Source organism: Urocitellus parryii, chromosome 12 (genome assembly GCF_045843805.1).
Source record: "Urocitellus parryii isolate mUroPar1 chromosome 12, mUroPar1.hap1, whole genome shotgun sequence".
Classification (NCBI taxonomy): domain Eukaryota; kingdom Metazoa; phylum Chordata; class Mammalia; order Rodentia; family Sciuridae; genus Urocitellus; species Urocitellus parryii.
In genome coordinates, this window is record NC_135542.1 from 44,561,920 (window position 1) to 44,634,008 (window position 72,089).

Sequence of the window (72,089 nt, forward strand, 5' to 3'; positions counted from 1 at the left end):
TTAGGGAATTTGATCAGAAGGAGTGGTTCATGGAGAGAAGGAAAGAAAGATTTCACTGAGTCAGTGAAATCAAAACTTGTAAGCCTCTAGGTCCCCTTGCAGTCTCTGACTCTATAGTAGTATATCTGGTTATCAGCAGTATAGAAAGAAAAACACCAAGGTAAGAATATGTATGATTCATAAAGAGAAATAAACAGCTTCTTTATTTGGTTAGGCATGATAATATGGCAAAGAAGCCTTCAAAGAGACCCACAGTAATGGGTGCAAATTGTAAAGATCTTTGAATTACATGTTGATTCTCACTAGTAAACATCTGCTCTGAGTCACTGAACAATCAAGTAAATAGAATGGCAGAGAGTCCATGTAAGCTAGTCTCTCGCTGGCCACTGGCACAATGGGCACATGGCTGGCGTGCCCCTGCCAGCAGTGATGGAGGATAGAATGAACCCAGCTGCCTAGGTCAATTTCTTCTGTGGTGAAAACCATTTATCTTGACCAGAATAATCATCACAATGCAGTTTTGGTTGCTTACTATTATTTGTCTTTAGGGAGTCTGAAGGTAACTCATTTCATCTCCAAACATGCTACTAAAATTTCTCAGTTAAATTTGAATAATGAAATTATTTTACTTCAAGTACAGTTAAGTTAGGAAAAAGGTGTATTCTAGGATACAAATGTGATGGCTCAGTAATATTATTGTCAAAACATAAGACTTTGAAAACTAACTTTAGTTCTAAATTCAATTACTTTTCTTTTTTGCATTTTTATTTTAAAATAATATACATTTTAAAAAATCAAAGCACATACGCAAAGTACTTTTACCCAGCCACTCAGTTTAAGAAGCAACATTTGCAACACCCCCAAGGTCTCCTTCCTAATCAACACCCATCTCCTTCCCTCCTGTGTTATTGAATATCCTCAGAAATTTCCTCACCTCCCCATTTCCCCACTTTGCAGTGCTGTTCTACCACCCATGTACATGTGGCAAATTGCAGATGATCACAAATTATTTGAAAGTCTTCTCTCAGAGACCCAGGGTCCTCTCTAATGACCCTCACCTTGACTCTGGATGGGCTGTGACTCACTTCTCCAAGTAATCTGTCAACAGTGATGCCGCAGCTTTCCAGGCCTAGACTGAGGAAACAGGCAGCTGCCACTTAAAACCTTGCTCTGGAAACCCAGATGCCACACCTGAGAAGTCCAAGCCACCTCACGCCAAGGCCCACAGGGGGAGTGAGCAAGGCCCCAGGCAACTAACTGTTCATGGAAGCCAAGGGCATGTAAATGAACCACCCTGCAAAGTAGACCTTCTGCCCATCAAGCCACCCTGGGTGGGGCTGGCTATGAAATTGGTGGGACCAGCAGAAAATGAAAATTCAGAGATCTGTGTTCTTAAAGTAGGAGAAAAGCTTTTGTCTTTTCTTCTGTGATCTCAAATGATCTGTAATGGGGCTTTTTATGTAATTAAAAAAATATATAATGTGTGCTCCCTTGTGCACAGGGATTCATGCCAGATGAGTGTGTTGGTCTCTGCAAAAGTAAGGATGGTTGAGGTGGCTGCCTGGTAGAGGCAGGAATCAGGCTGCTACCATCTCCATCTCATCCTAAGGGGTCTGGGAAGCAGTGGATGGCTGAACTACATGTGAGCCTAAATTTTAAGCCCTCACTGCATGCTACATTATCCCATGAACTTCTCTTAAAGCACAAATTAAAATTTGAAAACAAAGACTGCAGAACATTAAAAACCCAAGCATAGGAGGTTGAGGCAGGAGGATTGAAAGTTCAAAGCCAGCCTTAGCAACAGCAAGGCGCTAAGCAACTCAGTGAGATCCTGTCTCTAAATAAAATACAAAATAGGGCTGGGGATGTGGCTCAGTAGTTGAGTGCCCCTGAGTTCAATCCCCAGTACCCCGCCCCCCCCCAAAAAAATTAAAAACATCCACTCTGATTTCTTAATTGACCCATTGATGATTTAGAAGGATATTTCTTGATTTTCAAATGTGGGAATTGCCAATTATTCCTTAGTTACTGTGTTTACCTCAGCTGAATTGTGTATTCTCAAATCCATAATATAAAGTCACTTTTTGAAATTCTTCTGCAGATGTTAAAAGTTGACGTATTCCATAGTCAAGGAGTTCAGTATTCTATTTCTAGCCATTAAATAAACTTTGTTAGTCAAATTGCTTTAATCTTCTATAGGGTCATTGACATTTGGTCACCTCAATCAATTAGTGAGATGTTATTTTAAAAAAATCATGTACAGAGGTTGCCCAGCTTTCTTATGAAGGTACTTTTCTCTGAAGATTTGGATCTTTTCCTGCTACTCATGTAGGGTACCACCTTCCCTATTAGCCTGTCTCGAATTTCCCTGGTGAAATCAATTCATACATCTGCTGGGAGAAATAGTACTTAGTTTATACCTTTCCAGAGATGAATATTTCTTTTTTTCTTTATATGTTCTCTTTTTTGCTTGGTATTAAGGGAATGTCTCTATGCATGGAAAGTTGGAGCATAATAATGTTAATTCATGCACACTCTTACCTCGAGCATTCAGTGCTTCAGAATGCAGTTTAATGAGAACTGGTGTGGGTGACTTCCAACAACACCCTGTCCCTTGCTTTTGTGGTTCTGTGCAAATTTTTACTTCTATTGTTCTTCAAGTGCTAGCCAGTCAAAACAGCAGTTCATATTCATTGTTGTTTCTCCTAGGAAAACAAATGCCTTCTGAACAAGAGTAACTGTATTCTCTCTGAATTGGTGTGTTTTTGCCTTCTTGATGGCCTGATTTTGATTAGAAAATTTCTCACTGGCTTGTAGCATTTTGATGTTTTCAAGAAGATATTTTTTAAAAAATTTCATTCAGAATTTTTATTTATTCTTAAACAATGTTTGACCTAACTTAGCTTGTTGTGTTCAAAAGTCAACCATCCTTCAAATATTTTGTTTTAAAACACAAAGAAATCTTTTCTCTGTCACTTCTCATTTATTTAGCAGCTTTTACATGAAATAATATTGATATGCCTAGTGTGTTATCAGTTGCATAAAGTAGGAAACTATTATAAATATTTGGAGCCCTTAATTAGTGGGGTTTCACTAATTGGATGTGTCTAATCTCTTTCAATTCTCAGCATATGCTGGTGAGTTATAATTGTTGCATTTCAAAAGAAATGAATGTATTTACTATAAAGTACTATAATATGTTTCTTTTGATCATTGTATTATGATTTAACTCAGACATCTTTATTGTTTGTGCAATTTCTCCAAACCCATGAAAGATGATATATAGCCCTCTGGCAGGAAACCAACATGCTGGGTTGGGCGCTGGGTTATTTAACCACCCTGATAAATAATTTACACTTGGGGATATTATACAGAAACCTTTTCAATTAACTTCTGTTGACAGAAAAACTAAATATAGTATAGTCAGTGAAAGAAATTTAACACATTCTTGCCCTATTAGGTAGAAATAACCTTATTTAAAATAATATCTCCTCTAGGAAATAAATATATTTAAGGCAAAAATTGAAAATAGTAATTATAGACATAAGAATTACATATTTACTATTGTTTTGGTTTTAGAGAAATTTTTAACATTTTTGAATATACTTTTAGTTTACTAAAAGTACCTGCTAGTAGAGCAAAATAATTAAAGGCTCTAAATTCTGAAATATTCTGGCTCAAATCCTAGGCCCATAAGGCTTTGGGCAAGTCACTTAACTTTTCTGAAGCCCCTTCCCACTACAATTTAAGAATAAGGATACCTTGAGGTGTTCCTACAAGGACTACCAGTAATATATGTAAAATATCTCTCATGAATAATGATAATTATTCTAGAAAGAACTTTCCCTAGCGAGTTTAATCACATGTTCCATTTAGTCCTGTTAATTGGTGATCTGCGGTCTTAGAGATTAATTTAAAATGAAAATAAGCTGTCTTAAGCTTTTTCACTTATACATAAACTTAATTAAGAGTCAGAAAATACTGAGTATTGCAGAAATAATTACATTGGCTTTTGCAAGTCATATTTAATCAACTGAAGGTATGCTGCTTATTGGAATATGCAGGATCTCCAGAAAGACCTGGAAGGTAGGAGACAAATACAATTTGACTGAACTATACAGAATTGTCCAGGGGAATTTGTGACAGGATTTGATTTTTTGTCAGTCTGTGTACTTCTTTGTAGACATTCCAGCTTTCTTCATATGAATTCCCCATAACCAGTGAGTGTATTTGTCAAGAGCGAGAACACACGGACTCACAGGCTCTGTTATATTTCCCATTCCTGCTGCTGAATGAGAGTGTGCAGGAGAACCCTGCAGTGCCTTCACCAGTCAGAAGGGCTCTCCTCTCCTTGTGAAGACTGAACACTTTGCTAGGGCACAAAAGTGTCCTTCTATCAGGGCAGCTAAATTAGCTCCATTTACTAGGACCATCAATGGAGTGGTAGGCATTTCAGCTTTCAGGCTATTAATTAACTAATTAGTTAGTTGATTAACCTATCATTTCGTGAGTAACTGACACATGACAGCTTCATGCCAGATGTTAGTGTGTAGAGAAGGTTGAAACACACTCCTGCCTCAGTGGTCACAGTCTGGTACTTGAGAACTCACACTAGCCTTTGACTCCCTTCTTGCCTCTACTTTTCTGGTTTGATTTGCAGCCAAGAAGTAGAAATAAACATTCCTAAATATTCCAGGGATTCTGTTATGAATGTCTTTCTAATCCATTCATGCCACCCAAAGCCCTTATGCAGGATTCTCCATCACCAGTTATTCTGCAATCTTATCACATTGCTTGCTAAAGGAAGCCCAGTATTTATTACATTTGTCCCAGATGGAAAACAGCTGTGATAAATTAATCCAGAAATCTCACACTGTGAAAAGTTATATAGATATTCTCTCAACTGTCAGTCTTTCTAAATATGAATAATGCATTCCCTATCCCTACCTATTTTGGAGTGTGGCTGGTTCAGTCACTTCTGTTTCTCTCTGATATACAGTAGAGATAAAATGTTTCTTAAGCCAGTCTTGCAATATTTAAATGATGGTGGAACGTGATGGACATCATTATCCAAAGTACATGTATAAGAAGACACAAATTGGTGTGAATATACTTTGTATACAACCAGAGATATGAAAAATTATGCTCTGTATGTGTAATAAGAATTGTAATGTAAGAATTGTAAACTTATCTATCATATATAAATTTTTTAAAAAGCTAATTAAAAATTTAAAATGTCACACCTAAGGCAAATAAGTTCAGCAAAACAAAAGTACACAATTACAAGGTCTACCTTACGAGTCACTTCAGGAGTATAAATTCTGTTCAAGGATTCATCTACTACAAATATTCCTGGTAATGTCTCCAAACATTCAATCTCAAAATTAACTTCTTCTCCTCCAATTAATACCTAATCAAGGTTCTGGTTATCATTTGGCTCTCCAAATAAATTTCTTTACTCGGATACAATTTATTACTAAAGGAAAGAGGTTTTCTGCTCCTTTGTTGACGTTATTTTTCATTATGGACAATTATTTCAACAAGTTTAAATATATGAGGCTAAAGCTTATGCTTTGTACAACTGAATCTCCACCAAAGAAATGTCATGCTGGCCACCTTTCTCATTGTCCCTTGGCCCTCCACCTTTTCAAGCTGCAATACTTAGTTTCTTTGCCCATGTCTTCCATATGTACCATGGCTTGGTCATTGGCAAAGTGGCTTTTATTTGCACATTTATGTTTTTCCTCTCTGGTCAGTAATCCCAGTAGTTTGTTTTCTTTGTAAGAAACAGAATCCATCACAGATATTTTAAGGGCAGAAGGATAGACTATAAAAAGTAGGTGCCTACAAAATAATGGGAAGGGCTAGAAGAATGAGATTAATTATGAAACAGGAACAACTCCAAAAATATTGAAGAACTGACCTCTGGAGGAAGTTCCTGCTTTTGGCTATGATCTGGAAGGTGGGAAACCTGGAGTTTCAACACAGCACCACAGGAAATGATCTTGGGATCAGGAAACTGGGATCAGGATGCCTCCACAGCCACTGCAGCCTTGTCTCCACTAAGAGGTGAGCCATCACAGAATCATCAACAGTTTGCCCTGTTGCCTTCTGTCATCAAAACAAACAAAATAAAACACAAAAAGCAAATCTGAATGAAAAGAGGTGGCTGTCTCCATGACCGTTCTTTCCAGTAGAAAATGGCCAGAAGCACTAGGAAGAAGGCTTCTTTCTCAATTCTTCTTGCAAAATCTCACCCTAGGGGCATCCGCCTGGTGGAAAATGGTTTTCCACCACAATTCAGGCAATGCAGTTTGTGTTTTGCTTTTGTTTGTAAACTTTCTACCCTAAGCAAGATGAAAAGGACACTTTTAGATATGAAAGAAAATTGAACAACAATCTACCATATCCAAATGTTTCACATCCTATCCATCTCACAATATTTCTATAAACTTAATATAAATTTATGCGAGGTGGCCCATCTGGCACACACTGTTTTCATGTAATTTCTGAATGCTTATGTATGTATTCATTGTGGATATTATAAAAATAGTGCCCTAGAGTTGATTGTAAGTTATACTTTGTGTAATTACTGCTGGAGATTTGGTTTACTACGATCCCCTGAGGGTATTGTACTAATGATTAGGTATTTAAAAAGCATATCAATAAACCTACCTGTATCATATGAACAATGAAAAAAAAATAGCAAGACAAATCCCTGCTGAAAAGAAGAGCACACTCATTTGGGTTCCTACCTCTCACATTTACTTTAATGGAGATGGAGAACCCCAAATCAGTATTCCTTTTATTTCTACTTTGCTACATATTTTTCTCAGTAAAATATTGCCACTTTTGTAGTATTCAATTTTTTTTCCAAAATGTCCCAAAATATAGCCGTCTTATTTTTTTCTAGTTCACTAAAAAAAAAAAAAAAAGCATTCAGAGAGGAATAAAAAAATACACATCCACACCTTCTCCAAAAAGGCCTCAGTGACTTTTGCAACATCCCCAACTTCATTTATCTATAGGATGGCTCTTGACAGCTTTGTGCGAACCTTTTAAAGTTCAGCCAAGCCAGCTGCATGATCAACACAAAGACAATAGCTCCCACACACGGGGTTACATGGATTAAAGAACCCGATCCATCAGTAAATCTGCCAGATGGCAGTGGAAGAAAGCTTGTAACTCTCTCACTTTCATTTCAACAGCAGCAAACAATGTTCAATGTTTAAAATAAACTCTTCCAGATGAGCTAAAGATAAACTCTGAGGTGGGTGGACTTGGGCTTGCTGGGCTGCAGCTCTGAAGTGTGTGATTACATTAAGGCAAAACCCCCGGGTAGGACCCGCTTCTGTCAACAGATTGCTTAGACTTGGACACTTACTACGTGAGGCCATTTCCTGTGCTTTCATGGGTTGGTGGCAGAAACTTGCTTTGCTTTTTTTCACAAACTAATAATCATTATACTTTCCTGGGCTCAGCATTTCCTCAAGCCATGTGGACATCTTCAAAATATACCTAAAATGCCACCATGTATGTAGGTCCATTCAGATAACATCTTGAGTTTATTTGTAACTTAAAATTTGACTTATTCATCTCACTATTTTTTGTAGTAGTGAAAGAGGGAGTTATTGGAAGGGTTTAACATCAATTTACTCTGCCAATACCTGAATACCTACCTAGATCTATAGGATGTATCAAAATAGAGAAAATTACCAGTACTTTCTTGGGTCTGAATTTATAAAGAAAGTTAGGAACACATTTTTGTGATTGTTTTGTAATACACTCAAATACCCCAAAAAAGTAAGGGCAGGTTGTAATATATCATATATAACAAGGCAAGTTCTAAAGAGATACATTGAAAAAAAAACTATTAAATATTCAGAAAAAGTTGATCAAAGAATGTAATTAGAAAGGATGAAACATGCATCACAAAAATGCTATTTGAACTTGAAAAGTATAGCTTGTTCATTCATTTGCCTATCTGCTGATCTAAAGCTAAGGGTTTATTTATCATTTGTTTTTTCTGAGCATAGATTTAGTTGGAATTCCATCTTCTTACACTATACTCTTAATAGTACAATCTATGATTTCCAGGTATTATGTTTTTAAAATAAGCTTGAAGTTGTTTGTGAAGGATGAAATGCTGATCTCTTTTATATTTTTAATGATACTTATTTTTAGTATATGAAGGTTAGAAACTTTTTTCACAATAAATTTCTAGAAATGTGCCTTCGTTTATATGTGGCAGAACACTTAGCTTACTTTTCAGACATTCTTCTTGTTTGGATTCATATTTCATTGGCTTGTACTGATTACTAACTAGTGTGATGACAAATAACAAGCACAGCTATTACATACCCATGTTGGTCTGAGTTCCTGTTTTGTCTCCTGTATCCTCAGACATTAGGATAGTGCCTGGTATATAACAGGTATTCTAATATTTGTTAAAGGAATAAATGAATGGTACACAGCTTATTCTTCCTAAGTACATTAATAGATTAGGAGGATGCAAGAGGTGGGCATGTCATAGAGAAGAGCCCATCAGCCTAGAATATTCATGTGTTACAGGACAACAGTCAATATATTTGTCAAAAAGAATGGAGAATCAGTTATTACAGCATGTTAGATGGAGATTGCTTGTGTGATTTTACTATACTTTGACTAAACATCTGGCTTAGCAAAATATCTTCCTTACTGTCTGCATAAAACTGAGTACACCTTCTAAATTTCCTCTAGAAATTAAATACCTTCCTCCATGTTAACCTGTAACTAATTTAACTCCCCATCATCCGTAGTTTTGTGAAACATCTGAAGCTCTCTTTAGGGGCATAGCTCTTAGAGGGTGATTAGTAACATGTTCTCTCTTCAGTGTTCCTTAAGACATTTGGAATCAATTAAATATTTAAATACAGATTTTCTCAGATCTCTGGCCAGGCCCAGCAGGTTTGTCAGGAGAGGGAGTTGGAGGCAGATAACTGCTATTCCTCACACCAGAATGTATATCTGGAGATATATTTAAAAATACAGACTTCCTGGTCTGCAAGCAAACAGTCGTACAAGATTAGAAATAAGGAAAAAGAACAGGAGCATTACAGAGTCAGAGGAGTTGCTATACACACAACAACTACTACCACACACCGTTCTTGAGGACAAACAAAAAGTGAAAGCACTGAGTTGGAAGACTACTAGTTGCATAAGTACAATGGGACAGCCTAGACTAGCTCCGAATGGATTTTACATTCTCAAAATATTGTAAAAAACCAAAAAACAAAAGCAGAACAATATGTAAGAATATGTCACACAGACTCTGTCTGACCCATAGAACCTTAAATATTTACAACCTGGCTTTTGACAAAAAAAAAAAATTATATATATATAGGCTGGATCTTCCATTAAGAGTTTTGTTTCTATCTCGAGTACTCATCTAACCATCACTATTGCAAATTACTATGAAAAGTAATGATCAGATGCAGGAGGAAAGAAGAAATGAATATGCCATAGGAGCCAAACACTTTTTCTAAATGCTTTAAGTTCTCTGTCATTTTCATTCACGGAATAATGCTTTAAAGTAAGCATTTCATAGTTCAGTGATAGAGCCAAGAAAAAAAAAAGTGCTCAGAAATGAAGTAACTTGCCAAGGTCACTAGGGGAGTTCAGTTGGGGAGCTGTCAATTAAGCCCAATGGGTTTTTTGCATGTACAAATTGGTCACAATGAATTCCACTATTATGTATAATTATAATACACCAGTAAAAATACATAAGTGAAACCTATTTTCTAATTAAATGCTACTTAGAACACCACTATATAACATAATTCCTCTGCATGAAGTTGAGGCAGAAGCTCAGCAACTTCACCCCGTCTCAGAACAAGCTGCTTGCATTAGAAGTCAGTTTTTCAAAAAATGAAGCCAAGAATCAGCATGAAAAATAGGTTTTCAATTCTATTTCTTCAATTATCTGACAGCATACAGGGAATACTTTGCTGAGGGTCAGAGTAAGTAAGTATCAAAGTAAAGAGCTCTTTCCTATTTCTTTCCTTAGTGAAATGGTTAGAAGTGAGTCAGTGTAAGGGAGAAAGCAGAGAAGCAAAGGGCTGGAAGTCTTTGAAATTTAACTAGTCAGACTGGCGCTATTTGTCCTGGATTCCTATGGACCCAGTGGTGGGAAGGACATCTTCCTAACGGCAGCTCATTTTACCTTAATAGTTGGTGTTCCCAGACAAGTTTTTAGTTTTCCATCATGATAAATTAATATATCCTATTTTATTGTGGTGCCACAAACAAGCCCTCTGAAAGACTCAAAAGGCCCAAATCCCCTGAAAAGCATCAGGTATCAAACTGCAGCCAGAAAAGATGGTATTAAATGAAAAAAAGAGGCTCCTTTTTAATGAAGTAGAGGTGTAGGACAGATTTATTAGCTTCCATTTTTCCAAGTTGCATTGTGTGTATTTCCTGCCCACATTTCCAAGTTCAGCAGGTCTCTTTGTAGAATTACTTTTTAAAATAGTGTTTTAAAGAACATGACGCAGCTACACCTGCAGAGACACACCTGTGATGATAGAAACAGTTTCTTGTATTCATAGCATAATGCTCTAACAGAAAACAGACTTTCTGTGTGATCTGCCAAGATCTTGCCATTCTTGAAAATAACTGATACTGGTAACGATGTATTAGAAATGGCCTTAAAAATAATAACCAGTCAAGGATTAGTCCAAGCCAAATGGTCATTAAAAATCAATGGAGCTCCTTATCTACGTCATAATTCCTTTTTCTAACATCAGGAGATGGCATGACAACTGAAATTATAGTCCATACTTGTGATGCTATAACACAGATGCCTACAATATTCCTATTTGGGCTCAGCTACTTTTACGCACACTCATCATCTTTTTTCTTACTCCCTATTAGATACTATCCTATGATTCTTCAAGGGGGAAAAGCTAATAACAAAATAAATCTTCCTTTGGAGAATTCATATTCTAAATGTCTAACTGGATTTATGAATGAATAATTAGTGCACTTTAAGCAAAGGTACAAAGACTAAAGGAAACAAAGTGGGAAGAGAATTGTTTCTGCCTACAGGGACTGGAGAAAGCATACTTGATATGCACCTAAGGGTTAAGTAGTTGTCCCAAGGAAAAAGAGAGGGTATTCCAGCATGAAAGAACATAATGAAAGGCCCAGAGGCAAGAGACTATTCTATATTCAGGACTGAGTTATTCAATGGAATGACTAAGATATTCTGTTCAAAACAATAGTCACTAGAAATGTACCTGTGTAAATAAACACTAAGATCAAAAATTCAGTTCTCAATTACACTTCAAGTACTCAGTACCCCACATCTTATCCTCTTGAACTGTACAGAACCTTTCCATTATTATTGCAGTAAGTTCCATTATATATGGCAAGTCTGTCCCTAGTTCATGGAGACTCTCAAATGTATACTAAAGAATTAAATAAGATTATATAAACTGCTATATTTAACAAAGGCCCTTTTGGAATAGCCTTGGGGGACAATATCCTGCAACTTTACTATAGCTTGTTTGATCCTCCCAATTTCTTGAGTAAAATTCTTTTGAAGAAAGAATTCTATAGTTAAAACCAAACAAACAAAAAGACCCCCAAAACGAAAAGAAAACCATCATAGGTCTTGAAGCAGGGATGTGAAGCCATGACAGATTTGAGTTTCACAAATATCACTTCTGAGAGCAGGGTGCAAGGTGTGCTAAAAGGAGACTGGATTTAACAAGACCAGATAGGCTAACAAGGACAGGACAAAGAACTGCATTCAGTGTCACTTATAAAGAAATACAAGTGAAAAATCTGCATCAGTAAGTTTATTTATGTGTACACACCGGGCATATTATTGCCACACAAAAGCCATAGTAGTGAACACTTTTAACTCTTTAGCCATGAAGCACAAAGATATTTGAAATACATCTTAAGATAGCTATTTTAAGTAACCAATTATTAAGCAGTTGTAAAATCTGCTTGTCCAATTATAATTTTTAAAATATAATTGCATTCATTATACTCATACATTTAAAACGTGTTTGCTCAAAATTTGATACCCGAAAATAACCTTTTCAGTACCTTGAAAATATTCCCTTGTATTTTCTTAGCAGTACTATTGTAAACCAAAATTGTTTTTCCCAAGTAGCAAGAGCTCAAGCCACACCATTCCTGATCACAGATATAACTGATATATTTCATAAACAGCTCTTTCACTCCTTGTTCCTATTTTAATATGCCAACCATCACTTCACTGATATCCCAGAGTTTTCTTGCTACAGAGTCATCCATTGCTTTGGGCAACAGTTCTTCCTCCTTACAATCCCCAAAGTACCTTCCCGACACACCTTCCACCTCTGGTGAAGAGGCTAAGTAGATGGAAGTCTGGGCACCTTCTAGCGGCGTTTTGAAGAAAGCCCATGACACCAAATTGAAAAGTGGTTTCACCAGCAGCGGAATGTGAATGTGCCTCCCCAGATTAGTCCGCACGATGCCGGGATGCAATACGTTGACAGTAACATTTGTGCCTTCTAAGCGCCGAGCTAATTCTCTGGTAAAAAGAATGTTAGCCAGTTTGCTCCGGCTATAACAGAAGCTTTTATTGTAGCTCTGCTCACTGTTCAAGTCTTCAAAGTTGATTTCTCCATATTTATAAAGTTTAGAAGAAACAACCACAATCCTGCTGGGAGCTGAACTCTTGAGGAGCCCCAGGAGCAGGCTGGTGAGCAGGAAGTGCCCCAGGTGGTTCACCCCAAACTGCATCTCAAACCCATCCTCTGTCTTGGTGTAAGGGCACTGGAAGACACCGGCGTTGTTGATCAAGACGTCCAATCTAGGCTCTTCCTTCACATATAAAAAGAGAATGGCAGAATTATGAACATAGGCTTCCAGTTGCTCCTCCTGTTCACGATAAATATGTTTTAATAAAAAAAGAACTTGAGACTAAAAACACATCCGTTTCCGGGCTACGGATCAGAGAGCTAGTTGAATACTGACAATTTTGTTTTTCATGGCCAGAGGGTTTCCTCTGGAGGAATTTCCTCAATTCAATACTGATATTCATAATCTCACCCCACAACTTCTTTTTCTCATTTAAGTAATATGAAAATACTTATTCATAGTAATCTGTCAGTAAGAGAAAATCTGTAGAAACTAAATCTAAGACTGAATTTCTGGTCTTATGCTTTTATAACCAATACACACACACACACACACACACACACACACACACACACACACACACACTTTGGTTTCATTAGAAAGTTGATTATCTGATCCATACCAATGTCTTTCTTAAAAACAGAAATATATTTGGAGATTAGATACTCCTGTGATTCCAGATTTCTTCCCTTAATTTCAGTTTAACTAAGAAAATATCAATTTGGGAGTTAGCATGTTAATGCTGAGTTCATATCAAAATCATAGTAAGTGTACCTATGATAAAATTTTTAAAAATTCTTGGAAAATATTAAAAATTCCATAAAATTTTTCTATGAATGTTTAACCACTGAAAGAGAAATGGAAATAAAATTATTTTCATCCTTAGTGGGGCTTTGCTTTCAGCATTTCATGTGAAACCTCATCTTCTTTTTATAACCCTATAAGCAAACTGATGCACAGATGCTGGATGACTTATCTAGTGTCACAGAGTTCACGAGCAACAAAACCAAGAATCACACCTGAAGATAAAATCTTTTGATGGTAAAGTCCCTTCTCTTAATTATTAAAGTAGTTTGGCTTTCTAATTGGGATTTTTGAAGCATAGCTACAGTGAGTAAACTAGAGATAGTCAGCAGTTTATCCCCAGACCTACTGGACATTAGGAGCCAAGTTCAGATGTGTTACACTGTATTTCTCTAAGTGTAAATGGCACCATGGGAACAGAATGACCTCAAGGCATTTCCTTAAACTAGGACAAGCAACAGAGGTCAGGGATGGAAACTTAACACCTGACACAATGTCATGAATAAATCAAAGAGTAAGAACAAAAATTAAGCAGGTAATATAAAAATATGTAACACAGTGACTCATAAGTACAAGTCTCACAACAGTGAAGGAGACAAAAGGGTGGGGGCCATAGGATCAACAAACACCTTTAACCTCCAACACCACTGTGGAATTCAGTTCTTTTTTTCCTTATATAAGTACTTTTTTTAAGCATCAAGAAGCCCCTAATTTAGGAGAACTGAATAGTCAGAATTCTGTACCTTGACCATATTTTCTAGAAACTACATTTTTACAAAGACCTAAAATTTAGACTGTTCTCATAAGAAGTCTTTTCATTTCCTAAACCATTTAAGATGGTCTTTTCTTGCCTTTCTTGAGTTCTTTCTTTTGCTGGACAGAGAAAAAAGAAATGCACAACATGTTCCAGGTGTAAAGACAAAGGGATGACCCATGCTAAAATTAATTCTAGGTCAAATTTCATGTTTCATTGGCTTTTTTACCAAGTTTAAGTGAAAAGAAAAACGTGTTAAATTTCCCAGTGTTATCAAAGCCTACCTGTCAGAGGATTAACTATTTCTCATTCTAACCTAAGAATCTTTTCATTTTCCAATAGTCAACTTCAAAAACAAGGCAAGAGTTCACCCATGGGGGAAAGAAAGGAATGTTCTTTTTCACTAATCCTTTGGAAAGATTTCCTGAATTAATCATTTCCGAGCCATCCTTCTTTGCTGAGATAGTGTTATTTTAGGACTTCATCATTTACTATTTTTTTTTTAATTCTAGGAGATAAATGAGATAAATACCAAGAATACCAACCAACCTGTGGGAAGCATACAATTCCACTCCCCCCCCCCCACTTTTAATTATAGTCACCAGACTTCCTTCAGAAGCAGGCAGAAAGGTAAATGCTTAGAAGCAAGGATGTCGACTTTGTCATCTCCTTATCCTTACCTTTAAACTGGTTCTGCCTCAAGATGTCAAAATAACAGAGGTATTAGGAATGAATGAGTGTGTGTGTGTATATATCAATCAATCACCAATCCCATTTACATTTATAATGCTTTCAAAATTTCTTAGATGGTGATTACTTCTTATCTAGAATATTATGATGAAATACTAGCAATAATACAACAAACAAAAAACCTAACTCCTGGGAGAAACAGTTCCCACACTGCAACAAGATGATCTTAGAGCATGGGGGGTACAAACCCACAGGATGTGCTTTGGAATAGTTTAAATTTTTGAAAGAAGCAATGCTACTCTGCTCAATACCTAAAAGCTAGTTACTACAGGTAGTTAGGGTTTCAACATTATATTCTATTCTACTCCTTTGAGGAGATCGTTTCTTGCTCTAAAAACTCAGCTCCACAAGAAATGATCTCCTCAATTTATTAGAAAAGCTTAAATTGCAAGTGCAAGGCTAAAAATTTATGTAGAACAGGAAACAAGGGTAGCTGTATCCAATCTGATCCCAAAGTTGGAGAAATTGGTGTAGTGATCAACAGGCACACACTTTCCATTAAAGATTGTGGCTAAAAATGAAATATTTTTCTTTGAATTGTGTAGATTACATTTTAAACAGTTACTGAACTGCTAGGACATAAATATTTATTAGGTTGTCTGGATCTAACTACATCCCCCATGACCTTGTAGACATTTCTCTGGCTTAAGGGCATCTTGAAAAATTTATTACATTTAGGAACCTCTGCTTTAGCCTCAAAGACTCATTTCATACAGGGCCATTTCTGTGACAGCAACCTTTAAATCCTCCCTTTTGAATGCCTTCTGGCAGATCACCTCTGCAACAGTCTCAGTCTCATCAGAAGGTTCTACTTTAGTGGAACATTTACCACCTGCCCAAAGATAGCTTCATCCCTCACTGTCCAGCAGGCAAGAGTATACAATAGGTGATCAAGTATAGGCTATGAAGACAGACCACTGGTTAAGCTACATTACCTTTCTATGCCTTAATTTTTCACATACAATAGAGATAATTCCCACAGGGTTGCTGTGAAGATTCAATGACAATAGCCAAAGGCATTTTATTTTCTCTTAACAGTTGTTTTTTTTGAAAGTACATAAAATGCTTGGTACTTATGCTGGCACACAATTAACTTCAATAATGCAAGATGTATTATTCTTAGTTTCTATTCCTGTTTGAAGTACGATCGCTAGGATTCCAAGCTCCATTCTATTTGAAAAGCATGCCAGAGTCTGGTTAGGGAAGGCATTAATGAGTTCATCGGTGGCAACAAGTGACATTCCCTTAGATAGCAGGAAAAAAACAACAACAACAACAAAAAAAACCGGGTGTGGAAAATAAGCATTGGTCTAAGCCCCTTGGCTAGCAACCCTCTTCCAGTGCTCTCAGGCTCAGTGTAACAGAAGGCATGGTTTGGCACACATTCACTTATGACACAGGAAAAACAATTCAGAGACCAGGGGATGACTCCTGGGCCATCCTCACATAATAAAATGAAATGTTCAGAAACTGGCTTATGTACGGTTTTCCTCCGGGGCCCATTTCTTAACATCCTCAGCAGGCAGTTCCCCTTCTTTCTCAAGCCTGCCCCTCCTCGACTGGTGGCTCAGTGGCTGCTCCTGCCAGGAACCTCAGCCATCCCCAAGGTCACACCCCGGACTCCAGCCAGCTCCTCGGCGCCGGCCCCTCGGCCCCGCCCCGTCCCGCCCCGCGCGGCTCGGCCTGCCTTCCGCCCGGGCGGCGCGACTCCGCGAGACCCACACCTGGAGCAGCTCCTGGCAGAAGGTGCGCACCGAGCGCAGCGAGGCGAGGTCCAACTCCTTGACGACCAGCTCGCCCGCTCCACCGACGTCGGGGCTCGGCCCGGGACCCTCGGCCTCGCAGAGCTCGCGGCGGAGCTGGCTGGCCGCCTCCTCGGCGCGAGCGCGGTCCCGGCAGCCCATGATCACCCGCGCCCCCAAGCGCAGCAGCTCGGCCGCCGTGGCGCGGCCCAGGCCGCTGTTAGCCCCGGTGATCAGCACGGTCTTCCCGTGCATGAGGCCGGGGTCCCCGCCACCGTGCAGCCGGTGGACCCTGGAGCCCACGAACCGCCGGGCCGCCAGCCACAGTGCCCCGCCCAGTGCGGCCAACAGGGCCGTCGCAGTAGCCACCCCCATAGCCTTCCGGACGGAGGGCTCTCGGGTCCCTACGCTGAGGTTCCGGAGTCAAGCCTGCCACCTGGCGCGAAGAACTCTGGGGCAAACCAGGAGTCTCCTGACAGTGCGCGTGTGGCATGCTGGGACTTGTAGTTTTTCTCCCGAGGGCACCTGATTGGTAGAGAATTCCAGCGGGCTCTCCCTCGCGTGCCCTCCTTAGACCCTGCTCCCAGCCTAATGGCGGAGGCCGGCACGTGGGGCGGTGTTGAGGAAGCTGGGTTTATACCTCCTGAAATCCAAGAATGGGGGCCTTTCCTGGGGTAATGCCTAATGAATTCTTTATGTCTGTATAGGATGAGAGCATATGCCCCACTCTTAGAGGCATTTATCGTGTTTTCCATTAAGGCCTCCCGGAACTTGTAAACTCAGTTGTTTACTTTCACCCTCTGGAGAACGAATGGGCCATGCCAGTTGAATTCTGAGGAACAGCATTCCCGAATTTAACCACATAAGTCTGTTGGAAATAGAACAGGCCATTGGGTCTCAGACTTTGCATCAGAATCCCCTGGAGAGTTTGCCAGGAAATTAAAAGGAAAACAAAGATCGGGGCTTCAGTACCAGAGTTCTTAATTCATGAGGTCTAGGATGGGGCCTAGGAATGTGCACTTCTGACAAGCTCCCAAGTAATGCACATGCCAGAGCTGAACTGGGGTCCTCATTTTGAGAACCACCGAAGAAGGTCCTTTTGTTAGCTTTTTTTTATGGCTGTGACCAAAGTTCCTGACAAGAATCACTTGGAGGAAAGGTGTGTTTCAGTGCACGGTTTCAGTTCATGATTCGCCAACTCCATTGCTCTGGGCTTGAGATGAGGCATCCTGTCACATAAGAACTTGGCAAAGGACGTTACTCTGCTCATGGCAGCCAGGAAGCATTGTCTCAACATGAGCTTTTGGGAGACACCTCATATCCAATTCTTGGTGCCTGAAGAAAAAGTCACCCTTGAATGATCTTATCTGACACTAGTAGAGGTACAGTGGGAGAATATTAAGCAGACCCACTCAAAAATGCTTCCCTGCTGCCTCCACAGGAGGAGGGCAGAGTGTTTTGTACACTGTAAACTGCTCCAAAAATGTCAGGGGTTAGTTCCATAGAGACCCATCTTTAGTTGTTACTGTTTCTGACTTTAGACCTGGCAACACTTATAGGCTTCATACATTCATCTACTCACCTACCCAATAATGTGGAGGTCCTGCCTGTGCCCTGTGAAACCCACAGAGAAACAAGACACCATTTTTCTCTGCAGGGTGTTTTCTAGCTGGTACAGTCCTCTCTCACCCTCACTCCTGATCCATTCAAGATTCTTCAGGAGAAGGAAAAAACAACCTGTGTAGTTTGAAATAACCTCCCTAGCTGATTTTAATAAGCCAACCATCATTCACTTACATTTGGAAAGGATATCACATGCATCTAATAGTCATAACACAAAGAGAACATAGATAAATTCCAGGAGAAGGTGACTTTCTACATACTGAGAATGGAATTCAAGAGGTGGGAAGGCTTGGTGGTGGGATTCTTCCCACTATCGCTGGGGATTTTAGAAGGCATCTGGAACAGGATTCAGGAGAGGTGGCCCCTTCTTCTTCCCAATATGAAGCTGTCACTTAAATGCCCAGCCCCAAGCACATTTGTTTTCTCTTTCTGTTCCTTTTTGCCTGTCCACATCTTGCCCATCCTTCAAAGTCCATTTCAGGTCTGTTCTTCCTGACCAGTTCCAGATTCTATGGATCTCTGCTTCCTCAATTTCATGTGTGACCCTATTGGCACTAAGGACAAACAGCCTTCTTGTATTGGCAGTTTGAGTTCCCACATTGGACTTCCTCTACAATACTGTTAATGTTTTCAGTTTCCTGAAGGATATAAGTACTCAAAATGTGTCACAACTAATATACTTTGTACTGGTTTTCAACAAATTAGGGAGAAGATTAAAAGATGTGTGCCACCTGTGGTGTTTCTCAACTAGAGCCAGGGTGGAATCTTTATGTGAAGGAAGAGTAGAGATGGAGGTAGGCATAGAGAGAGCAGGAAAGAGTATGAGGACAAGAGGAAGAAAATAATCCTTAGATTTGTTATGTAACTGCTGTGTGGCTTATGCCTGGAACTTAATAGAGTGACTAATCCAAAGGCAATGGAAGTAATGACAACTCTTTTTGAATAATGTGTAACAGAGAAGAAAGAAACACATGACTTAAATATCTGAATTTGAATTTTGGTCCTACCACTTATTAGCTTCACATCCTTGGACAACCTACTTATTATTTTTGAATTTTAAGTTCCTCATTGAAAGAAAAGGAAGGTAATAATACTATGTCACAAACATTTAATTTGATAAGAAAATGAGATAATACAAAAATCACTAGCTCACTATCCCTAACATATGGTATATTATGGTTACTAACTAATCAAATGTTAATGAAAGTAAGACAAAAATTATAACAGAATGGCAGAGGCCATGATACAACATGTCATGACACATTTTGAAGTGGTGGCCAATTTCCCCCCCTCACACGAATATTGGCCCAACTTGCCTAGTCCAAAGCAGGAGTCTTTGAATATGAAATTTTATAGTTCAGAGGCAATTAACTCACCAAGAAAGTTTCAAAGAACCCTTCTCAGTAGGCTGTGTCTAGAACTTGTCTTACGAAGTGCCCTATCTTACAAAGCTTATATAGTCAGCTGTTTTATTTCCAAATGAAGTGTCAAAACTGGTAAACTCATGCATGTAGAGAGTAACATTTTCATTTTGACTTGTTTTTCAAGAGCATACTTAAAACACATTCCACCTTTGAAAACCACTAATCTAAGGTGATGATGGGTAACAATTCATTCTATGTACCAAATTCCAAAAATGAAAGAAAATGAAGGTAATAATACTATGTCACAGAACAAAAATGAGCATTGTTCTGTGAAACTAAGAAAGTTTCTGAAACAGCCCCTTAGTCATTCAAGTATTCAAATTCAAAATTTATCCTAAAGAGTCATCATGATTTACACAAAGGCAGGTGCAATGGCATTCAACAGCATTGACAAAGAGAAGTAGCTTGAAGGTTACTTGATAGTTGAAAATGTTGCCCCAGAACATGAAGAGGAAACTTCCAAAAGGAGCTAGTTTTTAGGTCCAAGCTTCTAAAATACCTGATTACTCTAAACATCCAAAGGAAGTTTCCTCTGTAATACTAGAATGTCACTGTTCTTTTTCTTGTCCTCATCGCTAAGTGTGGTATTTTTGGCCAACTCCATAAGGTACATGAGCTGTGATGGTGCCTAATTTCTTTGCCCCTTCAATGTGGAACATCTGGTCATCAAAGAAGATGTGGGGCCGGATCTTCACCAAGATGGGACCTTTAGGGGCTCCCGCAAGAAAAAGAGCTTCGTCTATCTCTAGACCCCAGCGGCGAAGAGTCTTCAGCACCCGGGCACCTGAGCTGGCTGCACTTCGGGCTGTAACCAGGTAGGTCCTGATAGGACAAAGTAACCGTTCATCTTTGGCATAAAACTTCTTTTGCAGTCTGCCTAAGTCTTCCAGAAAGCCTTTCAAGGGACCCTGTGAAAGGAACATATGTCACAGCTGTAAACTAGTGAACCAAAGGAAGTCATCACTGAAATAGCAGAGGCTTATAAGAGCTTATACAAAGATCTAATCTAATAGTACATGACATGCAGTGTTACTAGGCTGAAGGAATAATGCTAAAAACTCTATTTATGTAAATATATATCCTTATATGCAACCATATTTGCATTCCTGGAATTAAGATAGGATGACCATATGATTTATCATCTAAGTCAAGCTATTTTAGGGCTAGGGCTGTGGCTCAGCAGTAGTGCACTTGCTTGGCATGTGTGAGGCACTGGGTTTGGTTCCCAACACAGCATATAAATAAATAAAATAAAGGTCTATCAACAACTAAAAAAAATTTTAAAAAGATATTTTAACATGTGAAAGAAACATTCCATAATAATTAAACCAGGGCAATAGATATAAACTATTTGTGGCAAAGAGTTATAGATGATCACACTCTAAATTAACTTTAGTTGGTTGCCAAAAGCACTGATTTAAATTTTTCAGAATTGCATATTTTAAAAGTATACTCACTTGTCTAGTATAATGTTGTTTTTTTAAAAAATCTTGGCCTGAATCCAACCTTGTCTTATAGTTTCTTTGTATCTTTTCATACCTACTTTTATTTCCACCTTTCTGAATAGTTTTGGCTATATTTCTTGAATAGAGAATAGAACTGAATTTTGCTATGTGATCAAATCTGGAAGTCTTTTTTTAACAATAGATGAGTTTTAATCCCTTTACATTTATTCATATTAGAAATATGCTTTATATGGGTTCTATTTTGTAATTTTGTTATATTTTCTAAGTCTGAAAATTTTAAAAGATTATTCATTAAATGTCTTTATCTTTTGTATGTATATATGTATGGTTTCTCTAACATTAGAAGCTTTGAATTATCTTCTACTGGTCACATTTGTAACTATAACATTTTAGGACGCTCAGTCCTCTATTTTTTAACATCCTTGGTTTATTATACTTTATTATGAGAAATAAAGAAATTAGAGTATATTTTTCAATATTTATCTCATCCTCTACTTATCCATCATATAATTTTTAGTCATTTAATTAATCTTTCTCAGTGTTTACATTTACATTATCAAATATTCCTTTATTTTTAGCAACTTCACATTTTTATTCTTTGATTACTATAGATGAAAACATCAGAATACTTAATATTCTGTAGACTTTCTTTTTTCCATATATTTTTCTATTTCTCATTGGTTATATAATTACAGCATTGTTAGGACACATAATATTAGCCCCCCCCCACATACCTTTTTTGCCATTACTCTAGTCCCTGCAGACCTTTATATCTATGGTTAAATATATTCTATGCCCATTTGTGCTTTACTCCATCCAGTCATCCACATGTTGGAAAAAGTTTGTCCTACTCTACTAGTTTTCTCCAGAAGAATCTCATGGAAATAATCCTTGAGAATTTAGTGTGTTTTCAACTGTTTGGTGGTTTGCTCTGCACTTCAGCTTTTGACTAGATGTAGAATCCATGATTTATATTTCTTCTCCATAAGACCTTTTTTAAAATTTTTAAAATTTTTTATTTTATTTATTCTAATTTGTAATATGTGACAGCGGAATGCAACTCAATTCATATTACACAAATAGAGCAGAATTTTTCATGTCTCTGGTTGAACACAAGGTAGAGTCACACCCTTTGTGTTTTCAAACATGTACTTAGGGTAATGATGTCTGTCTCATTTCACCATCTTTCCTATCTCCATGCTCCCCCTTCTCCCTCCCTCAATCCCCATTATGAATCAGCATCCTTATATTAGAGAAGACATTCAATATTTGTTTTTTGGGGATTGACTTACTTCATTTAGCATTATATTCTCCAACTCCATCCATTTACCTGCAAATGCTATAATTTTATTCTCTTTTTAATGCTGAATAATATTCCATTGTGTATATATAAGATCTTATAAGTAGTTTTTTTTCTATGGAGTATGGCTGTTGAAAAGTCTGAGGGAAGCTTAATAACTACCCCGACCCACCCACCACTTATGTGGATTGGTCTGTCTGTGGGCAGACAGCCCAAATAATTATTATTCTTTGAAATCAAATAATTTAATTTGGCTATCTCAGTGATGCTCTATTTCCCTATCAGAAAACATGGACTTATATCTCTAATAATTTAATAATTAATGTATGTTTTAAAATCTGATAACACAAGAATGTTTTCTTGATTTGTATTTTATATAAATTTGATCTTTACTTAACCACACCTCACTCAGTAATTTCAATGTTTTACTTCAGGGATTCCACTTATGCATATGTTGGACTTTCTTTCCCTGGGATCTTTTTCTGCCATTTTTCTCTCTAAAATATTTTCAATTCTACTCACATTGGCACATTTTGGCACTCTACATTTCACATTTTATCATCTATTTCCCTGATTATTTCATTTTATTTATATTTTATGATTCTGCTTTATATTAAAGTTTTTGTTGTGGCAAATTCTCACTATCTTCACCTGAACCATGGAAACTTTTCCTAGTGAAAATTCTTCATCCACTATTATTAAATGATGTTATTTTTTGATCTGCCTTTTTCTCCTGGCATCTTTGCCTGTATTCTCTTTTTATTACTTATACCAAAGTAGATGGGTTTTCCTTGGAACTGTTGGTGGTTTGGGGAGACTCACTTTTTAACAATTCAAAGGTTTCCTTCTCTGTTTTTAGGAAACCAAACATTATGTGGAAACAAGACCTCTTATATTAATATTTGCTTGGTTCTACCTTCCTCTGAGGCTGCATATATCAGAATAAGCAAGTAAATTTAACTTCTAAAGGTTAGAAGCATAAGTGGAAAAACTGTGACTCTTTTTCCTTTTATTTGGGAAATACAGTAAAATTGGTGGAGCCACTGTGGTCACAGTTTGTCTTTGATACTCAGAAGGACACTATTCTTGTTACACTGAATACTTTCCAAAGGAATGAAATAGGAATATTGAATTTGTGTAACCATATTCAAACCAGTTATCTACTCATTCTCTTTTACTTCTATTTTTGTGTATGTTTTATAATCTATTTGTTCACTATTAAAAGCATATAATTTATGAATAAAATGTTAGACTATTAGGCAAAGTTATTAAAAATACTTTTTTGAGGAGATGTATGATTTAAAACATTTGGGAATCTACCTAAGATGTAGAAAGCCAAAAGGACTATTCCTACTTTAAGAAAAACACCTGACAATCTGAAAGTATTATAACTTTTCTTCAGTTCATAAGAGAGCTAATATTAAACGGCAACCAACTACCATGGAATCTAAGAAAAACCGGTTGTCTTTCCAAGTAAAGATGGGATGAAAGAGCTGCTACACCCATGGCAGAGCATTGAGGGAAGAAATAGCAGACACTGTATAAGCAAGAATGAAAAATCCAGGTGATTTAGAAAACACATTAATAAAGGATGGAATCATGAGTACAGACGCTGTGTGATGCACAGACACCAGTACACACTTTATCAAAGCTTTACTGCCTGGACTTGCCTAGGTGTTTATGAGAAAGATTTCAGGCAGAGTAGGAGACAGAAGAAAGCCATCCTTGGTGGTACAGCCTTGGAAGAGCAGAGCAGCCACTTTAAGAAATGACTGAAATACTACCTAGTGCCTATATCCCAAGGACTAAGAGGCTTCGCTACTAGAAAGACTTTAAACATGTTATCCTCCAGGGCACAAGTAAAGATCTACTATGACTGGGAAAGGGTAAAGGAAAAATCTTCTACTCCTGGGGGAGGCAGAAAAATTTATCATAGACCCAGACCATTAGGCATCTTCCTTTACTGGGGGAAAGGCAAAGTCCTTGTCCTTAGAGTCCTAGGAGAGAAAGAGCAGGCAGAGAGACAAAGAAGCAACAGCTGGGAATGTAGATTCATCTGAGGCACAGACTTATAGAGAAGGCCTAAAGCTGAAAGTACAGCAGAAAACCCTCATGGCAAACCTAGCTGCATCTTTAGAACACATTTAAGAAAAATTTGAAGCCTGTGATGCAGTGAAGAAAATCATAGCACAATATCTAAAACCAGCTTAACTCTTGATTACATTGATTCAATATATCATAATAGTTTCTAGTAGAAGAGGAAGAATAACTGTTACAAGGCAAAAATGTTATTCATAAAAGTCTTCACATTCATACACTACAATTAGTAATATCAAATTTTATGAGACCACAAAAAATTGAACAAAATGAAAGTGCAATTCTCTTTCAAGAGAAATAAAAAAGGTTAGACTTGGTGATGACCCAAATGTCATAAATATAACAGAAGCAACTGAAGTAGACTATAATTAATATCTCAGCATCTACTTTAAAGTAGATAACATGCATGAGGAAAAGAGTGTTGAAGGGAAATTCTAGAAATAAAAATGATTTCACAGAAATGAATACTTTCAATGGATATACTAGTAGACTCATCATGGCTAAGAAAAGAATGAATAAACTTGAAAAAATAGATGAATAGAAATTACCCAGACTTAAAAAAAATGAATAAAAGGGTGGAGAGAAAGAGAGCAAAACACTGAAATTCTGTGGGACACACACACACACACACACACACACACACAGTATTTAAACCGGCTAAATAAAAAAATACACAGAAAATCTTGAAGGCAGCCAGGGAGAAATGGATACATACAGAGGACCACAGATAGAAATTTCAGAAAATTTGTTATCAGAACCTATATCGAATGATATTAGAAGACAATGGAAAGACATCTTCAAAGTGCTGAAAGAAAAAAATACAGTAAACCCAGAATGCTAATCCTGTGAAAATAAAATGTTATTAAAAATAAGGAGAAATGACTTTTAAGGCAAAGAAAAACAAAATTCATTACGAGCAGATTTTTCTTACATGAAATATGAAAAGGTGATCATGCAAATATTTAAAATAATATGAATATAAAAGACATATTTTTGTCTTATCCTTATTCACTCAAAGATATTTGATTACCAGAATAAAAAGTAGCTAACAGGGTTTTGAGAGTTTATAGATAAAATGTATGAACTCAATGCTACAAAATATGGTAGAGTGTTAAAATAGTGTTTTGGGGGTACATTGTCATCTTATACAAAGATGATATGGAATCTTATAGAAAGATGATATGTATAATATTGCTCGAGAGTGTATTGTGCATAACCTACTAATATTTGGAAAAACTCAGAATATTTGACAATTAAATAATTTACTTCTAAATAGCTAAAGGATAAGAGTGGAAGACGTAAATTAAAAAAATATTTTGAACTGAATGAAAATTATACCACTTACTAATATTTAAGGAATGTAACTACAGCAGTGTATAGAGGAAACTTCATAAGAAATGAAATGAGGTCTCAAATCAGTGACCTCAGCTTCCACATTAAAAATATTAGAAACATCTGGTTCTAATATTTTAAGATAAATAAAATTGATAAATCTCTGGTGAGAGTGACCAAATAAATCAACAAATAAATGAAGATACTAATTATTAATATCAGAAATGAGAGAGGGGACACGTCACTAAAGATCCTGTAAATAATTAAAGAAAATATAAAAAACCTTTATGTTCATAAAAACAACTTAAGTGAAACTGATGAATTCCTTAAAAGATATAAATTCATAAACACAGAGAAGAAAGGAAATGAAAATATGAATAATAGCTCTGTAGCTATTAAGAAAAGTCCAGGTCCAGATGGCTTCTCTAGAAAGATCTACCAAACATTTAAAATAGTTTGCATTATTTTTATGATATCAGCATTTCTCTTTGACCAAAATTAGTTCAAGATATTGTAAGAAAACTATAGAACTATATTGTTCATGAACATGAAGGCAAAGAAAAATCTAAATTTTAGCAAGTTGGATCCAGCAGTATATAAAAAGGGATATCATATGACAACCTGAGTTTATACCAACAGAGCAAAACTGCTTTAACATTTAACATGCACCAATGTAATTTATATATCCATAAACTAGAGAAACCACATGATTTTCTCAATACATACAAAAATCCAACATCCACTTACAAAAAAATAATAAAAAAAAAAACTAGCAATCGAAGGCAACTCTCTCAAGTTGACAAAGGGATCTAAAAAGAACCTATAGCTAACATGCTTAAGAGTTAAAGATGTTCCCCTAAGGTCAGGGCAAGGAGTTCCATTCTCATCACTACCGTTAAACATTGTACTGGATGGACTAGCAAGGTAATTAGGCAGAAGAGATAAAGAAAAAACATACTACATAGAAAGATAGAAACAACATTGTCTTCATTCATAGTCACCATTGTTGCCTACTTAGAAAACCTCAAATAAGGGGCTGGGGATGTGGCTCAAGTGGTAGCGCGCTCGCCTGGCATGCGTGTGGCCCGGGTTCGATCCTCAGCACCACATACAAACAAAGATGTTGTGTCCACTGAAAACTAAAAAATAAATATTAAAATTATCTCTCTCTCTTTAAAAAAAAGAAAACCTCCAATAATCTACAAAAATGACTAAAAAGGCAATTTAACAGGACTGCAGGTTACAAGGTCAGCATACAAAAATCTATTGTGTCTTTGCAATAAATTATTGGACATTAAAGATTTTTAAAGTACCAATTTATAATATGATCAAAACATAAAATGTATAGGTATGAACTAAAATATGCAAAATCTGTATTCTGGAACCTATAAAACACTATGAAATAAAGAAATTTAAAAATTCTAAATGAATGGAGAGATATACCACACATCCATGAACCAAAATACTCAATATTTTTGAAGTATTTGTTCTCCCCATATTTAGCTATAAATTCAATAAAAACCCAATGAAAGTTGCAGCAGGACTTCCCCTCCACCCCAAGATAGATAAGAGCTTTTAAAATCTGTGTGAATATGCAAGGAGTCAGTCTATCAAAAACAGTTTTGGAAAAATAAGAGAACTCATACCAACTGAGTTTAAGACTTACTCTAAAACTATGATAATCAAGACAGTATAGTATTGATGAAAAGATGAATACTTATATCAAAGGAACAGACCAGAAAGCCTTTTCACCAAATAGTGCTATAACAATAAGTGTATCCATAAGCAGAGAAAATAAACTACAGGCAATACTTTATTTCAACACAATATTAGCTCAAAAGAGATCATGATTGTAAGACCTAAAACAATAAAACTTCTGTACATCAACAGAGAAGACAAAGCTTTGTGACCTGGATTTTAGGCAAACATTTCTTAGATAACACATTGAAAGCGAAATTTGTGAGAACAAATTGATAAAACTGACTTCATCATAATTTAAATATCACTTCCCTAGTGTGAGGTTACGAAATAGTAAAACTTTTCAGTTTTTGAACAGTACATTCATAGTTTAATTCATGAAAGCCAAAATAACAATATTTAAGATTATTAAGGTTCAAAGAGAACTGAGGGGGAAAAAAGAAAACTGAATGACTGAAGAATCCTAGCATGAAACTGAATGATTTAATGTTTCAGTTTCCTTTGGTTCAGAAGTTGTAGGTTTTTTTCATTTCGTATATTGATTTTAACACTTCAGTTCATGGATGGGTCCTTGAAATGTAAATATTTACTTTCAGTTTGATTAAGTATTCACAATTTGCACTTTTTGAGATTCATATTTGATTCAGTTCAAACTCTTAGTCTTGCTATTTTCTCAATTAAGTGATGTCTTTTTTTGAGAGAAACAAGTGTTTACTGATCTAGTAGAAATTATCTTAATATTTTGAGAACCTATTATGTGGAAATGGTGTATTGGTGGGTGGTGTTTCCTCTGTCACTCATAATTTGGAGGGGGTGAACTCATTATCATGGGATGATCACAGAGGTATTTATAAAAGATAGTTAAAAGACTCTTAAATTTAAAAAAAATGTCAGCAGTGGATGCTTCAAAGTGAGGAATTCCCAAATGAAAAGAGAAAACTGCAAGGACGAAACAGGGAAAAAGGGACTGCCAAAAATAATTTTAAAAACTATCATAATGAACAAATATTTATATCCTTATGTTGGAAAATCAGTACATCAAAATTAATCAGAGCTCATGTACCTACCTGAGCAAGCGGCTTATTTTCAAATAGTGTTTCATGTTGAAAGAATTTGTCCAGCCCGTGCTCTTTGGCAATTTGTTCAGACTCATCAGAGAAGAGGACAGCATCCCCATCAAAGGCCACACGGAGCTGTGTGTCACAGTAAGACATATCTTTGGCTCCATCAAACATTGTTGCAGAGGCAATACCTGACAGATCACGGGGATCTATTAATACTCTGTAGGGTCATGAGTTTTAGTTTCTCCTACCAACCAAAAACAAACCCCAAACCAAACAAAACGAAAGCAAATGCCCTCCCAACCTCATTTCCTCTCTAGCTATTATCTGATGAGACAACTCCTCTCTACCCACACACCTCTCAGAACAGAGGCCTATCATTCATTACCTGTTTCAATAGGAGTGGGAAGTACAAAATGGATTGTGGGTCAGTCACTAAGGAGGTCCCCCCCACCTCCAGGAAAGTCAGAGCTCTAAAGGACAAGCATAAGGGCTTCCAAGTGTGAAAACGCCTTAGAAGACCCAAGACATAAGCCACATCATCCTATGTGAATCATCAGTGGAGAGTCAGAGTGTACTGACTAGAGGGTTAAAATACCTTCTTGTATTGCTTCTTGGACTTTTTCAGAATCCGCAGAAAGATACAAGTTGGTAAGATATGCCTTCAAATAGCCAATGGGACTTTTTCCACCAGTCAAACAGAAGCGGTCAATTAGTAGGCCTATTATTAGGCAAGAAAAACTTTGTTATGACCAGACTAAAGACCATTCACTGTAAATCAATGAAAGTTACCTTATGAATAACTGAGTTTATTTTTAAATCCAAGTGAGTTCATTTGTACATCTAAATGAAAATTACTATGGAAATAATTAAAGTTTAAAATTACTTTCATAGCATCAATATTGAAAATTTTTCTCAGGTATTTTATAAAATAGGGAATGTTTTTGATGTATTATAGTTTTTTAAAAGCATTTTCATATAGAACATGCTGGTTTATTCTCACAAGAGCATGTCAGATATTATCCTTATCACAGAAAAGGATAATGAGACAAAAAGACCTGTCTAACCCACCCATTCACTTGCATAGGGCAGACTTGAGGTATTTGCCTCTTGTTTAGACTACAGCAGTGTGCTCTTTTGGTTGCATTGTGACCTCCTTACTTGATAAAAGGGGTCATCAAGTATGGCTCTATTTTAAGTACCATTCTTCAGTAGCAATACAATAGTAATAATAAATAATGCTAGGATTTAAACCGTTTTCCAAGAACAATAAAATATTTGAAATTGTCACTCTTTTCTGACTTGAAGCTTTTAATGAAATTATTAGTAGACTCAACATTTATATACTATTAAATGCCTTTCATATCAACAATTAAAAATACACTGCCTATTTGTGATAAGTTTGTAAAATAGACATCTAGCCACTAATACTGTGGATCAAAGAATAAATTGGTTAATTTTTCTAGAAAGTTAATTTGACAATACCTATTAAGAGCTTTTAGAAGTCTGAAATACTACCTAGGATTCCTTTCTTTCAGGGGTTTATCCTAAGGAAATAATATGAAATACTGATAAAAAAATTATATTAAAAGATCTTAAGTCAGGGTTATTCATTTTTGTTCTTTGTGATACTAGGTATTGAACCCAGCCTTGGAGCATGCTAGGCAAGTGCTCTGCCACTGAGTTATATTCCCTACTTAGCTCAGGGTTATATATGAAAGCAAAACATGTTCAATAATGTGAGTATAGTTAGGTGAAGTATAATATCATGCATATAATAAAATATTATATATCTATTCAAAGTCTTTTGTAGATCTATGAGAAGCTGGGTAGATGCATGTAATATAAAGTAAGCTATCAGTTGAGTCAGCTGTTTGACACTGTAGGGTCAAAGGGAGTGGGTGGGATCCATCAACAGTAGAGGTGAAGTATGGCTGCTTTCATGCTAAGAAAATACTTTTACTTTTAAACATGAACTAATGTTGGGTATAAGTGACACAAAATCAGATCCTACAAATCTGTAAATTATTAATTTAATGATCCAGAAAATATTTGGTGACACTAGGTTTTCAGAAATGATTAAAATATTGTTCCTTTTCAAAAGGAGATCACAGTTTCCTGAGGAGCTGGGTATGTAAAAAGTTATAACAAAGACCACAGCAGAGAAAGTACTAACTAACTCTGGAGAAAAACTGTTAGTTTATCAATGAGGTTTCATGAAAAAGTTGTGCACAATTGGCTCATTGGGGGATTTCATATTTAAATAACTGATTCCTTATGCTTCCAAATTCAGCAGACTCAATGTGGTGAGGGATGGATAAACCTACATCACCTACTAAATCAAATAAGACCCCCTGTCTTAAAAATAGTAGTTTTTCATTTTTTGAATGATTACTGTATGCCACTCATTTATGCTAAATCTTTTATATACATTTTCTCTTTTCATTCTTAATTCTATGAGGGCTGCATTTTTTAAAAGGCAAAATTTTAAAACTATGTCTCAGTAAGATAGCAATCTTATAATTAGGGTAATATAAAATAAAACACAATAACTTAAACCCAGTAATGAACCCAAAATATATTTTGATTATTTATAAATATGCCCGATTTAAACCTAAAATTTAAGAGTGTACAATTTAAACCTGATTTTGACTTAATATGCCAACAAGACTGGATCTATCCCTTAGAAAAATGAATAGTGGTACACCAAATAAAAAGTCAGATAATTTCAAAGTAAGGAAAATGGAAACTTTAGGAAAAAGTGATACACTGATAGAAATGCTCTGGAGACTAGAGCCAATCAAATTTTCCATGTAAAGGAATCAAGACACTTTTACTGGCATGAGTATGGATTTGATGTATGGAAGAGAGAGCAGTCAGGAGAATCAGATTTTTAAGAGGAAAGGAGAGGTGAAAACCTTTAAACCCTTAACATGGATATGTGGTGAACAAGAAGTTTGATCAGGCAGAGAAAGCTTTTGGGTTGATGGCCCCTTGAAGTCAAGTTCAGAAGTGAAAAACATAAAACAGAAATATATTGCAGGGCCTGGGATTAAGACTTTGAAATTCACACTTGACAAGTTAAGTCCAGAGCTTTGAGCCCAACTCTGTGCTGAAGTTAAAAATGAACATGGCCTTTCTGCTTCTGACATAGGCAAATAAACATTCCTCACTCAGGAGGGGGTGTCGGTATCAAAGATACTGCATTGGTTAGGCCACAGTTTAGCAAAATAACATGGCTTCTCTCTTCCAAAGCTATGAGCTGGTCTTCCACATGGTATTTATTTTACTTACCATAGTGATTGACGCTGTTTATAAGCCGCACTCCCACTTGGGCATGGTTATTAGTCATCAGTACAATATCAAATAATTCCTGATCATCAGGATACAGATCTCGGAGTCTAGCATTGACATGCTGCAGTGCCTGCAGGTTATAAACAAGGATGTAAGTAAAGAGGCACAGGCAAGGTGGGCCTTGGGAGGCTGGAGAGGAAGCACCTCATCAGGATCAGATTCAAGCTCTGAAGAGTCTTCATTAAGAGATTATGGCGCCTTCATGTCAAGTTTATACCATTCATTTCTGTATTTTCCACCTCCCATATATAGGACTACTGTTAATGTTCACATTTAATGTGTTCAAACATCACACATTTGGTTTATTAGAATTATCTCTGGGGGATAGATAGAAGGATCAGGCTAACCTTTTTTATGCTTTGTTTGTTTTAGTTTGTAAAATCTGCCCTTATGATAATCTAACCATCATTTTTTTTTACTGTGAAAAATACGGAACGCTTTAGGAATTTATACATCATTTTGTACAGAGGCCACAATGATCATCTCTGTGTGTTCCAATTTTACCATACCTACTGCAAGGGAATATTATTTTTAAAACATGGGTCTTTAGGTTTGGGATTTCCTCTCATGCTTCTACTGGGGTTCCATAAGTTCTTTCTACCTACAACTCCTAGAGGTGCCATTTGTTTTCGAATGGCTATGTTATTGTGTAATAATTGTGTAAATTACACAGAGGATCTGTTATGAGTGCTATATATTCAGTGCATATTCATGCCCTTCAGGACCAGAAACATCTTCATTTTCTTAATTTTTATTTTTGTGGCCAGAGCAGCTAAAGTGACTTTCATCCCATTTTAATAAGATGTTTTATTTCTACTCAGGATTATAAACTCATTATTGCTTCTTAATAGGAAAGGTAACGTCCCACATCTAGGACGATGGGCTAAAGTCCCATAAGTGAAAACCTAAGGTGAACTGGGGCAATAATCATAGGTAAGGCACGTTAAAAATTTTTATAATGTTCAATTTACTAGAATTATCTCTGGGGATAGGTAGAGAGAAGGACCTAGGAAAGTGACAAAAATCGTCCAGAAAATTTAGGGGGAACTGGTAGAGTTCCCAAAGGTGGGCCCTGGTCCTTCTCTCGCAGTCCAAGGTCCTGGCAGAGCCAGACATCTTGTGGATACCTTGACAAAGCGGAACGCGGGCCCGGGAGTCAGGATGACGTTCTCATTGGTGAGCTGATATTCCATGTACTTTTCCAGACCTTCTTCCTCATAGATTCTCCTGTCATCCACCATGTTGAAGAGTGCCCGAGATGACACAGCGATGGTGATGGCGTTCTTGGGTTTGGGCTGCAAAGAAGGGCAAGGACAGGAGGAGATATCAACAGACAGAGGGATTGCACAGGAGCCGGTGGGGCGGGAAGAACCTGAACTGACTTGGCTATGCAATCGACTAGAGGGAGGTTGTGGGGCTGGAGGAGGCACTCCTGGGGTACCTGCACTGGGAGCCTGCTCACCGGCCGTGGGCGCGAGGAACTGGGGATTTTCTCGTACAGCAGCTTCACGGATGCCCAGTAGGCCTCATCTATCTCGTCTTCCTCCTGCAGCTTCTGCTGTTGCATTTCCGACATACAGTCGAGATCCATCTGGATGGAGGTAGGGTAGTGCGGGCGACGCTGGGAATAGGCCTTCCACTCGGTGGGAGTCAGGCGCGAATATTCCCGCGGCTGCATGTGCGAGTCTCGTGAGTCGCTGCGTGTGTCCCGCGCCAGAGAGTTCCGGTTATCGCGGACATCACGCCCAAGGCTTTGAGCCCAGGCTTCTGGAGGCTCATACTTCTTGCGCCTGATGGTGGACTCTGGCTCTGGGAGTGCGGGAGCATCGTATTTCTTGCGCCTGCTGGTCTCAGACCCTGGGGGCGTGGGGCCATCGTACTTCTTGCGCCTCTGGCTGGACTCTGGTTCTGGGGGCGTGGGAGGCTGCGATTCGAGAGGCATTTCTGGCTCTGGCTGCGTTTTGGGCATTGGTGGAGAGGGTTCTGGCGAAGCCTGTGGTGGTGGAGAGTCCTCCTGGCTGGGGGAAGTAGATGAAGTTCGGGAGGTTGTGGAGCTGTTTTGGAGCTAGAGCAAGAAAATTGGTGCCTGGATTCAAGGTTTGATCCAGATCCTTATCCCCATCTCAGCCCAACTCTGATAAAGGAAAGCTGTCTATTTTGTCTGGACTGGTCCAAGAGGGATCATGGTTCATCTAAGCTCCTTTAAATAGACCCTAAAGGGGTCAGGCATTTCTAGTCATTAGGAATTTCATATTTCTGTTAAATAGGCACACACTGCTTTCATTGTCCCCTAGCTTCCCCATCAGCACCTCACAGATGCATCTGGCAGCATCACCTTTTTTGGTTGTAAGTAGTTAAGATATAGGTCCTTTTCCTCACCCTCAGGCAGGTGGCACCCAGTTTGCAAGGTTCTGCCCTTGCCTGCCATGTACCTGCCTAGACAGAGGCCTCTGAAAGACCTTGAGTAACAGATCTTGCTTGGCCAGTACCTCACTGTGTGGCCTCTAGTTATCTCCATGTGCAAGCTGGGCCAGACCTTCCTACCAGAACTCTCCACCTGGCATAGAGAGGGCCTGTCTCCCTATTTGCCATGTGAATAATGCTAAGACTGGGGAAGCAAAAACCTTTCACTGCCTTTACAGTAACCTGCAGCAGCTCAGTAGCAGAAAACCCTTTTCCTCAATAGGTAGGAACCATTCTTGAGAAGGGTCTCTTCTACTAAGGTGTGTAAGAAATTATTACACATCCATATATTTTACAGTTTTTATGATTGTTTCACATGTAACTCAAAGGGAAGTTCTTGATGAGATTGTTGAGCCCAGCCTGACAGAGATAGATAAATGAATACATGTATGAATACATATTCTTCCAGTGACTAGATCTTTATTTTCTCTGCATCTGAAAAAAAAATTCTATATATATACATATATGTGTGTGTATACACACACACACACACACACATACACACACACATATACATGTATATACATATACTTTTACTTTTGTGGTCAGGCCTAGTTAAGGGGCCAAAGCACACACAATCCAATGGGATTAATTTTTTGTCTTTTAACTTTTCTATATCCTCTTCTGAGAGCCAAGGGTACTCAATGAATTTTTGTTGAATGGATGAAGAAAGGTAAGAGAAAATGTGCAGGCTCTAGACATAGAAACTCCTGAGTTGTAATCTGACCTCTACCACTTAGTTACTATGAAACCTTCAGCAAGTTGATTCCTCAATTTCCTCAGTGATAAAATGGGAGCTTATGAGAGAGTTTTTGTTATAGTTAAATTAACTAAAAAAACATAAAGTATAGAGGGATAGGGCCTGGCATGTAGAAAGCTTCAATAGATGTAAACCATTATTGTTTTTAATCTGCTTCCCCCCACCCTTTCATCTCTAGTTTTACCTTAAGACTGGTGTTCCTGCTTCTTGACTCCTCTACTGATGGAGGCTTGGTGGATGGGCTCCGAGATGTCCTAGACCACTGACTTCGTACAACACTTGCTCGAGAGTCTGGCTTCTGCAATGATTCTTGGGATCCCTAAAGGAGACAAGAGAGCCAGGATGTGTTTCCCCACCACTTGTTGCTTCTGTGTGCATAACTACAGAATAGTTATATCAGGCTAAAAATAACAGCAACCATTGAAAAGGCCCCTGGCCTCTGTGACCTTTTATTCAACCTAAGTCCTGTGCACTGTTGTAGCTCTGTCCCAACCCTAACTTCTGTATGAAGCTTGAGTTACCAAGGCTCCAAGTCTGAGAGCCTCCTATTTTTTCAACCATGATTCTCCTTTTATAATACTTAGTACAGCTGAACATCTTTCCTCCATTTCCCCCATTTCCTCTCTTAAGGATAATCTATTAGTCCATACTAGAAAAATTACCTGATGGGTTTGCCTGAGGATAGCCGGTGATTGTCTGCAGCAGGGTTCTAAAGTAACCGCCTACCAGGGCATAAAGCCCCCTGGCCTTCCTGTGGGCGGAGTCCATGGAGAGACAAGTCGAAGAGTTTCTGTTCCCCACATCCTTCCCCTTCCCAGATTGCCTGGGGCTCCCCTCCCGAATCAGGTCATGCAATCTCTGCTCACCCTCATCATGGTGATCTGCCGGCCCTGCTCCCACAACAGGCACACGTGAATATAAATACGTATTGTGCGGCAGGGGCTAGTTCCCTCAACTGCACAAAGGCAGCGTCTACACGACGGGTGACCCCGCATGGGGCAACATCTCAGCGGGTGATTCGGATAGACTGCATGCCTCATCTGAAAGATTGTGCAGAAAACGATCAATGTGATGGCCAGACTCCCATTCCCTCCCTGATCTGACAGAGGCCAGTCTCCTGTCTGCTGAGTGGAGGTGGCTGCTGTAGTTTTTACACCACATATTCTGCATAAACTGCCGGATGTGGACGCTAGGGGAAGATGAGGTCTGCGTCTCCTAAGTTTGTTCTTAGCCTTCTCATGAGGACATTACTTATCCCTTACTACAGGTATCAGCAGCTCAGTTTTCTCTCCAGGAATTCCCCTGCCTCTTGGAATTTGCCATTGCGCCTTCTGCTCCTTGTTTTCCTCAAAGGCGCAGAGTTCAGCTCACCTGATTGCTTAGCCGAACTCCCGACTTTTCAGTTTCCTTTCTTTTTTCTCCTTCTAGACTCTCTTTTGATTGCCTCATCCCATTCTCATTCTTAATATAAAAACAAAAAAAAATACTTATTAATTTTTAAGCTCAGGGGCATTAGAAACTTTGGGTTTGGGAATAAAAGGATAACTAAAACAGAATTTTTCTCCTTGCTAATATAAAAGCATGAACTTTAGACCTTATATTTTCCCCATTCTAACAAGCCTGGATAAAAATAACACATTTTATAAATATGAATTACACAAATCATTTTTATAAAAATTTGTTGGTTCATAGGTATGAAATATTGATGCATTTATCACTTAATTATTCTTATGGGAAATGCTATGGGAGGATTTTCCAGGGTTCAGCAGAGGTTGGATTTAAATATGACCTTGTTTGTACAGAACTGGTTTTTCCCCCTTCATTTCCTCTGAAAGTTGCTACTTATGGAACTTTTCACTTTGCCATATAGAATTGAAAATGTCCATGTTCATTTTCCTTTTTTTAATGGTAAAATTCTCTTTAATTTCCTTGAATATATTAATAACAGCTATTTTTGTGCATTGTAATTTTACATAATAGTGGGATACATTATGGCATTCGTATATGCACATAGCATAATTTAATAATTCTCACTCCCTAACATTTTCCCTATTTGTTTTCTTAATTACTCAAGTGCCAGGGTTCTTGGTATCTGAGCCTCAACAATATTATTATGAGTCTTAATAATGAGAACTTTCATTCTGTAAAGATTTATTACAGACATTTTCTGTTCTTACTGTCAAATTACTTTCAGCATCTAGAGCATTTCCTTATTAAAAAATTAATAAGGAAAACCACATGGGAGAAAAGAAGATAACTCACTCTACAGAAACCTATTCAAACATTCATGTCTTAATTTTCCATTGGGAGAGAAACTTAGCAACTGTTTACATTGTTTCAAGTAATTCAATACCATTTATGTGACCAAGATTAGTGTCATTTATCTGTTTAAGGAGCTTAAACAGACCAAGGTCCTTCAGAAGCCATCTCTGTTCATCCATTTATGCTGTATGCCTTGGACCAGGAATGTGTCATCAGTGTTAATTGAATAAGAATATGATCCCAGAGAATGACTTAGCTACATGGCTCTCAAACTAATTCTAAAAGTTTTCATCACCACTGCCATATCAGTCACCATAATATCCTATCATTTCTAACTCCAAAAGATATTTTAAGTCCCATTCTCTCTCTTTACTATTACTTTATTGCAGGCTTCTTATCATAGTTCTTAGATTATAGCCTTTGAACGGATTTCATGGCCTCAAATCCTTCCCACTTCTAAATCTGTCAAGCTTATTATAAAATGTAAATCTGATTGTGCTTCATTCCTGATAAACTATTTACTTGGTTAGATAGACCAGGAGCCTTGTAATGCACTCCTGTCCATCTCCAACTTGTACAACTCTTTCAGGTTCTACAGATGCCAAATGACTTGTATTTGCCCACATGCCACCCTGGACTCCTTGTAATGCCCTCTTCCTTTAGTCATTTTGAAATTCAGCTTAGTGTTGCCTGGGGGCAGATCACAGAGGTAAACATTGTCTGTACTGTAAAGTTTGTACTGTCTGTGTCTTTTGTCTAAACTTTGCTGAGCACTGAATTTTGTTTTATGGGTTTCTTCTTGGTCTTTCTATGCTGTGCATTCTTCAGAGACAGACATTGGGTGTTTACTTCTTACCATTTAAGATCATGTGCTCAAGAAACTCTGCCTTACTGAATTGAGTTAGTCTGTAAATGTTAATCTATTGTTTTCCTGTCATAGTTTCCTTTTCTTCTACCTCAGCTTTCCTCTACATAGAGCCATTATCTGAAATTATTTGTTTTCTGCAGGGCATTCCCTGAGGTGAAGGGTAGATTAACATTTACATTTCCTCAGCTTATTGGTAAGAGTCTAGGCATTTGGTTCACTCACTTTCTTTTTCTGTTTCAAAGATGTTTGACTCATTTCTTTAACTTGAAATTTTCTTGTTGTTACGCAGGATTTTGTCTCTTCAGCTCCATTTCCTATTGCTTCCCATGCTCAGTCTGGCTCTGCATTTAGAATGTCAAATTTGTGACATCACATGTGGTTCCATAGTAACAAACTGTGCAGACATAACTAGACTTTAAAAAAAAGTGCAATGATGTTTCTTTATATTTGAGTACATCCAGTCATAACCATTGTCTGTGTTTTTAGAAATTGATTTCTAAACATTGTTAAAATGTTTAATATTTAACATTATCAATTTTAATCGATAATGCAGATCTGGAGGCTATTTTTAACAGCTGATATTTTGTCTAGATGTGGTTTAGAAGTGAACCCAGCTTTAGTGTTTGGAGTTTCTTTTGCTTGTTGAGGAAGTCACTGTCAAAACTTTCATATGTCTGGACACAGATTAGAACGTTGCCTGTGCTGTCTTGCCTTATGTTTGTCCCTTGCAACACTTTTGTTCCTACTATGCACACATAGAATATGTCAGTGGCAGCTCCCAGCTCTGTTTACAGAGTCCAGTGGTATTCTGCATTTTTATCTTTCTGATTTTATCTTCACCCAAACTTTCAATAAGATATATGTTCTATGCCAAATGAGCTATTGAAACTGTCAAGGACTAAGGGAGATTCTGACCTTCTTAATGGGTGTTGTTGATAAATAAGTGTGAATATCCTAAGTTCTCCAAGGGGTTTTTTGTTAGAGAAACGTGTAGACTCTAGATTAGACTACTTGAGTTTGAATCCTTTCCCATATCACACCCTAGCCCCTTATCTCTCTGAGATCCTTGGCAAGATGATCAATTTTCTTACATCTCAATATCCTCAACTGTAAAATGGAGATAATAATGGCATAAACATCAAAATGTTGTTTTGACGGTTGAAATATAAAGTACTCAAGACAGTAACTGGCATTCATAGGTAATTAATAAACATTAGCCACTTTGTCAGTTTTGTTAACAGCTCTACAACAGTGTTCAAATTGTAAGGGACTGGCGAAACGTCGGAGGAAGAGACCACCAAGAGACTGTCTCATGCAACAGCAAAGTGTTTATTTGGGGACCAGCATGCTGGGGCTCAGAGCTCACTTGAATAGAGCAAAGAGAGAGAGAGAGCCCTGAGAACAGCTTAAGCAGAGCTTATATACTTTCCTTGGAGAGGGCAGGGAGGGAAGTTACATTTTGCAGTTTGGCAGTTGGGGACAGCACATTCTGGGAACAAGATTAGCAAACAGTTCTTAAGATTTCAACAGTGTTTTGTTAAGTATATAGAAAAACGGAGTGACAAGTACCTATTTTATTAACCTTTCACAAATAAAAGGTCTTTAATATTATAATCCCCACTGTAACACAGTTTTAAGAACAAAAGTTTAAAAATACTTGTTGTTAATAGAAATTTATGAACAATCGAATGTCCGTTTGATGCTTCTTCCCATGTCCTAAACTCTAGCCTCAGTGGTGCAGAGAGAGCAGGGTACCCAGGTAGGAAGCGAGAAAAGTACTGGTACAGCAGTTAGGAACCCAAAGTGAAGAGCTTTCAGATGTGCCTTCTACAAAATAAAGGCAGAGGATTTTGCATAGATGAGGGCTTAGAAAAGACTGTAACTTCAGAATGGTCCTTCTAAACAACATTGAAGATTGGCTTTTGCTTTTGGTCTCTTCTACTACTCTGCCGAGTAATTTAGCATTCATAGGTTCAGTAAGTTACTTGATTATTGGTCCTTTCCACAGCCTAGGAAAGGATAGAGCCTAATGAGCATTTTGAATTATTTTATGAATTGAAATGTAAATATATAACTATGCTGTTTTGTTCTGAGTGCTGAAGATAAAATTAAGGAATTATTGTAAGACATTTTTCATATTTTCTAATTTGTTTTCCTTTATTATCTTCTAATTCTTAACTTTGTTGTTGAGCATGGAAAACTCTGGATCTATGTAGGCAGAGTAGTTTTGGTTTGGTTTGGTTTTGGATTCTTTTCTCCAAGAGTTCAACCTTGGCAATAAGGGCAAGGAACTGCATTGTAATAACATTGTTGTGTGTCCTTCCCAGATCCCACTAATGTGGCTTTTATAATTTTATTATCATTGTTACACTTGTGAAAAAAATTTTAAAGAATCCATAAAGAGGATTTTAAAGACATATTAGAAAACCAAAAACACAAAGAGTTCTACTTTGGCATTCTTGCCAAATCTTTTTGTTTAAAACTTTTTTGATTCTTGCTGTGGTTAATGAGAGGATGTACCCATTCCTTTAACAGTGCTGAGACGGTACTACAAAATGATTCTGGACATGATTTCCACTTCCCTTATTTCTTATTTTTCTAGGGAAGAGTGACATTATTCAAATTTTCCAGAGATGCTAGATACCTTTAACCTGCAACTTTTCAAAACTTGGGACACAGCTTGAATAATAAAACTTGGTGTCAGTACCCTGAGAAGACCTGAAAGGATCTTTTTCTTTACCATGGCCACCTGATATCTCCTGATTTGTAGAAATAAATAATGTGGAATGTGGCTCTACTGCCTTCACAGATTTTCTATCCTGAGGCTACTCCATCTATTGAGTCTAAGTATATAAAAGTTACTATGTCAGATTGTTGACCATATGTATTACTATTTTAAAATGTTTATAGACATGTGGATAGAAACTTAGTAAAAATTAGAGTCAGAAAAAAAGGAAGTGTCTGTGAATTCATTATACTAACATAGTCATTATTAGAATTATAATCTTCCAATTATTTTTATTCATTTATCTAAAGTTTAACTTCTTTGTAAATATTGATAAAAATATTGATAAAATTATGTTATCATTAATAAAATTATATCATCTATACAATTCAGTATCCTGATTTTTAGTATGTTGTTTCTTGCCTTAATTTTTAATGACTCCATAATGTTAAGGAGTGGGTACATAATAATTTGCAAAAGGATTTTCTTATGATAATAATTTATGTAAGCATTGTTTATAATTTACATAAGCATTTTCCTGAATCTTTGGAGTATCCCCAATTTTTTACTATTATAAATAATACTTTTCTCCTTTCTTTAGCCTGAGTGCACCTTCCTTAGCATAAAATCTATTTCCACATTAGCTACCACATTTAAGCATGTAGTTGGATGAGCTCCATTTTGGTTTATCCAGCTCTGCACTCTTAATTTCAACCTTCCCAACCTATTTTTAATTTCAATAAATGATATCTATTCTCCCATTTAAAAAAATATCCATTTTAGAGTTATAACATGTTAAATTATTCTTATTTTCTCACGCCCTATATTCATTCCTTGGGCTGCTCATGTATGCTCAATCTCCAGAAGATTACCATTTTCAGCCACCCAGCATGGTACAAACCACTGTCAACCCTGTCCTACTCACCACCAATTCTCATTGGACAGCTGCAGTAGGCAGCTAGCTGCTCTTCCTTGTCCAGTGTTTCCTAGTCTATGCACAACAACAAAATCAATCCTGTAAAAATGTGAATCAAAACATACTTAAATCCCTCCTATTTCTCCAAATGTTCATAAGCAAAGCTAAATAAAATCCAGAGTCCTTCTCATGTGATTCCTGATCTCATCTGCTGCTACTTATCCTTTCCTCTCTATCCAGGGAAATAGGCTAAAATGTTTTCATCTCAAGACTTACAAACTTGCTGTTCCATCTGCTAAAGTTTCTTGTACATAGTCACTTCATTTGACTAATCTCATGGCATCTCCTCACAGAGGCCTTCTCCAACTGCTATCAGAATTGGTACCCTCAATTCCTTCATTCTCTAAACTTTTCTTAGCTTTATCTGTATTCATAGCATTTTTTTTTGGACCTGACTTCATTTGTAAGATTTTGTTTATTGTCTTCCCCGACCCTACTGGAGTGAAAACCACTTTTGAGCAGATACCTTTTCTACTGTTGTATTCCCATTTCCTAGAGTGGTTGTCAAAATGTACTTCAATAAATATTTCTTAATAATTCAATTGTATTAGTAGTAAGCAGGAATTTCTTATGTTAATAGTAATGGTGGAAATGGAAAAAAAAGTCATTGTCCTATGCCTTTAGAAGACTTATGAGATCAGTGAATGGGAATAAAATAAGAACAGTGCCATTTCTTCTCAATCTTTCAGAGCTCTTTGTCTAAACATCAGTGGTGGTCAACCTTGAGAATACATCAAAATTACCTGGAGAGCTTGTTAAATGAGATTGCAACAGGCCAATGGTTAAGCAAATTATGACATGTCCACACATGGAATACTAGTTGGTAATGCTCAGGAACATATTTGTAATACACAATAATCTAGATGAGCCGTATGCTTCCTTAAAAAAGCCAATTCTCAAAAGTTATATTCTATATGATTTCTTTTGTATAACATTCTTGAAATGACAACATTGTAAAAATGTAGAACAAGTTTATGGTTGCTGGGGTTAAGGAGTAGGTGAGGGCAAGTGGAAGTAGCTACAAAAAGAAATGTGAATGATTATTGTGGTGACAGAAATGTTCTGCATCTGTAGCTTGATTATATCAATGTCATGAACCTGAATGTGATATTGCACTATAGTTTTACAAGACTTTACCAATGTGGAAAATTGAGCAAAGGCTAATAGGATCAGTCTGTACTATTTCTTATAATTTTTTTTCTGGATTTGAAGTTATTTAAAAAAGTTTTAAAAGCTTAATTAGTTGATTAAAAATATAATTAATAAGTGAAATAATCCCACATGTACTCCCAGATTGTTGGCCCTTATCCCCAGAGTTTGTAGATCTGTATTTTGGGATGAATCTGAATGTCTGACAAAACCTGAATGTCAAACAAGTTCCCAGATTGCTAGTCTGAAAATTTATGGGGATGAGATGTCCTAGATCAATTAGGTTTGACATTAACAAATAACATCAACCAAAATGCACCCACTATTATGACTAGACAAGGTTTTAGGAAAGGAAAAAGATTAGAAAAATAAGAACAAGGTATAGCAGCACCAATACAAATAGATCAAGGAACGGACAGACATGGGTTGGATTTTCAGAAAGGGCCACTGAGACAATAAAAATTACGTGGAAATCAGAAAGACCAGTATGGGTTCCTCAGTGGCTCCTGACTAAAGAAAAGATACAAGCAGCCCATGACCTGGTCAAACAACAATTAGAGGAAGGACATATACAACCTTCTGTATCTCCCCATAATACTCCCATTTTTGTCATCAAAAAGAAATCTGGTAAATGGAGATTATTGCAAGATTTAAGAGCCATTAATAATGAGATGGTTATTATGGGACCTGCTCAATTGGGAATTCCTCAATTGTCTGCTTTGCCAAAAACCTGGTATGTTTTAGTTATAGATATTAAGATTGTTTTTTTTCAATTCCAATTCATCCTGAGGATAGTCCACGTTTTGCATTTACTATCCCTGCACTGAATCATGAAGGTCCTGATCAGAGATATGAATGGAAAGTACTCCCTCAAGGGATGGCTAACAGCCCAACTATGTGTCAAATTTATGTTAACAAAGTAATCCAGCCACTTAGAAATCAAAATCCTGAACTACAAATATTTCACTATATGGATGATATATTATTAGCACACAAAGATAAAAACACATTGCTAGAATGTTATGTCACACTTACAAACTTATTAAAAAATTATAATCTAGAGATAGCAATAGATAAAGTACAATTAAAATTTCCAATTAATTATTTAGGAGTTCTATTATCCTCAACTATGATCCATCCACCAAAAATTCAAATACGAGTAGATCAACTCAAATCACTTAATGACTTTCAAAAGTTATTAGGAGACATAAATTGGATAAGGCCTTGTCTAGATATACCAACAGGAGAGTTGGGACCTTTATTTGATATCCTAAAAGGTCCATCAGATCCAAATTCACCCCGCATGTTAACGCCTGAAGCAAGAAAGACATTAAAAATCATTGAAACATATATGGAAAATATGCATTTGGATAGAATTGATATAAGTTTGCCTTTATTATTTATTGTACTACCAACAAAAGTATTCCTACAGGAGTATTTTGGCAAGAAGGTCCATTATTATGGATACATTTATCTTATTCTTCTAACACTATTCTTATTAGGTATCCTGAGGCTGTAGGACAATTAATACTCAAGGGAATAAAAGCAGCAAAGGGAGTGTTTGGAATTTCTCCCAATAAAATTATTGCTCCATATATTATGAATCAAATTGATGAGTTAGCTAATGAGTTAAATACTTGGGCAATAATCATGGACAAATCTAATGTTTCATTTGATAACCACTTACCATCTAATCCTTTATTGTCTTTTTGGTCATTGCATCCTGTAATTTTTCCAAAAATGACAAGAAAAACACCTATCACGAATGCTCCAAATATATTCACTGATGGGTCAAATAATGGTACAGCAGCAATAATTACACCTGACCAAACTTTTACATTTTTAGTACCCAAACAATCAGCTCAAAAGGTAGAGTTTAATTCAGTATTACAAGCTTTTGTGACGTTTAAAGATTCTGTATTTAATTTATTTTCTGATAGTCAGTATATAGTTAATGCTATAGTATCCCTTGAAGATGCTGGTAGGATTTCCCCTTCCTCTGCTGTTTTCTCTTTGCTTTCCACTATACAAAGTCTAATCTGGGACAGAAAAGATCCATTCTTTATAGGACATATCAGGGCACATACAGGATTGCCTGGAGCCCTTAGTTTGGGCAATGATTTAGCAGATAAAACTATACATGACATACATATTTTCTCTACACTAGAAGAAGCTACACATTTTCATAAAAAGTTTCATGTCAACGCTAATACTTTACAAAAGCATTTTAAAATAACTAAGGAACAAGCTAGACAAATAATAAAACAATGTCAAAATTGTGTGACCTTTTTACCACAAGATAATCTTGGAATCAATCCTAGAGGACTGATTCCTAACCATATTTGGCAGATGGACGTCACACACTTGCCAGAATTTGGAAAATTAAAATATTTGCATGTTACAGTTGAAACTTCTTCTGGATTTTTGATGGGCTCCCTTCATGCTGGAGAAAAAACTAAAAATATTATAGCTCATTGCTTACAAAATTTTGCCACTGTGGGCATTCCAAAACAGTTAAAAACAGATAATGCCCCTGGTTATACTTCTACCTCTTTTAAACAATTGCTCATCATTTGGCATTACTCATATAACAGGAATCCCATACAATCCACAGGGACAAGGCATAGTTGAAAGAGCTCATCAAACTATTAAAATGTACTTATTAAAGCAAAAAGAGGGAATTGGGAAGGGGTATATATTCCCCAAAGATAAACTTAAAATAACCCTTTTTACTCTAAACTTTTAAAATTTGGATTCATCAGGGCTTAGTGCTGCAGAAAGGCATATGTGTCCAAAAAATGTACATAAGCCCAAGGTACTTTGGAAGGTTATTCTAACAGGACAATGGAAAGGTCCTGACCCAGTGATTGTCTGGAGTTGGGAGTCTGTTTGTGTGTTTCCACAGGGAGAACAGCAGCCGATTTGGATTCCAGAGAGATTAACTAAAGCGATTTCCACAGACCAAAAAGAAGATGATTTGGGTCAAATCCATAACAGCTTATATCCAAAACTCCAGTTTGGCTATCCTTACATCTGCGATAGAACCAGGATGCTTTTTTCAATATCTATTTTATTTATTATTACCCTTTCCCACATCATGAAGTTCTATTTTGTTTTTTGAGCTCATACAGACCTAGGTTAATGTTTTGCTGATCAGTTCTCTTTTTTGACTATAGAGCTTTTAAACATTGCAATGGAGATTTCACCTGTAAAAAGTTATAAGGCCTTTACTATTATGTTATGTATTGTACGTATTATATTATGTGTGCACACTTGTGTTTTATGTTGTATGTTTGTATGTACGTATGTCCATATATCATATATGATGAGTGCTCATGAAAAAATGGATCCAAATTTTTTTTTTATTCACGTGATTTAAATGGTTTAATTTAAATTGGGTAAACAGCTGTTGCGGATTGTCTTAATATGTGAACAAAAAAGGAGGTTAACAGATCTGTTTGTTTACTTTCACCTTTCCTTTTCATTATATTTAATAATTCTGTTCAAGATAATGTAAATTGTTAAGAAAATTGTTTTCTTTTAGTGCCTTCTGGAATGTTACATAATTTTTTCTTTAGCCATTATTGCCAGAATTCCTATCTTCATCCCAGTGCCGGTGAAGACAATATAAATTGTTAAGAAAATTGTTTTCTTTTAGTGCCTTCTGGAATGTTACATAATTTTTTCTTTAGCCATTATCACCAGAATTTCTATCTTCATCCCAGTGCCGGTGAAGACATCACTGAACTGCTTGCAGAACTTGCCTGGACTATGTATCACTTGTATGCATTGTGAACTCACTTGTATGCATTGTGAACTATCTATTGGTGCATTGACTTGTGGTAGTGTTGGGGTATTTTTGCTGATGGTGTCATTGGTGGTACAATTTTTCCAAAAGGAGCTGTCAGTTGGCTTGGTGTATCTTCCTCCCTTCTGCTTGTCATGGTCGTTCAGCTAAAATTTGGGGGCCAACAGAGGTGAGGCAAAGAACCTCACCCCCCACCGCTGGTACAAAGACCTATCCACAGGTGTGGCTGTATACTGGACTGGTAGTCAATGACGGGTAAGATCCAATTGCAATGGTATCAACCTAAGACAGGAGGCTGACGCCTTGAGGTCAGCTCATCTGATAATGGGTAAGGACCATATGTACTATTGGACAACCTAAGGCAGGCAGGGTCCCTAAGCCACATGCTTGTTGTTTAAACAGAGAGGGGGAGATGTTGAGAGCCACAGCCGAAGGGAGCCGATTGGCTCCTCTGCGGTGATGCTCATTGGGCTGTTTCCCCGCCCTTTCAGACCACAGAGCTGCTCATTGGGGGACTTTTTTTGGCTCTGCCCACACGACCCAGCCAATCAGCCTCAAGAGCAGGAGGAGTGGGGGAGGTGGAGAGGCTTGTGGGAAGCCTGTGGTGGCAGTTGGGCTCTGAAGGTTTTTCCTGAGGAGCTGTGTGGTTTAGCGTGTGTGGTTCTAAAAATAAAGTTCGTTTCTTTTGACAAGTGGCTCCTGAATTGTGCCCAGCCAGACTAGCAATATCAGCATGTCTGAAAAGTACATGCTGACAATCACTGAACTATCAGGAGTGGGAATTCTATTAGGGATTAGGAATTCTTCATATCCACAGTTAATCTTTAGATGGATCATTGGTTCTACTGGTACAATTTCAAAGTATCTTCTCTGCATCTTAAGTATCATCAATTGTGATAAAACCCATTGTCAGTGAAACTACCACTGGATGGGTCATCAGACTCTGGTGTTGAGGATGGAGTCGAGGGTTTTTGTTTTTTTTTTTCTCCTTAACAAGGCCATGTGTGGCTGGGCTATAAGCAGTGGGCTGGCAACAATAGCACTCTCTTCTGATTACCTGATAGAAAGGAACTGTCCAAGATGCAGGTTCACATACTTGACTGCACATTAAAATTACCTGAGACCTTTGCTAGAAACTTATTTTAAGTATGTAAGTGATAGAATAGTCATTTATTAAATATTTAAAATATAAAAAAATTAAATAAAATTATCTGAGAGTCTCTGAAAATCTCAATGCCCACATGGGTTTAATCAGAGTCTCTGGGTATCAGACCCAAGTCAGTATCAGGCTGGAGGTAGGCTCTAGGTAGAATGTCTAAGGTATTTAACTTCCTTTCTTTACCCCATTGCCTAGGGTTCAGTTCACAATTTTCCACAGAGGGCCTGACAATCCCTCTTCAAGAAGCTAGATTCCAAGCTCAAATCCCCAGTCTTCTTTCACTCTATTTTCTCCTTTATCTTAGGATATTATAAGCTGCTTCTCTTTCCTCTTAGTAGTGTTTCTCAAACACTAAGTACATCCATTACATTAGACTTAGTTCAGATCTTCATCTTTTAGTGACCTAAATAAGCAAAAGCCTCTCATCAACCTCCTCATCCATATGCTTATCTAAAATCCATCCTTATAAAACCCAGTAGAAGGATCTTTATAAAGCATAAATAGGATCCCTCATTCTTCTTTTGAAACTATTTGTGGGCAGCCATTGTTTTTCATGGAACATATTCCAGACAAATTAGTCCAATAGGCAAGTCTCTTCAGGACTTTGCCTCATCCCCATTCTTTACCTGCTTTTGAAGCTTTAGATATATGGACTTTTAAAAACCCTACTCACTACCCTTTTAAAAACTGTTTGACTGAGATACAATTAGCATAATATATAATTCAACTATTTAAAGAGTATAATTTAATGATTTTTAGTATATTTGCAAAGGTGAACAACCATATCCATAGTCAATTGTGAAATATTCTTATAATTGCAAAAGAAATACAGTACATTTTAGATATCAACCCTTATTTGCCCATCCACCAACCAGACCTAAGCGATCACTAATGTACTTTTCTCACATCCCATTTTAAAGACCTATGTACTGCCACCCAATAGGATTCTGAACTTTGGAATAGGATTGACCCAGGTTCAAATCTTAACATCTGCTAGTCAACAAGTTTAGACTACTTGCTCTATCCACATGTCAATTTCATTGCCCTCAAAATTTGAATAGTTATATATACTTCTCAGGGAAGGTGTGAGGACTATTGATAGTATAATAAGGTGCCTAACAATAATAGGTAGATGTTAACCATCATTTTGTCTTAGCAAATTTTGAGCACAAAATTTAGAACCAATAACTTGCCAACTATTACCCCGTTGTAGCAGTAACCACATACTCTCTGATTGTAATTGGACTGTTGAAGCTAATGTGATATTTCAAACCAAAACCATCTTTGTAAATTTAGTGTGGACTCATTCCATGCCACAGAGTGGCTAATTTGGGGAATATCAGGTTTAGGATTAGTTAATATAGGTATACCTTTCTTGAGGTTCACAGGGTAGGCTTGGGAAGAGAATCCTGTTTTCTTATTGTCTCCATAAGCCACTTAGCCTGGCTAACTATATTATTTTTCTATTTCTATAGAACAAAACACCTCTAACTCACTTATAATCTCTCAGTCCTATTAGGTCAGAAGACTGAGTGGGCTCATTGGGGTTCTCTGCATAGAATATTCTAGAGCTAAAATCAAGGACTTACCCAGGCTGGGTCCTCAGGGCTCTGTGGAAGAATCTGCTTCAATGCTCAATCATGCTCATCAGTCATCTCCAGCTGTGGGACTGAGGTCCAAGTTGCTGAATGTCAGTTGGGGAATCATAAGCTCTTGGAAAGCACTCTCACGTCTTTGCTTCATGGCCCTGTTCTCTCTCCACTGTTAATGGAGAACCATCCTTATGTTGAATCTCTCTCAGACATATGGATTTCTCCAACTTTTTCTTCTTGTACCAGCCAGAGAAAATCTCTGCTTTTCAAGGGCTCAAACAACTAGGTTATGTCCCCCTGGATAGTGTACTTTTTGATTAGGTCAAACTCAATTGATGAATAAGCTCAATTATATCTAAGAATCCCCCTTTTCCATGTGTAATAACATAATCCTGGGTGTGATGGTTGATTGTATTCCCAGGGGAGGAAATCATACAAGGGGAGGGTCTTTGAAGGGATCACCTAAAATTTTTTTTACACACTCATTTAATTGATTTTACCTGGTTGAAATTTTACCTGGTTCAAAGTATGCAATTAAATAATAAAATCCAGTCTTGCAGTGATCACCATTATTCATTTCAGTGGATATAGGCCAACCAAGGGTAGCCTGGGAACTTGATTTTAAGATGTGTTCTGATTTTTAAGAGTTCAGAGCAGGAAAGGAAATATGTGTGGTGATGTCTGAACTCATTACAAAGTTATTCAAATTCATGCATTTGGATATTTTCAGAGGACTAATATACTTCTCCCTATACGTCCTGAAGTCTGTGATTGTCCATGTGGAATGGAACAGACCTAAGGACATCTTGACATCTAAAAGACACTTTACATATTCAAGATATTTTCTTTGGAATGGTCTTAAAATTAAAAATAAGGATAAAATTCCTTATGATTCCTTTCTGTAAAGATGAAGGCATGTCTACTGATTGGCCTCCCAAAAATATCTGAGGTAACAATATTCATTTTAAGTTAAAAAAAGAAAACCCAAACCCCTGCTGCTACCTCCTTCCATAGCCTCACTCTTGTTTTATATGTTCATAAAATAGACATTAGGATACCTTGTAGGGGAATTTCTAGGGAAAAACACATGAATGGTACATGTTAATGTGCTTGGCATAAAGCACTGGTTAATGGTAAGAGTCTGTGGATTGTGCACAGTATTTTGCATCTGTTCCCAACAGTAGGTGGAGTCGATTTCCAACCTTTAAATCTGGGCCTGCTTTGTGATTGGTTCAATCAGTACAATCCTGGGAAGTACCATTCTGTGCATTCTAGAACCCAGAGCTTTGAAGATTTGCAGAGACTGTCATTATCCTTCTGAAATGCTGCTACCCTGAGGATGGGTTGAAAACTTCATAGCTGACAAAATATGGACAATAAAAATGAATAATTTTGAGAATATGCTAGGTACATTATAAAGTTCATAGTATTTTCTACTTTTTAACTAATAAGTAATATAAAGTGACACAACTTGTTCAAAGTTGCAAAGGTATAATTAGTGGAACCAACATTCTAATTCAATTCTGCATACCTTTGACACTTACAATAATTTGTCTTTGAGCCACAATTCCTTGTTTTCAGTCTTCTATGTTCATCACAATAATAGGTCAATCTGGCAACCTATGCAATTAATCAGAGAGTGTAATGAATTGGATCAGATAAGTTTTCAGAGTTTCTAAATATGAGCTCTATTCAGTGAAAGTGTATCCCTACAAGTCTCAGACTATGATTAAAGAGCTTCTTCTTGTCTTGACCCTGTTCATAGTGCATTTTCTTGCCTAAACTGATAATGGAAATTCCTTGTTCAAAATAATAGAGGCTAATGTTGTCTAACCAGGCTTTTCTCAGATAGTTGCTACATCAACATTGGTTATGTACACCAAGGCTGTAAAGTACAAGTTTGGGGAAGTTTATCCAAAGAGGAGAGCATGCCATTCAGAATTCTAGTGAAGAGTACATTGTCATGGAAGTTCATATTTCTTGACTGCATTCATATTTGTTATCCACGTGATCCAGGGGTTACCATACAGTCAGAGGGCCAGAGAACTCTTCTCTTTGGACACTGTGATACAATATCTTTGATGGATTAGGAAAGAATTTTTAAAAATGTGAAACACTTAGATAATCTAGAAAATAATTTTTAAAATTTATTCTGGTAATGGAAGCCTCAAATGTAGAGATGTTCTAGAAGAAATAGGCCTTGGAAAATGAAAGTGTCATTTGCTTGTTATGTCCATTACAGTTGTCAACTTTAATCTTCTCATCTGTAAAACAGAAGTTAAATGCACATACTCATCTCACAATCTTGTAAAACTTATATGTAGTAGGGCAAATAAAAGCACATAAGAAGATCTTTTTTCTTTTTCTTTTCTTTTTTTTTTTTGGTGGTATGAATTGAACCCTGGGTCTTGCACATGCTAAGCCAGTGCTCTGTCACTGAGCTACATCATCAGCCCATAGATTTTTAATAACACACACCTCAAAGACAATGATGTTTTAAAAAGTCAGCATGTTGATCAGGGAGAAAAGGTCAATTGGAAGATGACCAGAAAGCTTGGAAATTGGGCTAGAAGTACAAATTGGTGACCACTTTCTCATAAAGGCAAGGGAACTTGGTGCTAATGTAAAATTAGTGTCTTGTTCTTTTTAAGAAAATCATGAGGAGTTTTTTCCACTTTTTATTTGGCTTAGCCAAAATGGCCCATGTTCACCTTTCTCCCTCCATCCTGCCTTCAACACTCACTTTCATAAGTAAAATTAACAAATGATCCCATTTCTCCCATTAGTAACAGCCATTAGCAGGAATGTTCAGCACTCACCAGCATTAACCAAACCCTAATTAGCCAAGTAGAGCCTGCCACCTCCTCCTTACAATGCACACCTTTCTTCCCCCAGGCCTGCTATAGCTCTCCTAAAGGAAATATGAGTAGGACTCCCCTCCTTGGCCCACTCTGCCTCACATCATTAATCAACTTGCTATGCCTCATCCAAAGGGGGGAAAAATCCTGTTTCTTGCTTCATGCCAGCCAACTGAACAAGTGTTAAGTAGGACTTAAATATGAACCCACCATGCCACATCAGTGGCTGCACCTGGGACCTCAGTGTGTTTAAGAGAACGTGTCTCACAGAAACTGTCTGTAAGCTTCTGTGTGCTGCCCTGATGCTTCCTACACCCAGAATTCCCAGGTGGTGTGCTCACCTCCTTGTGACTAGCAATATTTTGCTGAGAAAAGCAATAGCTTTGTAGATAGTTCGAGCTTTACGAATTAGTGCTGCCTCTTCTAACGTGTTTCTGCAAGATGCATAACCTCACATGCTGTATCCTTATTGGTAAAATAGGAATGATAATAACAGCAGCTTCATGGGGAGAGAGGACACAAGGAATGTGAAGGCTCAAGTACAATGTTCTGTGCCTGGCACAGAACAGGCACTTAGTAACCGTCCTCTTCCCAGTCCCCTGCTTCCAGACTCACCTGCATAAACATATTCCAGGGACTGTGGGCAGGGTTTTCTCTGGACCCCAGGGCCACCTAGGGAGGGCCCTGCCCTGAACTCCAGTGCTTCTTGGACAAGAGACTGTGAGTCTTGTCTCTTTATTTTCTTTTGGCCTGTTTTTTATTTTGGGTCTGCATGATTTCCTGGCAACAGCCCGGTTGGTGGTTAGAAAATATGTGTGTTAGCTATTTGAGGAGTGAGCAGCTTGTTCCTTGAGGTCCCCTCCCCTGCCTTTTGATACCATGGAAAACATAGGTCAGTGATGAATGTCTCTCAAGTTGGCATGTCTCAGAATAGAATCCTTGGATTCTGCAGTTTTGGTGATGTAAATGGTCAAAATTGGCGTTAGTGAAATTGTCCAGATTTTTAAAATTTAGTCTTGAGATTAATGGCCTTCCCTTTCTTTTCTAGTTAGTCCACTTTGCTGCTTACTTTCTTCTCCTCAGTGAAGCAAGAAAGCGTGGCTTTACTCCTGTGTTTCTGTGGATGATACCACTATCCTCCCATTAGATCAGGTACAATGCTAGGGTCAATTCTAGAGCCTTCAGTCTTTCTCACCATCACATCCTGTTATTTATTAGCATCTTTTGGCTTGATTTTCTTAATATAATTTGAAACTAGCCATACTCCCTCATCATATGCCCACTGCCATACCACAATTCCCTTCCATGGCTACCAGTGCATTCTCCATTCTAAGCACTAAGCATGCTGGATTATAGCCATTTGTTCCCATATTTTTCCCACTAGTCTGTGTCAGGCTTGGAGAACATGCATTATTCATGGGTGCATCACCAGTGCCTAGTTCAGTGTTTGAAGTAAATTTTTGCTGGAGGAATAAAACAATAAGTGTCAAATGTTGTGCCCTTTGGCAACGTTTCAATATAATGCTCTTTGTAGTTATATTCTCTGTTCAGGATTAAATCCAGGATCACAAGTTGCATTTAGTTGTCACGTCTCTTTAGTCTTCTATCTCTGGAGTAGTTCTTCAGCTTTTTTCTTTTTTTTTTTAAGGTTTATTTACGTTTTGAAAATTATAAGCCAAATTGTTTTAGTATGTCTTTTTTTGGGGGGGGGGGTTGTCTGATACTTCCTTATCATTAAATTCAGTCTATAAGTTTTAGGCAGTAAATGCCACTGAACTGATGTTGTGTACTTTTTTTTTTATGGAAAACCATGATGTTACTTTTTCCTCATGATTTTGATGACTTGGTTGAGATTTTGTCACTAGTTGTCTCTGTGTAAGTAATATGGCATCATTATAGACTGTAAATATTCAATTCTCATCAAATTTTCACTCTCTTTTTAGCTCCCATTGATGATTTTATAACTTCATTATTATTCCTTCTGTTTTCTAGGTGGCATTCTACTTTACTAAAAGTGCTTTCTCTTCATCACTATTTATTTATTTTGGTAAGTGTGGACTCATATTATTTAGTGGATAAAACTCATTGTTATCAGTATTTACTTCAATGCTCAACTACTCCCAGATTTGGCCAGTGGAAGCTCTTTCAAGTGAGTTCTTGTGTGCTTTTGAAATTCCCCCATGATTCTTTCAGCACTTTGTTATTTTCTAGATCAAAAAACTTCTCTGGACTTATCTTTCCCTTTCTCTCTTCCACTCCTGGAATCAGTTGTTTCTCCAGAGATCTATTTCCTTTTAGTGAGCAACAATATCTAGAAATTAATATATAAGTCTAAGTGTTCTCATTCCTTCTAGCATGTTGTTTCTAGGTCCTCTAATTGGCTGGAAAACACACACACACACACACACACACACACACACACTTATTTCCATGTCTCCATACTACTTACTGCGTATACTATTAAAAACCAGGAGTTTATGTGGGTATCTCCAGTTGCAACCTGACTATGCAGGGTTTATTTAAATGTTCTCCCTTTCTGTAATTTTAATTCCCTCTGAGTTTGCTCAGTGTGTTTATTCCAAACTTTGAAGTACATGTAAGATAATTTTACAATAGCTATCCCATAACACTGCACACTATAGTTTTGCTAAACAGAAACTTCTTCCTTATCTCTCTGCCTCTAATACATATTGCCCCAATTTCTTACCTCCACATATCTACCAGACCAAATTTTAAGAATTGGACACTGCAGATCCCCTATTTAAAAATACTTTGTGGTCTCTCATCACGTGGGTGTGCCTAACTAACCCTACCTATCTTTCTGCTCTCTCCTTCCTTTTGCCTCTGCTTCAGCCACACCAGACTTCTCACATTCTTCAATGGTCAACACACATTTTGTGTGCCTGTGCTCTTTTGTATTTTCTTCTCTCCACATGAATCATTCTCCTTTCCTCTTTTTGTCAACTTTCCAGAGATAACCTTTGCTCTTTTATACCTGGTCTTTCCTACTTGTTCCTCAGATTGCAGATCAGTTGTCATCTACCCTGTGAATTCACCTGCACTTTCTAAGAAGATTTAAATCTTGCCCTCTTTTGGCTACCTTATCCATTCCTGCTTGCATTATTTATCTTAATGCATTTTAATGATCTTTTAACTCATCCTTCTCCTCCCAGACAAGAACAAAGGTTTATAGGTGGCCAAACTTGTATCTTCTCATTGAACTTGGTGCATTAAATTCCTGTTACTGTGAATATCAGCATATCTTGTTATTGAATATATTTTAAACTTAACTACATGGCTAACAAATATATGTATGATTTTTCTCTTTTCAAGTAAAATTATAGACTTTTGAGAATCTGCATTTTCCTGAATTTCCCAGAGTGCTTAACACATTATGGACCCATAATTTCTTTTTTTAGAGCACATAATTTAGAAATTTAAGACTGAAAGCTCTGCTCCTTATTGACATACAAACTATAAAAGTATATATTAGCATGCACTGTCTCTTTCTCTTAGACAATGGATGGGCTTCTCCCAGAGTGCAGACAGAGATTAGGACACACTGGCCCATGAGCACAGCCCTTCATATTTTGTGTGCCTTGTCACTGTGCATATGTTCTGAGGCTTAGTGTCACATTCTACAGTTCCCACTGAAAAATAGTGCCCAGAGAATGGACAGGAATAATTCTGAAGAGGAATAAATTGTCCAGATGTTAGTCGCCCATAATGCTTTAATTTAGAACAGTGTTTTCGCCCAACGCCATCACCAAAGGTTTGTCTTTGGTTTATTTGTGTTATCACAACAGTGACGATGGAGTTAAAGGCAGCCTTTGAAAGGGGATTTTTGCTTGTTTCATTTATATTCTACTGTTCTTTCATGAAACATTTCTAAATAACCACGGGGCCCCAATTCTTATAAAAATAAATCGGATAAACCTAGGGCTCTTGCCAAGTCAAATATCTACAGTTTCTGGCAATTATGTAATTTCCAACTCTGCTGCAGGGACTATTGCTGATAAGTCAATCGTCATGAAGAGAAATGTTCCAGACCAATCTTTATTAGTATGTCCTTCACTGATATATGCAAAGTCTTTTTTTAAAAAGCAGAGTTGTAACTTTTATTTTGTTCCCTAGTGAATGGCTTCTCATCATAACAATTTATATCTGGATAATGTCATAGTAAAATGTGAAAATGGTAAATTAAAACCAATGAAATTAGGTTCTGCTGTTATTAATAAAAACTGCTCTGGTTTTCACCATTTTGTTATGATGGTACTGTCTTATAGTGCAACTTTGCAGTAATGTCTTTCTGGCATGACTAGTTGATTTGGCCCAGACAAAAGCAATATTTGGAAGATTACTCTGTGGAACTTCTCTGTGAAGAAAGAACTGAGAATCATGTGCTAATTTAAATACCTCCTTAAAGCTGAGGCTAAACACATTGACTTGAAAAGGCTTTTATGAAGAGAGGAACTCTGCTATATTTAAAGAGTGGTATAGAATAAACAAACTGAAACAACCAATATGCTTCTTTCTCTTCAGAGTCACATATCTGTTTGGTTCCCAAATACATTGTTAAACTGCCTGTATTAAAATAAAGGCATTACTTTCAAGTTATAATTTTTGCTCATGGGTTTAGAAGAATTCTCTTAGAGTGACATTTCTTTGTACCTATAGTTCATGAAGAGAAGAGCTTCATTATTAGGGTTGTTAGACTTTGTACAGTATCTTTGTCACATTGAATCATTCATTTCCTATAGTATGCCTAGGAGGCAGGCAGGTTTAATTCCTGTTCTGTAGATGAGGGAGCTACTGCTCACAGCAGCCATGTCCAAGGCTCCTCTCCATACTTTCAGTAAGTGGCAGCCCTGGGTTCAGCTGGATTTTCTGACTTTCCACCACTCTCTATTCCAGCACGTGCTGAAGGTATCAAGTGGTTCTTTTCAGATGCACAGCAGTGGAGTCTTTCTCTTCATGAAGAAAGCCAGTAGATCAACCCACCTCTGATTTCAATGAATGGAAGTTAGCTTGGTAGAATCCTTTGAGTTTAGAAACTGAATTCTCACAAGATGGAGTGATATCCAAGGTAAATTAAGAATCCTTTCCCACCTCACACTCACATGGAGGAAGCAATATTTGTCTGTGACAATGGAGAACCCAGACTTCTAGTCTCTCAGAGCAAGCTTGGCTTGACAATTGTTATCAGAGATGTTCTGTTGATGGGAGCACTACCTTTCAATTTCTAAAAGGTTTTCAAAGCCATTTGGTTTTGTTGTCTTTAGGAAAACATTTGTGTGTGTGTGTGTGTGTGTGTGGTCACTATCAGCATAAATAAAAAGATTAAAGATGAGAATAGAGCTTATTTGTGGCTCAAAGTCATTTCCCTGGGGTTTCTGCTTCTTGAGGTTTGCTATGGGCTGGTTGAGTAGAAATATACAAACACAAGATATTTAGAGATAGGTAAGAAAAATTTAACTGAGAAGCCAGATTGGGTGAGGAGGACAGAAAACAAGATTCCCACAGGCTATACACACAAGTGATATACAACTAAAAATATAGTATTGCAAGGATGACACTAAGACAACATGCTGAAAATGCCCAGGATAACAGTCTTGCAGAAAAATGCAAACCATTTATATAGATAGATACAGATGTAAATGCAAATAGCTTTTGAGAGAAAATGATATTGAAAAAATTAAAATGCATAATGAATAATTGTTATTTCTAGCTTTGCCTCTTCAGTGGACTGTCAGTAGAGATTTCAGACTGTTGAACAATAGCAGTTGGTGTGCATCCTTACAGTGCACAGGACACTTGCAGAATAAACATGATGTGCAGTTTATCACCTTGACTCCTAAGCTGCTTTTATGATTGAACAGCAGGACCTAACTTTGCTGCTCTTGACTTGTTACTCTCTCCATTAGGCTTCACACCTTGCTGGGATGGGGTGTGTTTTACTGACCTATATCCCTGGTTCTTAGTGCAGCAATAGACTTGAGGGTACATTTCAAAGGAAGTTTATTGAATGAATGAAGTGAAGTTACCATTAGCCTTTAAGTGGGGACATTTCAACAGGGATAATGCTAGCCAGTATTCAGTCCCATCTTACTTCACCTAACCACAGGATTGGCAAAGAGATTCACTTGGTGTCTCGGGCACTTACTTTTGGTTCTTTTGAAGTACACTGGCTGTCCTTTTGTATCTGTTTTCCATATGTGTGTCTTTAAAAGGACACGTCCTTTTTTTTTTTTTTTTTTTTTTTTACTTCCTATATTCTCTCCCTGTGTGAATACATGAGGCTGGCTTTAAATGCCATCTATATATTTTCAGGAGCAAACTGTATCTTTAATTCCAGACTCATAAATCCAACTTCCTGTTCAATATTAACACATGGATAGTGGAATAGCACCTCAAGTTTAACAAGCTGGAAACAGGATTTTTGCTATTCTAATGCCCATCTTTCTCCCCAAATCTAATCTTCTCCAACCTTTCTCATTTCAGCAAATGGCACTTACTTTCACTTAGTCTCTCATGTCAAACATTGAAGTCAACCTCCATAACCCAGTCATTTCACACCCTTTATCAAACGAGTGCACTAGTTATGTCAACTCTACCTTCAGAATATATACAGAATCCTACCAATACTTACTATTATTCCTGTTGTCTTACTTCAATATGCTATTACCTTGATCTCCCAAATTCTTAATTTTACTGTTGCCTTCTATTGCTGATATTCTACTTCATGTAGCATCCACAGTGTTCCTTCTACAACATAAATGTGGCATGTCATTTGTCTTCCCTTAGTCCTTCAGTGAATGGTCCCCATGTTCTGCATGATTTGCTTTCTGAACACCATCTTCTCTCACTCTTCCTACTGATCACTGAAAATAACATCTCTATCCAAAGACCTTGTGTCTGGCTATTTCCTTTTTCTGGAAAGCAGCTCATAACTATTTTCTATTTGTTTCACTGGTGCAGTAGTGTAGCTGGGGCTGCACTCAAAGTAGGGGAGGATCATAGGACTCCTACATATTTCATTTAAGATTAGTCTGGAAATGAGGGAACCTGGATTCCTTGCTGATCTTGTTTTATCTGAGACTGTACAAAAAGGCTGGGAACAGAGAGAGGTCTGCAAATGCAATTACAATGCAGCAAACAGCCAGTTTTATAAACATGGAGTCTCTTTAAGTATCCTCCCTGGGCAGCTTCCCTCTGAATCAGAAAGCTTTAGTTTTAGCTTTATGAACTGGTTTCTAGCTAATTCAATTGTTCTAGCCTCTGCTAGAACTAGAGTAATTGATATTTAGAAAAGAGAATGTGGCTTTTTGAAAGGATATCATGAACAGAGTTGCCAGATTAAACAAATAAAAATACAAGATTGCCAGTTCAAATGGGTATTTCATAGCAACAAGAAATAAATTCACAAACAAAAACACAAGATTGCCAGTTCAATTGGGTATTTCATATCAACAAGAAATAAATTCTAGTATAGGTGTGTTCCAAGTATTGCAAATGCCCTCTCAAAAATTGCAAGGTACATACTTATAATTTAAAAAATAATATTGTGGGCTGGGGGGTATAGCTTAGAGTGCTTGCTTAGCATGTATGAGACCCTAGGTTTGTTTATCTGAAATTCAAATTTGATTGGTCATACAGGATTTTATCTGGCATTCCTAATCATAAATCATTAAAGGTTGATATTGCTGTTTTTTTCAAAGAAAACAATTTATTTGATCATTGATTATGTTTTCTAGAGTCAATACATATTTTAGATGTTTGTCTCCTTTTGTAGGTGAATTGTAACTATAAGATAAAACATTTTCTCCCTGATATTATGAAGAGTAGGGATACTCACACAGATATGAATATATATTTTTATCTATTATGATAATGTACTTTATAAGGTTGAAAGATTTAATTTTTTGAACTTGTTTTTTTAAATGAGATTTAAATATAGTACCTAGATATGAAATTCTTTTTTATTTCATTAAATTAGTATATGTAAAAAACATACTAGATTGAATAAAATGGGAAATTTGGAACAAAAAAATCCCTTTTCCTGATCATATTATGACATATTTTTCTTATAGAACATTTGTGAAATCTATAACATAAGAAAAAAAACTTCACAGTTGTGATTTTTTAAAATCACATACTTTACAGTTTTAAAAGGTTTTTGTTTAATTTGTGACTTAAGAATGATGTCTACATATGAAATGCTGCTTTATTTTATTAAATTAGTATAGATAATAAACAGAGTAGATTGGGGGCTTTTGGAAAAAAATCCTTTTCCTGATCACAATAATGATATATTTCTTGTAGAATATTTGGAAAATACATAATAATGTAAGAAAAAAATTTACCTATAATTTTAAAAAGTCTATTTCATATTTTTATGAAAATGTTAAAAGAATAAGTTGGGCTTATGTAATAAGACAATTTTGTTGCCTTTTAAAAATTCATCATTATGGCATATCTTTTTATTTCATTAAAAGTATTTATAAAATGTTTTATTAGAAACATACTATTCTTTTTCCTTATTGTTTAGATATTTTCCTGTCCTAATGTTAAAATGAGGATGTTAAAATATTCATATCAGTGAATATTTTCTGTGGATATATTTATGGAAGTATGTACGGACTTGAGCTCTTTGTTGCAGTACTGTCAGGTGGCAGCCCACACTCCTGTGCTTTACATTTTTATGTTCTGGGGTGGACTCTTCCGCTCTCTTTTGCCCTTCCCATCTCTACTCACTTCTTCCCATAGGTACAGATCTGATTTATCTAATGGATAACTTTGGAAGTGGGAAGTTTAATTTGATTCTTCCTGATTATATATATTTTTTTCACATCTGACTACCCATGGAAGGTAATTCTAGATCATAATTTTTCTCTGTTGTCAGATTGCTAGGGCAGAGTCTGGTGGATTAGGATGTCTGCAATTGTTTGTTCAGTTAATGAGTAACTGAAAATTGAAGCAAGTGTTAAGAAGTACATTGTGACTACTCTTGTAATTAGTATCCTCCTATCTAGTGATTTTAAATAATACATTTAAAGTTTGGTTTTCATCTTTTGGAAATTATCCATGTCTGACCCTCAACTACTCTCAAACTAAAATGAGAGAGGAGAAAGAGATTTAAATATAGTACCTAGATATGAATTTTTTTTTATTTCATTAAATTAGTGTATGTAATAAACATACTGGTATAATTAATTATTGGTCATCTTTGCATGACCAATTAATTAATTTTATTAAGTAAAAATCCAAATATAAACTCATTATTCAGGAATAGTTGAGCCATACTTAGTGGGATTGGCATTTAGAAACCAAAATAATGATGATAATATATTTTGGGGAGATGACTCTCCACACTCAGAATTCAGAGATTCCTTGTTGAATCAGACATGAGAATGAGATTTTGAGGACAAAAAGCATTATTTTAAGGCATCATAGTTTTGGTGTATAAATCTTGTAGACCTTGAATTTTAAACTTGAAAGTTTGTATGGTGTATATTATAGTTGAACAACTGAAATTATTGATTAGTATGTACTACACAAGGTTTGTTGAACATGAGTTGTGTGGTCCTCTTTTTCTCACTTTGATCTTCTTTGGTTGAAATAGGAATGAGTTACTGAGAATAAGAATCTCCTACTTTCTGTTAAAGATCATTTTAAAATCAGTCTATTGCTGATTAACTATTTGCTGCGGAAAGTCTTTATTTCCCCCCTCTCTACAGTAGGGTATTTAAATGTGGACAGTAGGCTAGGACTAAACAGTGCAAATATGGGTAGGTTCCATGAAGGGTGGACAGCACCAATAAACAAATTTTGTCAGTTAAATATTGTGGAATTTTAGTGTCAATCTTGTGGAATTCTACAGATAAAACACATTTTGTCTGAAGCTTTTCAATTTCAGCTCTTACCTACCTCCATCTTTGCATGACCAACTGTGAGGTTTCATTCTAGATTTGCAGATACTTCATGTCCAAGATATGAGAAAATAATCAATGTTCTGAATCTTCTTTGAATAGAGAAGTTCTATTTTTTTTAGGAATATGAAACTTAAGAAAAAGAATTCAAAAAAATTGTAAATACCAAATTAGGCATGAAAGTAAATAGTAAGAATGATAAATTTAAAAAATTATACAATAAATTACCAGAGGCTTAGAGGTCCAGATCTCTTTTTCTAAAATCTCCCTGCCAATTATTCAGAAATGCTTACCCAGAAATACTTTCTGGTTGTAGCCATTCTTCTTCTTTACAGAATAGGTTTAAGCTCCATCTACTTTCCTTATTTGGGGCTCATCCTTCCAGGCCCAATTAGCTATGTTAAAGAGCATCTATCTCTTCTAAGTGACGGTAACACATTTTGGGGAGATGACTTTCCACACTCAGAATTCAGAGATTCCTTGTTGAATCAGATAGCTTTGTGTTACTGGAACAAAATAACTGAGACAACATATAAAAAGAGGTTTATTGAAATCTCAGTTTTTGGAGGTTCAAAGGTATGGCACCTGCTTTGGCTCAGTTTTGGTGAGAGCCATGGTTGGCACATCATGCTTGGAATGCATATGAGAGAGAGAGAGAGAGAGAGAGAGAGAGAGAGAGAGAGAGAGAGAGAGAGAAACAGGTAGAGTTTTATAATCTGCTTTGAGGGCATGCCCCCAGTGACCTGAGGACCTCCCATTTGGTCACATTTCCCCAAGATTTCACTGCTTTCCAATAGCAACACTTTGGGACCTGGGGCACATTACCCATATTCAAACAAAAGTACTCATTAAAAGCAAAATTTTAGTCTAATGCAGATGGAAAGTGCTCCAACTCAGAACTTCTTCTGGGTGATTGGGGCAGAATTGGGTTCTCTCCAAATTCCTGTGTTGATGTCCTTATCCCCAATACTTCAGAAAAGGATTGAATTTGGAGATAGGGCATTTAAAGTGATGATTGATATAAATAGAGACCATGAGCCCTATCCAGTGTGACTTGTGTCCTTATAAGAAGAGTGTGGGACAGGGAAGGATGTAAATGGAAGATCATGTGAACACACAGGGAGAAGGTGGTTATCTACAAGCCAAAGAGAGAAGTCTCAGAAGAAACCAACCCTACGGACACTTTGGTCTCACATTTCTAGTTTCTAGAGCTCCAGAAAAATAAATTTCTGGTTTTAAGCCAACCTGTCTATGGTACTTGGTTATGACAGCTGTAGTGAACGAATGTATTTGGACAGAAGGCAGAAGGAGGAATCACCTCGAGGTGTGATTGCAACTAAATTGGACAGATTCCAAGATGGCAAACATGAGGGAATTATATTTCAAGCTTTAGGAGCCTGCAGAAATTGTGTCCTGAGAAGCCCTTTCTAAAGAGCTGGGTTGATTCCATCTGAGAAGCTCACAGTGGCAGATCCCTGCCCTCAGTCTTGTATTCTGTGGACTTGCATTCCAATCTGTTGCAAACTCATTATAATGATCCCTCCTGCTGTCTTTTCAGATCTCATTCCTGGTAGGGGTAACCACTGACTACAGGCGGTGGCTGTTTTCTAACTGTGCCACCTACTGATCCCTTCTCTGTAAATTCATGCTTAATCACCTGCTTCTCAGTAAAATGCTGAATTGTTCAAATAAACATTGTGGGGAGAGCTAAGATCAACAATGTAGGCCTGCTTGTTAGCAGTCACCTCTAAAAGAGAGTGGGAGGCCCAATCCTCTGATCTGGGTTCTGCTATCACTATCCCTGACCATCTATTGCCTCACCACACCTCCAATCTCAATCCTCGGATCAATTAGGCCCTTCCTCTTTGGGTTTCCCATGTAATTAAGACTTTGCTCAATGCCGGCTTACTACTTACCACATTATATTATGGAGGATTGTTTGAAAGTTTCCTTTGCTAGTTTGTGTTTCTTTAAGTATGGACTATGTCGGTTCATCTCTGCATCCTTAGTGGGTATGGCAATGTTTTGTCACAGATAAGGTGCCAAAAATTGAGTCTCAAGATACCTTTCAAGAGAAATGATGTTCTTATAGTTGTGACCATGATCATATTCTCACAGTTTTTGCTGTATGTAAGTTTTTCTTTCAGGTCATTTCCATTCAGAGTATGCGTGTTGAATGCGTACCATGTGCCTGGTGCTGCCTTGGTTCAAAATGATGAATCTGTCTCATTCATTTTCCCTGGGAGCTGCCAGTTTATCAGAGAGGACAGTTGCATGCATGACTATAGTGTGTTGAGGGAAGGTACTTCCTAAAAGGAGTGGGGACAAAGGTGAGAAGATGGAATGAGGTTTATAAGGGAAATGGAAAGGCATCCCGGAGAAGGTAGCATGGTGTGGATAAGGGGTTAGTATATTGTTTGCTGGCCATCTTTACCATTCCTTGGCTTGTGGAAGCATTGGATCAATCTCTGTTTTATTTTCTAATTGTTTTCTCTCTGCATTCATGTCTCTATGATGAATTCCTTTTTTTCTGTATAAAACTATTTTATTAAAAACAGGGATATGTGAATCTATGTATGTGTTGCAGCCCTTAAAAAGAAAAAAAAACCTTTTTTTAAAATTCAGTTTAAGTATGTAATCTTTTTGTTTTCTTTGGTACTGGGTATTGTACTCAGGGCCTCATGCATGTTAGGCAAGCGCTCCACCACTGAACTACACCCCCAGCCCAAGTATCTAATCTTAAACCAGAAGTTCAGTGGGGTTTTTATTCTTTTCTTTCCCCTCGTTCAAATGTGAAAGCTTTTGTTCTGGTTCAAAGGCATTGGTACCTTTGGATGATTTATTCTGGCATTTCTTTGCTAGAATTTAACTACCTAAAATTTGTGAGACAAAGTGACTACAAGCTACGTATTTCAAGACTCATATTAACACCGTCTTGTAATGCCTCAATACATTGGAAAGACCCTGCAGAGCCTTTCACGTGTCTTCTATTGAAGAAATCAGTGTTACAGATCTGTTGTTGTAGAGGAGAGGCCCATCTTCATGAGGCGCTGAGAAAGCACACTTGACACTTCTGCTTCTTCCCTGAAACCAAAAGGGAGAGAAGTTGAGGCAAAAGGGATGGCACTAGACTTTCTGGTACTGTTACACTGAAGAAAACCTGGTTAGTTTTTTTTTATTTCCCTCAAATATTAAACTGATAGAAAACTGAGGCAAAACCAATAAGCATGCCATGATATTTAAACAGAAGTATATCAAAATATAGTATTATCTCCAGGTTATAAGTATGATGGGTAAATTACTTTTACTTGACTACTTAAATTTTTCTGTTCTCCAAATTTTTTCTCAAACAGCTTTGTGTTAATTGGAAAACATCCCTTGCTTGTCAGTTGATAAAAACAAGAGAAGAACAGAGTGAGTACCTGGGCGGGGCAGACCTGGAAAGTTGAAGACATATGGGAACCAAGTCTGTTTCTGGATTACTACACCCAGGCCACTGCCAAACCTGCTCCCCACCACCATGAGTAAATGAAGTAAACATGTATGTCCCTTTGAGAGAGAGGGAGAGAGGGAGAGAGGGAGAGAGAGAGGGAGAGGGAGAGAGAGAGAGAGAGAGAGAGAGAGAGAGAGAAAGAGAGAGAGAGAAAGAGAGAGAAGAGAGAGAGAGAGAGAGAGAGAGAGAGAGAGAGAGAGAGAGAGAGAGAGAGAGAGAGAGAAAGAGAAAGGGTGGAAACTGGGAGAGGTGAAGGATTAGGCCTACATTGATTTCCACTCCATCTCAGACTTCATGATGCAGCTGTGTGGCATAAATTCATTTCACCATGACCTCTTCATATTCTTTTTGTCAGTAACCCATCCATTATCCTTTTGCTTTCTTCAAATTTGGGTAGCACAGCTGCAATGTAGCCTTCAGTGGATAGCTTTTCTTCAAGAATAGATGGCTTGTGGAGAATGTTTTTATTTGCTTCCATCAGTTGTACTCTAAAATAGCTAGATAAAGCATATTTCTCTCCGTTGAGCGGTAAATCTTACACCGAGGTGCAAGTTCTGTTAGAAACTGTTCCTCCACTTAAATTTCCCAGAGACCTTGTTCTGAAGTCTGTTATAGTTGGTACCAATCTGATAGCAAATTCTTGTAATTGGTTTTCTACTTTGAAGAACTGAATGAGGTCCAGTCAATGTGATGACACATATTCCAGCTAGAGTGCTGTTGTATAAAGTGATACTCACAGGGTTTTTCCTTTGACATCTGCTTTATACCACTGAGTAAAGTTAGAATTCATGAGTAAGTGACAGCACTGCATGTTTCGCAGCCTTAGGCTCAGTAGCTGTGGCCTGAATTCCTCTCCCTATAAGGTTGTAGGTCATATTGAAGTAGAGGTCAACCTTACTCTGGTATGACATTATTTTAAAAATTATTCCAGCAATGACCCTATTCCCAAAGAAGGTCACAGAGGTAATGGGAATTAGAGGTTCCACATAGGAACTTTAAGGGGGGGACACAATTCAATCTATTGAAGAGGCAGAGACCACAGGAAGAGAATAAGAGGGAAACCCCTTCAGGAAACAAGAACTTTGTAAATCTCTGCTTCTCATAAACTTCTGAATTACTCACTCTTTGACCATTCCATTACTCCCCTTTTCTTAAAATTTTATCTATTTATTTCCCTCTGCCAAGAATTTTCTCCTTTCCCTTTCCTGCTCCTTCCTACCCCAATACTGTGTGCCAAATCCTATCTGACTGTGACAATAAAAAGCACTATCTTTGGGACAATACAGACTCCATGATTTAAAGAGCCCACTCTAAACATCCTTAACCAAACTTACCAAAAAGACACAAAATCGATAAAAAGCAAAAACTTATGTCTTTCCTAAGCCCACATACTATTCTTTTCTGCCTTCTATATCATGCTCCAAGTACCTGTGACCCCAGAATTTTCCACTCAAAATTTTGCAGGTATGTTTATGGCCTGTTTGGGGAACTTTGTGAATCAGTCCTTCAGAAGGTGGACCATAGAACTAGAGGGAATGTCCCTAGAAGATGGTGGTGGGAAAAAGAAAGAGATCTCTCACTATATTGTCCTCTGCTCTGTAGACAACAGAGTACCTGTAAAACCAAGGTCAAATACCACTTCCATTTTCTCTGTGTTCCCTGATCCACTCATCAGCCTCTGTCCCCAGCCCCTTGGTCAGGCATTTCACCTTAAACTCTCTAAGGCCACTTACCATATTTTTTCATGGCTGGAACTGTATGAGTTATTGTTTGACTTTGTGATGGTTAATTGTTTTATTGTCTTGACCTGCCTAAAGGAAGTCCTGTTAGCTTGTAAAATATTTTTTATGTGTCTGAGGTGTTTCTGGAAAAGACTAGCATTTGAATAGATAGACCAAGAGAAGAAGATCCATTCTCACCAACATGAATGGGCATCATTCTGCCTAGTGAGTACTGAATAGAACAGAAAGGTGAAGAAAAGGCAAATTATCTGCTCCCTTGTTAAGCTGGGACATCCATCTTCTGCCCTTGCATGTGGAGTGTCTGGTCTTGGGCCTTCAGACTCAGGCTGGGCTTCACACTATTGTGTCCTTGGTCTCAGGCATTCAGATTTGGAGTGGAACTATATCACCAGCTTTCCTGAATCTTTAAATTGCAGGCTGAATTCTGCATCTTCGCTACTTTTGTAATCATAAGCATTAGTACTTCTTTAAAAATCTGTTTCTTCAGATCATAGTTTAGATCTTCAGTATCTCCCAGAGACCCGTCTGTTAAGGCTTGTTCCCCAGAGTTTTGCTATTGTGAGATAGTTGAACCTTTAAGATTCAGGGCCTAGGAGAAGGTCTCTGAGTCATTGGGCATATGTTCCCAATGGGCATTGTGGAACTGCAGCCCCTTATTATTTCTCTTCTTTGTTTTTCTGGCTGTGAGTTTGTGTGGGCTTTCTCTCATCCAATGAGGAGGTCCACAGAACAGGGTAGAGGAGAGTGTGGCTATAGAATAGCTATTCAGGATCTCCAGAGACCAAGCAGGAAGCAGGTCTGATTTTATTGCGCAGTTACCACATATATATATATACTCAGGCAATAGCTAAGCAGATTATAGGCAGCCACCAATACAATTTTTTGCTAACTGTCCTTGCAGCAACCAATCAAGGAGCAGGCCATAGAGCAAGTGCAGGGACTGCAACACATGGCTTCATGCCCAGGATTGTGCCTACGGGGTAAGCGGTCAGCTGCTCACACATCTAGCTCCAGGGTATTGGCCTGCCACTCAGACACCCTTAATGTATGCCATGTATGCAGTACTTCATGCATCTGTCCCCACATGAATTGAGCAGTTTTGTTCCATCACATGCTTCCACCACATGAGAGGACCAAAACATTAGGGCCAATAGAACACAGGCTTGAATGTCCAAACCTGAGTCAAAGTAAAACTTTTCTCTTTATAGGTTGATTATTACAGTACTTTGTTATAGTGATAGGAAACTGACTAGTACTACATCCTATTGATTCTGTTCCCCTGAAGCACCATGGGACACCATCCTTCTTTTGTGTTTATCTACTCACTGTTTTCTTCTTCCCTAAACAAACCTCTAAGCTTCTTAGAGACAGTGACTGTGCTTTTTCATCCTTTTATGTGGAGTAGCTGAATATGTAGATACTAAGCAAGTCTTCATTGGATAGACTCAGAGATTTCTGGGTGAAATATGAGATTGTGCAGATCCAGGAAGGAAGCTTAATGTAGTGGAAGGTGTATACTTTGGAGTTGAACAGTCCTGGATTGTGACCTATCATTTTGTATCAGCAGATGAGGCAGGGTCACTTCTGAATTCTTTTAAACCTGAGTTTTCTCCATGAAGGATGAAGGATGATGTAGGAATGTTTAGCTAATCATGGTAACACAAGGTCAAAAAAAAAAAAAAAAACATGTGAGATATGTCTTGTTAACTTGTTTCAGATTAATGCTCTAGTGATGCCTGTGAAGACTTTAATGTTTAGAAGTGTCCACTATCTCCAAGATCTAATTCAGTAAGACTACAGTGAGTACTGTTAGTCTTTAAACATGCCACCAAGTGACTCTGTTAAAGCACCAAATTTGGAAACCACTGTTCCAGATTCTCCTTATTGGCCTTTCATGAGATAATGGGTATGGTTGGTCTTTGGTGGAGACTTAAAATTTATATCATATTTTATGAATGCAGAGCCCTATATTAATTGTCTCTTGAGGTTTGTGTTTTGTGAAATATACTTTGGAACTGCCATACAAATATTTGAGGTTTCAGTGAACTTACTCTTGACCTTTTGCCACATTTAATTATATTGAACATAATAAAGTAGGTAGATTCATTATTGGAAAACGAAGAAATAAGCAAAAAGACCCAACAAATTGAGTTACATTTTTTTTAGAGTTATAACATGGTGACTATAGGTAACAGCAATGTGCTGATTCCCAAATATTGCCAACACTAGCAATTTTAAGTGTTCTTACCATACAAAAAGTGATAAGTATGTGAGATAATTCATGTTTCAGTCAACTTTTTAGCTGCTGTGACTAAAAGACCTGACAAGAACAACTAGAGGAGGAAAAGTTTATTTGGCGGCTCACAGTTTCAGAGGTCTCAGTCCATAGACAGCAGACTACATTCCTCTGGGCTGGAAGGGAGTCAGATTATCACGGCAGAAAGGCATGGAAGAGGAAAGCAACTGGGAACATGGCAATAGAAGCATAGAGAGATTGATCATCTCATAAAATATATACTCAGAGGCATACCTCCAATGACCCACCTATCAAAGAAGTAACATTGATTGGGTTAAGGCTCTCGTAACCCAATCATTTATTCTCTAAACCTCTTGTATTGTCTCACACATGAGATTTTGGGGGACACCTAATATCTAAATTATAACAATACATATGTTAAGAAACCATTTAGCCATTCCACAATGCATATTTCAAAACAACATACTGCATAGAATACATGTATGCATATTTTGTCAATATAAAAATAAATAACAAAAATTTTTTTTTTAATTTAATTTTTTTATTTATATATGACAGCGAATGCATTACAATTCTTATTACACATACAGAACACAATTTTTCATATCTCTGGTTGTATACACAGTATATTCATATCAATTCGTGTCTTCATACATGTACTTTGTTTTTTTTTTTATTTTTTATTGGTCGTTCATAACATTACATAGTTCTTAATACATCATATTACACGGTTTGATTCAAGTGGATTATGAACTCCCGCTTTTACCCCGTATACAAATTGCTGTATCACATCAGTTACCCTTCCATTGATTGACATATTGCCTTTCTAGTGTCTGATGTATTCTGCTGTCTGTCCTATTGTCTACTATCCCCCCTCCCCTCCCCTCCCCTCCCCTCCCCTCCCCTTTTCTCTCTCTACCCCTTCTACTGTAAATCATTTCTTGCATTTGTATTCTCTTGTCTTACCCCTCCTTTCCTCTTATATGACATTTTGTATAACCCTGAGGATCGCCTTCCATTTCCATGCAATTTCCCTTCTCACTCCCTTTCCCTCCCACCTCTCATCCCTGTTTACTGTAAATATTCTTCTCAAGCTCTTCGTCCCTACCCTGTCCTTGTTTACACCCCTTATATCAAAGGAGTCATTTGGTATTTGTTTTTTAAAGATTGACTAGCTTCACTTAGCATAATCTGCTCTAATGCCATCCATTTCCCTCCAAATTCTATGATTTTGTCATTTTTTAATGCAGAGTAATACTCCATAGTGTATAAATGCCACATTTTTTTTATCCATTCATCTATTGAAGGGCATCTAGGCTGGTTCCACAGTCTTGCTATCGTGAATTGAGCTGCTATGAACATCGATGTAGCAGTGTCCCTGTAGCATGCTCTTGTTAGGGCTTTAGGGAATAGACCGAGAAGGGGAATAGCTGGGTCAAATGGTGGTTCCATTCCCAGCTTTCCGAGAAATCTCCATACTGCTTTCCAAATTGGCTGCACCAATTTGCAGTCCCACCAGCAATGAACAAGAGTGCCCTTTTCCCCACATCCTGGCCAGCACTTATTGTTGTCTGACTTCCTAATGGCTGCCAGTCTTACTGGAGTGAGATGGTATCTTAGGGTAGTTTTGATTTGCATTTCTCTGACTGCTAGCGATGGTGAGCATTTTTTCATGTACTTGTTGATTGATTGTATGTCCTCCTCTGAGAAGTGTCTGTTCAGGTCCTTGGCCCATTTATTGATTGGGTTATTTGTTATCTTATTGTCTAATTTTTTGAGTTCTTTGTATATTCTGGTTATTAGGGCTCTATCTGAAGTGTGTGGAGTAAAGATTTGTTCCCAGGATGTAGGCTCCCTGTTTATCTCTCTTATTGTTTCTTTTGCTGAGAAAAAACTTTTTAGTTTGAGTAAGTCCCATTTGTTGATTCTATTTGTTAACTCTAGCGCTATGGGTGTCCTATTGAGGAA

The 72,089-nt window shown here is 37.3% G+C and overlaps 2 protein-coding genes and 1 pseudogene across 2 annotated transcripts; all 3 read right to left on the reverse strand.

Moving 5' to 3' along the window:
• Positions 1 to 12,157: 12,157 nt before the first annotated feature.
• On the reverse strand, positions 12,158 to 17,191 carry Rdh14 (retinol dehydrogenase 14). Its single transcript, XM_026390725.2, has 2 exons — positions 16,708 to 17,191; positions 12,158 to 12,858 (listed from the first exon to the last, which is right to left on the reverse strand). Exons 1-2 carry the CDS (start codon positions 17,098 to 17,100, stop codon positions 12,241 to 12,243), a joined length of 1,011 nt encoding a protein of 336 aa, XP_026246510.2. The 5' UTR covers positions 17,101 to 17,191; the 3' UTR covers positions 12,158 to 12,240.
• Positions 17,192 to 20,347: 3,156 nt separating this feature from the next.
• On the reverse strand, positions 20,348 to 38,688 carry Nt5c1b (5'-nucleotidase, cytosolic IB). The gene is made up of 11 exons (XM_026384560.2): positions 38,656 to 38,688; positions 36,675 to 36,764; positions 36,170 to 36,343; positions 35,488 to 35,622; positions 33,961 to 34,145; positions 33,543 to 33,870; positions 33,208 to 33,375; positions 32,021 to 32,150; positions 29,325 to 29,447; positions 28,733 to 28,917; positions 20,348 to 20,680 (listed from the first exon to the last, which is right to left on the reverse strand). The coding sequence occupies exons 1-11, from the start codon at positions 38,686 to 38,688 to the stop codon at positions 20,348 to 20,350; spliced, it is 1,884 nt and encodes a 627-aa protein (XP_026240345.1).
• A 27,752-nt stretch (positions 38,689 to 66,440) lies between these two features.
• On the reverse strand, positions 66,441 to 66,933 carry LOC113179696 (protein Abitram pseudogene; annotated as a pseudogene).
• Between the last annotated feature and the right edge of the window lie 5,156 nt (positions 66,934 to 72,089).

Excerpts from the sequence above, each read along its gene's own strand:
- Rdh14 (XM_026390725.2), bottom strand. The coding sequence starts at position 17,100 with ATGGGGGTGGCTACTGCGACGGCCCTGTTGGCCGCACTGGGCGGGGCA. Across the intron at positions 12,859-16,707 it reads TCTGCCAGGAGCTGCTCCAG|GAAGAGCCTAGATTGGACGT; the intron begins GTGTGGGTCTCG and ends TTATATGTGAAG.
- Nt5c1b (XM_026384560.2), bottom strand. The coding sequence starts at position 38,688 with ATGAGTCAAACATCTTTGAAACAGAAAAAGAAA. Across the intron at positions 36,344-36,674 it reads GAGTTCGGCTAAGCAATCAG|ATGAGGCATGCAGTCTATCC; the intron begins GTGAGCTGAACT and ends ACAATCTTTCAG. Across the intron at positions 33,376-33,542 it reads GTTCCTCGCGCCCACGGCCG|CCCAAACCCAAGAACGCCAT; the intron begins GTGAGCAGGCTC and ends CCTTCTTTGCAG.